Source organism: Bos mutus, chromosome 25 (genome assembly GCF_027580195.1).
Source record: "Bos mutus isolate GX-2022 chromosome 25, NWIPB_WYAK_1.1, whole genome shotgun sequence".
NCBI lineage: Eukaryota > Metazoa > Chordata > Mammalia > Artiodactyla > Bovidae > Bos > Bos mutus.
The window spans coordinates 15,395,113-15,454,855 of record NC_091641.1 but is presented as its reverse complement, the minus strand read 5'-3'; the positions used below and the strand labels follow the sequence as shown (position 1 = coordinate 15,454,855).

Genomic DNA, 59,743 nt, shown 5'->3' with positions numbered 1-59,743 from the left:
GTTTGCAACTCCATGGACTGTAGCCCGCCAGGCTCCTCTATCCATGAAATTTGCCAGGTAAGAATACTGGAGTGGGTTGCCATTTCCTTCTCCAGGGGATCATCCTGACCCAGGGATTGAACCTGCATCTCCTGCTTGGTGCACACACACACACACACACACACACACACATATATACATCCCAACTTTAGAATTTATGAACTGAAAGGCCTCTCTGAACCTTAATATGACCTATAAAGCATTGTTTGGTTTGTGTGTGTGTGTGTTAGTCACTCATTCATGTCTGACTCTGCAACTCCATGGGCTATAGCCTGCCAGGCTCCTCTGTCCATGAGATTTTTCTGACAAGAATACTGGAGTGGGTAGCCTTTCCCTTTTCCATGAGATCTTCCCAACCCAGGGATAGAACCCACGTCTCCTGCATTGCAGGCAGATTCTTTACCATCTGAGCCACCAGGGAAGCCCATTGCTTGGTCTAGATCCTGCCTATTGCTCCAACCCCATTTTCGTCCTTCACTCCTTGTGGTTCTGTTTATCATTTCCCATTTAGCCCCTGTTGTGTCCCTCCCCCACCTTCTTGTGTTGGAGCCCTAACCCCCATGTGACTACATTTGGAAGTAAAACCTTTAAGGAGGTAATTAAGGTTAAATGAGGTCAGGAGGGTGGGGCCCTGATTGGATAGATCTGGTGTCCTTATAAGAAAAGACACCAGCCATCTCTGCGCACGCACAGAGAAAAGGCCATGTGAGGACATAGTGAGAAGGTGGCTGTCTGCAACCCAAGAAAAGAGGCCTCACCAGAAACCGCCTCTGCTGGCATTTTGATCTTGGACCTCCAGTCTCCAGAATTATGAGAAAATAAATATCTGTTGTTTAAGACTTCTAGTCTGTGGTTCTCTGTTATGCCAGCCTGAGTTAATACAGCTTCATAGCACCCTCCTTTCCCCTTATCCTAAGGCAACCACTCTAATGTGCACAATATGTAATTTTTTTTTGGTTCCTATATATTTTGAAAAATGTGTAGTACACGGTACACAAATGTTTATAGAAATAGTTGTATGTGTTTACATATGTGTTATATATATGTTATGTATGTAATGGGCTTCACTGGTGGTTCAGAAGGTAAAGAATCTGCCTGCAATGCAGGAGACCTGGGTTCAATCCCTGGGTTGGGAAGATTCCCTGGAGAAGGGAACAGCTACCCACTCCAGTATTCTGTTCTGGAGAATTCCATAGACAGAGGAGCCTGGCAGGCTACAGTCCACGGGGCCACAAAGAGTTGGACACGACTGAGCGACTTCCATTATGTATGTAATATATGTACACGGTACACAAACGTTTACACAAATAGCAGTGTAGTAGTGAAAGTCACTCAGTCATGTCCGACTCTTTGTGACCCCATGGACTATACAGTTCATGCAATTCTCCAGGCCAGAATACTGGAGTGGGTAGCTGTTCCCTTCTCCAGGGGATCTTCCCAACCCAGGAATCAAACCCAGGTCTGCATTGCAGACTGATTCTTTACCAGTTAAGCCACAAATAGTTATCTGTGTTAATATATATTTCTACTTATTAATTTATTCAATTAGCATTAACTTTTAAGACCCATCCATGCTGCCACCTTATCCTTGTTTCAACCTCATTTTTATTATATACATGTCTATTTCAAATTATTAATCTTTGGCTGTGCTGGGTCTTAGTTGCTGCACGCAGGCTTTCTCTAGTTGCAGTGAGTGGGGGCTACTCTCTAGTTGCTGAGCACAGCCTCTAGAGTGTGGGCTTCAGCAGTTGTAGGGCATGAGTTCTGTAGTTGTGGCACACGGGCTTAGTTGCCCCATAGCATGTGGGATCTCCCCAGACCAGGGATCAAATGCATGTCTTTGGCAGGCAGATTCAAAACCACTGGACCACCAGGGAAGTCCTTCAACCTCATTTTTAGTACTCCCTTTCTGTAACCCTGTGAAAACCACCCCTCTGGGCCTTACTTTCCTCATCTATCATATGGGATTGCATACTCCTGCCACACTGAATTCACAGAAGTTGTTCAAGTTTCCTATGCTTATAAAGACATATAGGGATTAAGAGCTGTGTGACCCTGGGCATCTTACTTTCCTGTGACTTGGTTTCTGCATCTGTTAAATGATTCATTAATAATTTCACCTCATAGGGCCATGATGAGGATTATGTACCTGACACACATAAAACTCTTAGCGGTGCCTGACATAAAAGATGAGCTTGAATGCCAGCTTGCTATGACATGAGCTGAGAGGTGTGACAGTGCCAATGATCCAACCTAGCGACTGCTCTTCTGGATCAGTTGCTGAGAATCCAGACGGAGTGAATCAGTCAGGGTTGCCGCCCTCTGGGGAGACGGAGACAGCCACAGGTAAGGGTGACACACAGCACTGGCGCTAAAAATGTAGCGTAAGAAGGAGATAAACAGAGTGCTCTGAGAAGCCGAGGGACGGGATAATTACACCCTTCCCCTGCACCACAACCCTTCCTTCTGCACTTCTCATCAGGCCAAGCAGCCCTACCATTTTAGTTAAAACTCTGAAGCCTCCCTCCCTTGCCCTCTGCAAATATATCCAGTTGATTTTCAAGTCCTTTCTACTGATGAGAAAAAGCAGCCCTTCCTGCCTACATCCCTTACTGTTTTGCCCCTGCCCTGGTTTCAGACTCAAATCAGGCTCTTGCCCCAATTACTCAACAACCTTTAAGAAAATAACATGGGCACACCTGTCAGAATGGCTATCATCAAAAAGACCACAAATAACAAATGCTGGCGAGGATGTAGAGAAAAGAGAACTCTCATACACTGTCGGTGGGGATGTAAATTGGTGTAGGCAATGTGGAAAACAGTATGGAGGTTCTGTAAACAACTAAAAATAGACCCACCATGTGATCCAACAATACCACTCATGGGAATGGATCTGAAGAAAATAAAAGCACTAACTCAGAAAGATACATGCACCCCAGTGTCCGAAGTATGGAAGCAATAACAGCCAAAATGTGGAGCAACCGGTGTCCATCAACAGATGAATGGATAAATAAGATGTGGTGTTACACACACACACACACACACACACACAATGGAATACTACCTACTCAGTCATAAAAAAGAATAAAATTTTGCCATTTGCAACAACATGGATGGACTTGGAGAGTATTATACTTAGTGAAATAAGTCAGACAAAGACAAATACTATATACTATCACTTACATATGGAATCTAAAAAATAAAACAAGCTAATGAATATAACAAAACAGAAAGAGATTCACAGATCTAGAGAGTAAACTGGTGGTTACCAGCAGGGAGTTGAGGGGGAAAAGGGCAAGATAGGGCTGAGAGATTAAGAGATACAAGCTCCTATGTGTAAAATAAATAAACTACAAGGATATATTGTACAGCACAAGAAATAGGGCCAACATTTTATAATAACTATAAATGCAGTATAATCTTTAAAAATTGTGAATCACTATGTCACAGACCTGAAGCTTATATAATATTGTAAATCAACTATACCTCAACAAAAAAAGAAAACAAAAGAAAAATAACATGTATATTCATTTATTGTATAAGCAATACATATTCTCATGGAAAAATGAGCAACTGCAAATGGTTAGAAAAACATACATCTAATATCATTACTGATATAACCTCATTTTGATTTTCATCCTTTTGGATTTTCTCATATGCCTATGCATATGAATAAATATATATTCACAAAACTAAGATTATACTATAATTTTAGAAACCTGTTTTTGTCATTTAATATGTCCTGTAAGTCTATGATCATAAACACACATCTACATTATCATTTTTTAATAATTTTATTTCATTATCATTTATATACACTTATATTTCATTTGTATTTATTTATTTGGCTGTGCCAGGTCTTAATTGCGGCATGGGGGAGAGAAGCTGGGCCCCGCGCATTGGGAGTGTGGCGTCTTAGCCTACATTATCGTTTTCATAGCTGCTTAGTATTTAGGTGGCACTAGTAAAGAACCCGCCTGCCAACGCAGAAGACGTTAAGACATATAGATTCAATCCCTGGGTCCGGAAGATACCTTGGAGGAGGAAATGGAGTGAAAGTGTTTGGGCTGTATTCTTGCCAGGAGAATCCCACTCCAGTATTCTTGGCAGGAGAATCTCACGGACAGAGAAGCCTGGCAGGCTACGGTCCATATAGCAGGACGTGACTGAAGCGACTTAGTGCACACACACACACATTTAGGTTGATTCCCACTCTTCCCCATGATAAACAACGCTGAGCTGGGATGACTATGTGGTGCTATCATTGTGCACTTGTCCAAACCATTTCCTGGGGCCTCATTTCTATAAGGGGAATTACTGAGTCAAAGGAAGTCACATATTTAAGGCATTTGTGCATATTAACAAATGCCCTCAAAAAAGGTTCGTGGCCTGGTTAAGTTCAGAAATGACACGAATTAGTAGTGACTTTTCACTTTCATGCATTGGAGGAGGAAATGGCAACCCACTCCAGTGTTCTTGCCTGGAGAAACCCATGGACAGAGGAGCCTGGTGGGCTGCCGTCTATGGGGTCTCGCAGAGTCAGACACGACTGAAGCGACTTAGCAGCAGCAGCAGCAGTGACACAGTATTCCATTTACATGCTTATTAATTCCAACAAATTATGCTCAATCATTCCTGGGATAAAGACTTTATAATGATAAAATTTGGGGCCTGTTTGGAAGGTTTCTATGGGGCAGTGAATGGTAGACAGCAGTCTTTCCATTTCATGGTCATCTGGATCACTTCTTTTTCATCTCAGCATATCTTCATAACCACCTATGACCCTACCAGACATCCCAGGAAGGGCTTCTGTATCTTTAGACCTGAGTTCAGATTCAGACCCAATAACTCCAGGTTTCATCTTCTCAAAGTTAGACCTTGTTCTACAAGTAACTATGGCATGAGGGCTGACCAGCTTTTGGGGGGCTCCCTCCAAGAGGGGCTGGCTCTTTGCCATTTTGGTACCCTCTTACCTCTGTTTCCCAGCAATGTGCCTGGTACATGTTGGACCCCCAGGAAATGTTTGTGGAACTAATCATTAACTTACCATCTTATCTGCAGCTTCCACTACTTTCCTATTATATAAACTTATGACACATTAATCAGAGCTATTATTTATTTTCCTGAGGATTGATCGTAATCATGGAGGATATATATATATATATATATATATATAAAGATAATTACAGTCTATATAGGGCTTCCCTGGTGGCTCAGACAGTAAAGTATCTGCAGAATTTGCCTGCAATGCAGGAGGTCCGGGTTTGATCCCTGGTTTGGGAAGATCCCCTAGAGAAGGGAATGACTTACCCACTCCTTCCCACTATTCTTACCTGGAGAATTCCATGGACAGAGGAATCTGGCAGGCTACAGTCCATGGGACTGCAGAGTTGGACACAACTGAGCGACTAACACTTCCATTTTTTCATATCTATATATGTATGTATTTGCCTGCTCCAAGTCTTAGCTGCAGCATGCAGGATCTTCAATCTTCATTGCACATCAGGGATCTCTTAGTTACAGCATGTGGGATCTACCTTCCCAACCAGGAATTGAATCTGTGTCCTCTGCATTGGGAGCTTGGAGTCTTAGCCACCAGATGACCAGGAAAGTCCCCTTAATCATCTTTGGATCCCCAAGCTTCTAGCGCATAGTAGGTTCTCCATTAGTGTGTGAGCGACTGTGCCTGGAGTTCTTCATTCAGGGTCCCCTTCAGCCAGGCTCTGGACTTTGCTGAAATCTTAGCTGATTGAAAGGATCAGCTTGAAAACACCACCTTCTTCCTTGGTTACTTCAGCCCAAAGAGTCACAACTGATATTTTTTACTGAGTACTTTACACATATTATTCTCAACCATTCAAATTAGGTAGTATCTCCATTTTACAGTTCAGGAAACAGAAGTAACTTCCCCACCCAAGGTTAAAGGGAGTAAATGACAAGATCAGGAATAAAACTCTTCATGAATGACCTTAAAGATAATGTCCGCAGCCACTAAACTCTACAGGTTTCTCTCTGTACTACATTCCTATCATATCTTTGTTCATTAGGTCAATGTAGACTGTCCACACATCTGTATGTCTCCATGTTCTAGATGTGAGAAATTGGGCCATAAAGACGGCTGAGCACCAAAGAATTAATGCTTTCAAACTGCAGTACTGGAGAAGACTTTTGAGAGTCTCTTGGACAGCAAGGAGACCAAACCAGTCAATCCTAAAGGAAAGCAACCCTGAATATTAACTGGAAGGATTGATGCTGAAGTTTAAGCTCCAATACTTTGGCCCCTGATGCAAAGAGCTGACTCATGGGAAAAGACCCTGATGCCAGGAAAGATTGAGGGCAGGAGGAGAAGCAGGCAACAGAGCATGAGATGGTTAGATAGCATCACCAACTCAATGAACATGAATTTGAGCAAACTCCGGGAGACAGTGAAGGACAGGGAAGCTTGTCATGGGGTCACAAAGAGTTGGACATGACTTAGCAACTAAACAACAAATATTTGTGCACGCTCATTCCCACAAATAAGACCTCTTCCTGGTCTCCCATACTATAATATCTTGAATTAGTGCACATAACTCTCACGCCCTTACAGTTCTTATTTATCATGAATTGTGTGCTTGCCCCTTTAAATTGGTAGCACCCCAAAGACAACTCTTACACGTGTTTTATCTCTTTATCAAACTGTTGGCATAGTACTGAGGCACTAATAATTGTTGATTAATACACAAATCTTAATTAACCCTCTCCATCATTAGATGAGCTGCAAACAGAGGCACCCCACCCGCTCCCCAAAGGCAAACATGCCCAGAGGAGATACTGGGGATCACACCCCTGGGTCCACTGAAACAGCCCCAACCAGGGCCGCACCAAGCTAGGAAACAAGGTTTAATGTTTTCGCTTCTCCCTGGGTTCTTTTGTAGCGCCGTAGACCTGTCCCTAGTCTTCCCATGGCCTCTTTTCTATGCGTCTGTCTCTCTTTGTCTCTGCCAGCTTCACTCTTTGTTCCTCTGCCTCCGGGCTTGTTTCTCACCAGGTGCCCTGCCCAGTTCCTCCGACTCTGCTTCAACGACTTTATATCTCTCTTATCTGTTTCTACATGTTTCAGGAGGCCAGTCTTTTGCTCCTGTGTGTTTGGTCCGCTGCAGTCTCTCGGTCTCTCTGCCTTTGCATCCTCTCTGACTGGGGGCTCTTCGGGTTACGACTCTGTGAGTCTCCGGATCCAAGTCTAAGTCCATCGGCCTGCCTCTCCCCAGCATTTATCTGGCGTCTGCCACTAGCTCCCGATCCCGCCTCGGTCTCCCCCAGCCCAGCCCAGCCCAGCCCAGCCCAGCCCCACCCTCGGCCCCCGGCCTCGCCGACCAGACCGGCTTTGTTTCCTGCGTCTCGGCGCCCCGCCCCCGCCCCGTCTGGGGTCTCCGCCGCCCTCTGCCGCCCTTTGTCTGCCTCGGTCTTTCCCCCACCCCTTTCCCTGGGTCTGTCTTTGGCTGTCTCTTTGTTTCTCCAGGCTGGGGTGGCTGGAGCTGTTTGCCACCTCTGAAGGTCGGCGCGGGTGGCAGGACACAGCGACAATTAGAAAGAGTCTTCGGCCCTCCGCATCCAGCTCCAGCCCAGGAAACACACGGTTAATACCACAGAGTTCGGGCAATTGGACTTGGCTCAGAGTAGCCCTCTCCGCGGCACGCGGCTGCCCGCCGGCTACCGAGCTCCAGAGGACACGGGCGGCTCCCACAGGCGTGCAGCTCCTCCAGGGTCCTAGAGCGGCCCGGTGCCGCCTGGCGCTTCCGCTTCCCGTCCCCGCCCCCGGCGGCCGCCCCCGGGACGCCCGGGTCCGAGCCCCCTCCCCGTTTGGCGCCGAGCCCGATCCCCGAGCCACTAGTGGCACGGGCACCGGAGCCCCGCGGAGGAGCTCTGGAGGGCCCCGGACTGGCGAAAGTGGAGGCTGAAGCAGCGGCGGCAGCGGCGGGAGGGGAAGGGGGCGGCTGCGCGCCGGAAGGAGCAGCAGGTGCAGGGGCGGCCGGTGGCGCGGGCGGGGGTCACCGGAGCCGCGCCCCGTACCTCGGACACCCGAATGCTGTCCGGTGCCCGTGCCGGCCGGCAGAGGGCAGCGGCAGGGCCCCGCCGTCCGCACATGGCTGTGTGACCGTGAAACTGTGTTTGTCTCCTTGCTCAGGGCGGCGTGCCGGCGATGGAGCGCGCGGTGGGGCCCTGGGGTTCGGATCTCCGTGGCTCAGAGGAGAGAGAGCAGCTGAGAGGCGCCCGCACAGGTGAGGGCCGAAGCGGTGCACCTCCATGGGCAGGTAATGGCCGGGTGGGGCCCCCGGTTCTGGGCTTTGCGTAGCCCAGACCCAGAAAAATAGGACGTGAACTGTGCTTCCAGGGAGGGGGAGGGAACCAGTGTTTCTGAGCACCTACTAAGCGACACGCCTTGAGGGGCATCATTTCAAGGACTCTCCCCATCCCCTGCAGTCACCATCATCCTCGCTGCTTCAGTCCTACTTCAGGCCTCGTTCTGTCTCATCCTGGCAAATGCAACGGCCTCCCCTCAGCCCTTTTCTCTCCAGTGTTGCACCCACTGTGCAGCCACATTGATCTGAGTCCTGGTCTAATCCTGTCTCCCTCCACAAAAGTCTTCCCTAGCTCCCTTCTGCTACTAATTAAAAGCGTTAGTCTAGCGTTCAATTCAGATCTCCCATGCTTTATCTAGTCCCAACATCCTTTTCCAGCTTTATCACACATTCCTTTCCATGGCTTACTTTTTTTCTGCACTGTGAAAGCCTAGCCCTATCTCTCTAATGTCCTCTCTCTAGTGACAGCACAGTTCATTCTGAGCCTGCAATTATAATTATTTGTGTTTTATCTTATTTCTCCTACCAACGTTAAGTATCCTGAGGGACATCTTTGTGTCTGGCTCCTTTCAGGTACATACAAGATGATTGAAGAAATAAACTACAGATTGGGCTAATAAAAGATAAAATCTAATTAGTAAATACCAGGCTTTCCACATAGAATATAAGGTAGGGCTTAACAGCAGGCTTGGGAATTAGACCTGAGTTAGAAACATGGCTTTGTTACTTTATAACCTTGAGCGAGTGACTTAGAATTCTCAGAGACTGCATGTCTGTAAAATGGGGACAGTTAATAGTATTACCTCATAGGATTGTTTGCAAGGATTCAGTAATGCTTACTTAAGTGATTGGCACATATGAAAGGCATGGTAAAAGGAGGTTACTGTTACTGAGAGGCACAGACAATATAAGGGCTTTGGAAATTCAGAGGAGAGAGGTCTTTGCGACCACAGATTGTCAGGGATGCCTTTCGGGGGAGACTGCTACTGAAGATAGTGTGTTAATCGCTCAGTCATGTCCGACTCTGCGATCCCATGGACCCACCAGGCTTCTCTGTCTGTGGAATTCTCCAGGCCAGAATACTGGAGTGGGTGGCCATTCCCTTTTCCAGGTGGTCTTCCCAACCCAGGGATCGAACTTGTTTCTCCCACGTCACAGGCTGATTGTTTACCATCTGAGCCTCAGTGGGAAGGCTGAGCCAAAAGGCAGGATCTACCGCTCCTTTTTCTTTCCCCAGGTCTAGGGAGTGAGCATGCGGAGATTTCTCAGCCAGATGAGTTTGAACATCCCCCACAGGAGGATGACTTGGAGTTCAAGGAAGAGGAAGATTTGGCCCCAGGTCATGAAGTAGGAAATGCCTCTCTCAAACCTGAAGGCATTCAGACTTGGGATGACCTGTGGGTCCAGAGGGAGGGGCCTGGAAAACCTCAGGCTCGGGACAGAGGCCCTCGGCTCCTAGGAGAACCACGCTGGGGCCAGGCTAGTGATCGGGCTGCTGTATGTGGCGAGTGTGGCAAGAGCTTTCGGCAGATGTCAGATCTGGTGAAACACCAGCGAACCCACACCGGGGAGAAGCCCTACAAGTGCGGGGTCTGTGGCAAGGGCTTTGGGGACAGCTCTGCCCGGATCAAACACCAACGAACTCATAGTGGTGAAAAGCCCTACAGAGCCCGGGCGCCAGCCCAGGGGCCCCCAAAGATTCCTCGGTCCAGGATCCCAGCTGGCGAGCGCCCCACTATCTGCGGTGAATGTGGCAAGAGCTTCCGGCAGAGTTCGGACCTGGTGAAACACCAGCGGACACACACGGGCGAGAAGCCGTACAAGTGTGGCATCTGTGGCAAGGGCTTTGGCGACAGTTCTGCCCGCATAAAGCACCAGCGGACACACCGAGGGGAGCAGCCCCCCCGGCCCGTGGTGCCCCGGCGGCAGCCATCTCGAGCTGCCACGGCAGCCGCCCAGGGACCTAAGGCCCAGGACAAGCCATACATCTGCACCGATTGTGGCAAAAGATTTGTGCTCAGCTGCAGCCTCCTGAGCCACCAACGCAGTCACCTGGGGCCCAAGCCCTTTGGCTGCGATGTGTGTGGAAAGGAGTTTGCCCGCGGCTCAGATCTGGTGAAGCACCTGCGAGTGCACACGGGAGAGAAGCCCTACCTCTGCCCCGAGTGTGGCAAGGGCTTCGCTGACAGCTCTGCGCGGGTCAAGCACCTCCGCACCCACAGTGGCGAAAGGCCTCACGCCTGTCCTGAGTGTGACCGTACCTTCAGCCTCAGCTCCACCCTCCTCCGCCACCGCCTCACTCACATGGAGCCCCAGGACTTCAGCTTCCCAGGCTACCCTCTGGCCCCTGATCCCCAGCCCACCCCTCAGCTCCAGCCCGCCCCCACCTCCTCTAGGCACCAGCCCCCCGCTGACGCCTCGAAGCCCTTCACACTCAGGAGATGGCCCTTTTGGCCTGCCTGGCTTGGAGCCGGAGCCCGGGGGCCCACAGGCTGGAGAGCCGCCACCACCACTGGAGGGTGACAAGCCCCACAAGTGCCCTGAGTGTGGCAAGGGCTTCCGCCGGAGCTCGGACCTGGTGAAACACCATCGTGTACACACGGGGGAAAAACCCTACCTCTGCCCAGAATGCGGCAAAGGTTTTGCCGACAGCTCAGCCCGAGTCAAGCACCTCCGCACCCATCGTGGGGAACGGGCTAGGCCACCACCACCATCCACTCTCCTGAGGCCACATAACCCCCCTGGCCCAGCACCCACTGCCCCTCGATCACGAGTCCGGGCTCAGCCCTCTGGACCCAGCCAGCCCCATGTGTGCGGCTTCTGCGGGAAGGAGTTTCCCCGGAGCTCAGACCTGGTCAAACACAGGCGCACACACACTGGGGAGAAGCCATACAAGTGTGCAGAGTGTGGCAAGGGCTTTGGTGACAGTTCTGCCCGTATCAAGCACCAGCGTGGGCACCTGATCCTGAGGCCCTTTGGAACAGGAGATGGTCGGGCAAGGCCCCTCAAAGAGGAGCCACCAATGGGACTGGAATGATGGGGTCCAGGGAGGGTGGAGGCCCAAGAGACCAAAGGGAGGGTATCTGCTGCTTAAGCAGAGAAGAAAGGGCCTGGGAGGTGGTGGGAGGGAGAAGGAAGGGAAGAAACAAAGGGAAGAAAGGAGTGAATAGATAGAAATAGAGATTTGGAGACAAACGATCTTGAAGCTCAGGAAACAGTCCTGGCTGGGCTGGGTCAGGACCTTGCCAGTTTGGTTTATACCCCCAGCTTCTAGAACACTGCCTGGAATACAGTAGGCAATAAATACTTGTTGATAAACTAGCGTTAGCCTGAGGGCCCTTAAAGAATTCTAAATTCCTACTGCCTCTTAACCTGTAAATTGACCCCTCCCGACCTTGCCTTCCCCCCCACCCCGACCACCCAGACAGGCATCCTGAACCAGGTTTGTTAGACCTAGGAGCAGTGAGACTTCTGAGGTTAAGGGTAAGAGTGAGGCAGGGCCATCTTGACCATCTGTTGATGGGGAGAGTACTGTTGGTAGGCAGGCAGTACCCAGCCTCGGGCCACTGGACATGGTCGGAGCCAGGAAGAGGACACTTGGAGTGAGTCCAGACCCAACTGCCCTGACCACCTGGACACAACAGAACAGGAGGGAGACAGCGGAATGAGCACTCATTTGCTCTGGATGCCAAGCCCAGGTCCTGGTGGATGGCAGCAGAGACACATTGGCTGGAAGAAGGGCAGTATAGGAGTGAGGAAAGGCCAGGGAAGTACCAAGGCCTGACAGCCACATCTCCATATGTCTTCTCGCCAATAAACTGCTTCTTATCTGAGGCTTGGACTGGTGTGTGCGTGTGTGTGCATCGTGAGGGGTGAAAAAGCTGAAGGGTCACCACAGGCAAAACCCACAAGCCATGTGTAAACTTGGCCTCTTTGAGCCCGTCAAAGAAATTGGGTGGTCAAAGCTGCTTTTTAGCTCAGGCAACGTGTTAAAAAACGGCCCCCAGGTCTGTCAGTTGATGCCCTAGACCTGAGTGCTGGCTGCCCACAGGCGCCACCTACGCCACAGGATCTAGCGCGACCCTTAAAAGGAAAAACGCGACGCCACGGGTGGGAGCGTGAGGGGTCGGTATTAGGCAAGCGCTGTTGCTATGGCGACAAGTACCCGGAGAAAAGTGGCCAGCGGGTCTGGTAGGGGCGCAGAAGACCCAGACGCTGATGCTCTGCCTTCAGGGAAACCCCGCCTCCCTACGATCCCTTTTTATTTGTCGAGAAACGGGTCATTAGGCTGCATAGCCCGAAGGCGATGTCTCTATCCCCCGGAAGAGGCAACCATATTTCCCAGCCATCCGTGCGTCGTTAGATGCTGGACTCTTAATTCCCAGCTTTTTCCAAGGAGGGCGCCAGTAGGGAGGAAAGGGGAAAAAGGAACTGACCTGATTGGCCAGGGACCAAAAAGACTAGGGCGGCTCACCCATCTAAGAAACGAAGTACAAGACTGCTCTGCAACTTCGCTGGCTTGGCATTTCAGCTAATCTGCGTGCGGTAACGGTCCCTGGGTAGAAGCTCTCGCGACATCTTACCCATTAGCCGGGCTTCCCTAGAAACCAATGAAAGCTTGCTGCAGCGCGGTTCCTCCCAGCCTTCCCATCCCTACCAAGTTGTTACACAGACTCGAAATCCCAGTGTTTTGACTTCAGCCCCGGGGTTCTTTGCGGCTTCTGTCCTTAGATACACACACCCCTCAAAGACTTTAATGGAGGCCTTTGGGCAGGTCGTTTCTGCTGGTTTCCGTGTCTCCCCACACTACCAGGTCGGCTTCCAAGCTAATCTGCAGTGAACTTTGTAAAAATTTGACCACATCGCTCCCCTATTAAAAACCCTGCCGTATAGCAGCATGCCCTGTCTGTAAAACTTAACTCCTTAGTTGGCATTCAAGACCTTCCACTTGTGTGGTTTCAACTCTGTGCCTCTTAAATGTTTTGTTTTCGTAACTTGGAATGCTCCCCACCCCCAATCCAAATACCTTAAGCGTTACTTCCTCCCAGAAGCCTTCCCTAAACTTCCAACCTGGGTTAGAACCCCCTTCCTCTGAGCCCTTAACACATCAAGAGCTTCTTTAGGATAAAGAGACACTCAACAACAGCATTACCTACTGCGTGCTGGGTATTGGGCATAGAATAGATGAACGAGACAAAATGTCTGCCCTCAGTTTCTATGCAGAAGATAAACATTGAACAAATATTTTCAAGTGTGGTAAAGACTATGCAGGAAGCTTGCAGGTAGGAGAGAATCCTACATGATCCAATGCCTCTTCAAAGAAGTGGCAATTATGTTAAGACGTAAAGAATGATGGATGGCGGATGGTGTGTTCCCTGTACCAAGTCCTTAGGGATTCAGGAGCCCAAGTAAACCACTGAGGCTGAAGGCAAATAGTGAAATGCAGAATAGTGAAAAGTAAGATAAAGACTTTTCCAAATTCAACTTTCCACTGCCTAGTCCTAAACGGGGCCTGGCACATAATAGCCCTCCCTCAATACTTTGGTGAATGATGTCCTTGAACATGATGTGCTCTTCACAAGAGTTCATAATCTCACAAACTGCTACCTGTTTGTCCATCTGGCAAACCCCCACTCATCTTTGAAGGTCCATTATCTCTTCAGTGGAGAAGGAAATGGCAACCCACTCCAGTACTCTTGCCTGGAAAATTCCATGGACTGAGGAGCCTGGTAGCCTACAGTCCAGGGGTCAGAAAGAGTCGGACACGACTGAGCGACTTCACTCACTCACTATCTCTTCAGTGAGTCCTGCACCCAATATCCACTCCCTTCCAGGGAGTTATTCACTCACCCCACTATTCTGCCAGAACATCTATTATTTCTTTTTCATATGTATATTATATATAAAATATTATCTAGGCTTCCCTGGTGGCTCAGACAGTAAAGAATCTGCCCACAATGCAGGAGACCCGGGTTCGATCCCTGGGTTGGGAAGATCCCCTGGAGAATATATTACTGGGTTTTAAAACTTTTTATTTTTGGCTGTGCTGGGTCTTTGTTGCTGCACGGGCCACTCTCTAGTTGCAATGTGCAGGTTTCTCATTTCAGTGGCTTCTCGCTATGGAGCACAGGCTGTAGTCGCACAGGCTCCAGTAGTTGCGGCTCCCGGGCTCTAGAGCACAGGCTCAATAGTTGTGGCACACAGGCTTAGTTGCTCAATGGCATGTGGAATCTTCTCCGATTAGGGATCAAACCTGTGTCTCCTGCACTGGCAGGGGGATTCTTTACCACTTAGCCCCTAGGGAAGCCCTACATGTGTGTTTTAAAATCATGATCTTCTTTACTAAACAAAGAGATTCTCAGGAACAAGCTCGGATTCCAGATAGGTACTTGTTCATGATCTTCCTTCTACAAGTGTCTATTCCCAAATCCTCCCACAGTAGGAGGACCTTCCAGTAGGGACTTTCACTGCTCTTGGCTGAGTCTCCTGATTCTCCGAACCCGGGGGAAGCATGTCTGGCCTTTTGCTAGATTTCCAGCCATAATCTGGCCCCTGCCTGCCTCTTTTCCAATTCCCACATGACATTTCTCCTCACTTGGCTCCAGCCACACGTCTTCTCTCTTTCCCTCAGACATGCCAACTTTAATCTCACCGTAAAGTTTCTGTAGTTCTGTCTAGAACATTCTTCATCTAGATTTTCAAATGATTAACCCTTTCTCATTATTCAAGTTTCATTTCATGTATTATTTCCTAAGAGATGCCTTCCATGCTCACATTAAAGAAGCCCCCAACCATAGCCACCCCCTGTTGCACCATCTGGTCCTATTTCCTTCTGATACTTATCCTTAGCTGAAATTACCTTATTTACTTGTTGACATTTTGTACACCCTGAGAAGTGCCATAGTAGTAAAGGTTTTCATCTCTTTTGTTCATGCCTGCATCTCCAATATCTAAAATGGTGTCAGGCACACAGTAGGGCTCAATAAATATTTGATGAGAGAACGAACACAAAGTGATTTTGGGGATCCTGATTGTATCATACTCATTTACCCTCTTTTCACAGCTCTGAGGAAGAGCAAAACTTTGACCAGATGTAATCCCAACATCCAAATTATGCTCTGGGTTCTGCAGACTGAGGATCAGGCTTCACTCCTGGCTCTGCTACAATTTCCTCATGTAACCTCAGTTCTGAGAGATAGTTTGGTGCAACAGAAACAATATGAGCTTTGGAATTTGTTACTTACCAGCTATGTGACTTTGAGAAATTACTTAAGCTCTCTAAGCTTTTAGTTCCCTCATTTGTCAAAGGAAGATAATATTATTGATCCCCACAGGGTTGTTGTAAGGACACTAGGGATTGTAAGCACTTACTGAATGTTATTTCTCTTTCTTTCGTCATTTCTGAATCCACATTGCCCCATTCATAAAATGGGAGAATTAAGTATCTTTTTCAAGAGAAGTGGGAAAATACAGATCTTTATATATGAACTATCTCAATTTTTAAATGTTGGGAATTAAAATTTGTAAAAGACCTCTCAGGCTTTTTTTGAAGTTTACTTTTAAACTTGAGGGCCAAAATACTTCTGTGGACTGGATCTGGTCTGTGTGCTATAAATTTCCACTTCGGCTACTGGGCTGTCAGAGATGCTATGACGACACTTACTGTGGAACTTAGGTAAATCAGTTTACCTCCTTGAACTTCAGTTAGCTCATCTGTGAAATGGACCCACCTTTGTGAGATCAGGGGTGTAAAAGGTTTAGCATAACGATGGCGCCCAAGAGGCGCACCACACAATAAATGGCAGCGATAACTTGGGTGCCTGTTGTTAATTAAGTATGTACTAAAGGGGCAAGCTATCCCAGAGACCATTGCCCCAAGGCAGTGCCGGGAAAGCAGAAAAGATGGAAGAAGAAGCAAAAAGAGGGAAGGAAAGAGGTAAGGAGGCAACAGGGTCCGCCCTCCAGGCGGGGCGCCAGCGAGAGGCCCAGGCAGGGGCGGGAGTGCACGTGGCCTATTTCGGGCGGAGCAGACGCGCTTGGCCGCCACGGAGACCTCCGAGCCGGCCACAGGAAACGAGCCTTGAAGGTAGGTCACAACTGGACTGTGAGGACGTTGAACACCGAGTAGGCCGGCCTGGGGTCTTTGGGAGTTAGGGAATAGCGGAAGGCGCTGGGTGTGGGCTTGCCACCCTCCCAGGGCAGTTTGGGCCGGACGCCTGGGTCCTCTGACCCCTCCCCCTCGGGGGCGGAGTTATGTGTTCTGAACCAATGGCCGGTCGCCTCTGAGGCCCCGCCCACGCCCCGCCCCCGGAGTCGCGGCGTCGCAGAGTGCCCAACCGCCCGGCGCCCTGGCCTGGGGCAGCGCGAGCGCCCGAACCTGCGGCTGGTGAGTGCGCAGCCCCCAGGGTCTCCGCCCCGATCCCGCCTCCAGCCCGTGCCCTAGAGCTCCGGGCCGCTGACCCAGGCTCCTGGGAGTGACTCAGCGCGGGGAGGGTGGCGTCTCACTGGGGCTGGAGATTCGAAGTGTTCAGGGCCTTGAATGCCAGGATGAGTAGCGTGAACGAGTCTTTCGAGCTGGTCCCGGGACAAGGCTGGGGCCTAGGGCCGGGCTGGGATACAGGGAAGAGGGTCAGACACAGATCTGGGCATGGGAGGAGAAGCCACGGCTGCATCGCCTTGTGTGGGCCAGAGCCATGGTCGGGGGGGCGGGTCCTGAGCTGACTCAGCTCCCTGCCCCAGGACACCAAGATGCCCGGTGAACAGCAGACGGAGGAGGAGGAGGAGGAAGAGATGCAAGAGGAGATGGTGCTGCTGGTGAAGGGTGAGGAGGAAGAGGGTGAAGAGAAGTATGAAGTGGTGAAACTCAAGATCCCTATGGATAACAAGGAGGTACGTGTCCCACACCACGGGGGTCCCATCGGCCCTAAATCTGGTGCAGGTCCATCCTCCCTCAGTCAGAAGCCGGGGATCCTGCCCCTACTTTGCCTGGACTCTCAGGCTTAGAATCTCAGAGTTGGCCACCCATCCTTCTGTCCCATTGTCCATCCTGCCACAATACAGATGTCACGCCTACTGTGCCAGGCTCTGTGCTGGGTGCTGGAGAGTAAATGCCCTCCTCGTTTTCTCGTGGAGCTTGATGTGTAGCAGGGTTAGACTGACAAAGGTGTGGAAGGTTTAAAGAGGGGAGTTTTAAGGAGATCAAAGTATGAGTTAGATTTCCCCTTTCAGGACCCTAGCTTCCACTAGGTATATTTCTATTTCCCAGAACTTTACAACACTCCCACCCCCAGCCAGAGCAGCCCTTGTGTCCATATGCAGGGTTTCTGGGCCCGGGTTCCCTGATTTCTTCCTGCACAGGGGCCAGTTCCCAGGAAAAGAAAGTTCTGCTGCCCCCTAGTGGGTGTGGTGGGCCCTAGGGGGAGGGGGCTGGCTTCTGTGGCCTCCTCTTCCAGTCAAAATAACTATTTAGGGAATTCCCTGGCGGTTCAGTGGTTAGGACTCTGAGCTTTCACTGCCTTGGCCCGTTTAGTTCTGTTTTTCTCAGGCCTCCTTGGCCCATCCTCCTAGCTCAGCCTGCCTCTTCCGGCCCTGTGAATCCCCTGGTCTCCTTTGGCCTGTAAGTTAAGAACTCAAGACTCCAGAGTTTAGGGTGGACTTTCAACTCCATCACTTACTTACCAGCTGTGTGACCTTTGGCAAGTTTAACCTCTTTGTGCCTCAGTTTCCTTATTGGTAAAAGTGAAATCATAATAGCACCTACTTCTTGGGATTGGAAGGATTAAATGAGTTGATACTTGTAAAGAGTTAGAACTGTGTCTGGCACACAATAAACATTCTGTACATATTTGTTGCTATTATTATTCATTCTTCCTCCTAAAGTTCAGGACTTTGGGCGAGGTCATCCTTCTGGAGATGTTTCAGTTAATTTTTATCAAGGCCTCAATAAGGCTGAATCCTGGGGCTGGATGTGAACAGGGAAACCAACATGGAGGCCTAGACAGAGGATTGAAGGCAAATAAGGCAGTAGGAAAGGTTTCAAGGAAATAACATGGGCCTTGTAAACTTAGTGGGAATATGGCAAATAGAGGAGGAGGAAGGGCATTCCAGGATGAGGAAACAGCAAGTGCTCAGAAAGATAAGGCCAGAGAAACAGATGGACCAGAGTGTTTGCGTATAGTGAGCCTATAGATTTGTACCTACTGTGTTAGGTTATGCAGTGCTGTGAGAAGCTTCAAATCAGAGAAGAGGCATGATCACATTTCCTTTTTAGAAGAATCGTTGGCTGTTATGGGGAGACCAGGTCAGGTAAGGCTGATAGCCTGCTCTAAGGTAGTGGCAGCAGTGGAGGGAACATGGAAAGAGGGAGATATTTGGGAACACTGATTGGAGTGGCTGGAGCTAAGGATGGGAAGGGTGGAGGTAGGCATGGCTAGTCATGAAAGGGCGGTAGGGCTACACTCTGAATGGTGTCACTTAGTGGTTAAAAGCATCGGTTCAAATCCTAAAGACCACATTTACCAGCTTTGCCTCAAGAGCTCTCTCATCTATAAAATGAGATAATGAAAGTAAAATCCTTGAAATCTAGTCTAAATATCACGTGGGTGACTGGATTTGGAGGAGAGTAGAAATGAGTTACACACACACATCCCACAAAGATTTAGCACTGTGCCCACAAAATAGCTCATCAACTTGCTGTGTGGTCTCCTTGAGTCTGGGTTCTTATGAAATAGTGGTCTCCAAAGCTCAGTGTCCACATTCTATGAGTCTCAGCTCTCACCCAGTCCCGTGGCCAGTCATTGTCCAGGACAGGCCCTAATTATGCTACACGCAGGGATTAGAGTAGTCTCTCACCCCCTATCAAAATCCAAACTATCTTAAAGAATAGAAAGATTTTTTTTTCCCAGAGGGCTCTATGTACATTCAGTTCTGTCTTTCCTTGCTTAAAATCGAACCTTGAGTGGTTTTGTTTCCCTAAGCTCCCACGCCTGGCATTCCAAGCTCTTCATCCTTCGACCTCGTGGCTTCATCTCTAGTCAGTCAGCATCCTTCCCATGCCCCAGTTTCAAGTACACCTGACCTCGAAGACTTTGCCCGTGTGGTCTTTTGGCCTGTAAAATGCTCTTTACTTTTCCCATCTGCTTTCTCTGGAAGTAGTGCGCCTCTCTTCTAGATCAGCTTTTATTTTTAACATGCATACATTCCACTTGGGGATCTTGCTAAAGTGAAGATTCGGATTCAGTAGGTTTGGAGTGGGATTTGAGATTCTGCATTTCTAACAAGTTGCCAGTGACGCTGCTGGTCTGTGGACCACCCTTCTTGTAGCAATGAGTGAGGGAGGTCAGGATTGTATTTTATACTCTGTACTCCAAAGAAGGGAGATTCAGATAGCTAAAAGAATCCAGGGGAGGGAGACAAGCTGTGGAGGTGACCTCAAACTTGTCAGTGAGATAGGATTGCATCATGGCTGATAGAAAAGGCATTTTGGACAATGACAGCCTTCCAGTGTAAACCCTGGCCTTGCTGATGGATCAGGTGTAGGGCCTTGATAGTCACTTACTTCTGAGTCTTCTATCCTTATTTTAAAATGGAGCTAATACAACCTAACCCAAAGGGTTAGGAGAATTTAAAACAAGAACATGGGTGAAAAGTATTTATTGCAGTTCCTGGCACATATTGAGTGCTTAGTAAATGGTAGTTATTTATTAATTAGAAAAGTAATGGTTGAAGAAGAAACTGGAACGCTTGCTCTTTTTTTTAACTTAAGCAGAAAGACAAAAATCACTAACTTTAAATACTTGGATTATCATATTATTATACTACATTGTATCCCCCTAGTGCCCTCATGTTAAGAGTGGAGATACCCATTATTCTAATTTTAAAATCTGACAGTTGTAGAATTGAAAAGACATGTAAGTCTAGTATTTGCCAAACTTCATTCACGTGTCTATTGCTCACCTGTTGTGCTCATTTAGTTGCCTTCTTCAAATAGATTCACATTGTTTTGATAAATAAATTTACCTTCATCTGAACAATAATGCTGATAAAACTGTGGGTTTCATGGGATCTGTTGTTTTTCTAATAACCATGAAGATAAATACATGATGATCATACTAAGATAAAAGTAAGCCTACATAATACTTAGAAGCCTCTTGCATTCTGTGATGTGCATACTTCAAGTCGGGAGATACTTGATGTTACCTAGCCTACCTTGCCCTCCTTGGTTCAGTGAGGCAGGGGGAGGGAGGGACTTGCCTGGGGTCTTAATGAGCTAGACTCAACCCCTCTTACCAAGATTCTTCCTGAGGCACCCAGGGCCTTTCTTCCTGGAGTTAGAGATTCCAAGGGTACTTGGGTGAAGAATTTCTTTTTCCCAAATTAGTGGATCCAGGGTTAAGAAAGTCCTCAGACTGGTCAGTTACCTAAAGGAAGGGTGCCAAAGAAAAAAATGGGCCAGAAAAATATAGATATAATGAGAAAAATTCTTTCCACGATATAAACCCCATAGTTGTTAAAACCAGGGCAAGACTGGAAAGTGTGACCTTGAGTTCAGACTGTGCCAAATTGCTGTGGGGAGTTTCTCAATTTAAAGTATCAAGTTGTATTTTAACCTTGAATCCCTCTTGGAGAGTGCCAGGCACTTGGAATCCAGCCGCTGGCACATCTTGGCACTCTGAGTGCAGGGAAGCAGTGTAGCCTACTGCTGAAGGATGAGAACTCTAAAAAGTCAGTCCTGACTCCCATGGGCTATATCAATTTAATCTCTCTTAGCTAAGTTTTCTCAGTTACCAAAAGATAAGGCCTGATCCTGGGGGTAGGACTGGGGGAGAGGGGTAACAGGAAGATTTAATACAATAATGTAATGTACTAACAACACTGTCAAATCTTACAGTCTAATGTTGTTATCAGTAATATCATTATATAAACTGTTGTAGCCAGGGTTGCTTTGGTTGGTGACTAATTTTTCAAACTGCTTTGTTTCCACATTTCTGAAAAAGTGAAAGTGAAAGTCACTCAGTCATGTCTGACTCTTTGCGACCCCTTGGACTGTATACAGTCCATGGAATTCTCCAGGCCAGAATACTGGAGTGGGTAGCCTTTCCCTTGTCCAGAGGATCTTCCCAACCCAGGGATTGAACCCAGGTCTCCCACATGGCAGGCAGTTTCTTGACCAGCTGAGCCACAAGGGAAGCCCCACATTTCTGAGGTGGTTACCAAAAAGCTGCTGTCTTTTTAAAATTAATTAATTGATTATTTTGGCTGTGCCAGGTCTTAGTTGTGGGATGTAGGATCTAGTTCCCTGACTAGGGATTGAACCAGGGCCCCCTGCATTGGGAGCATGGAGGCTTAGCCACTGGACCACCAGGGGAGTCCCAAAAGCTACTGTCTTTAACAAAGGATCTTGAAGGCCCTGAAGCTGCTCTCCTTACAACTTCAGAAAAAGGCCTGACTACTCCTTAGTGGTCACCTCTCGTTTCTTTATCTAGAAAAGAATAATGATAATTACTTGGTAGAGAAGGAATATGGGGAGACAGAAGCTAATGCTGTCTTATCCTTAATACATGTCTGGTTTTGCACTTGGTCATGAATTAATATTCTATTTGCTTAGTCCATGAACGTGAACGTGAAGTCTCTCAGTTGTGCCCGACTCTTTGCGACCCCATGGACTGTAGCCTACCAGGCTCCTTTGTCCATGGGATTTTCCAGACAAGAGTACTGAAGTGGGTTGCCATTTCCTTCTCCAGGGGATCTTCCCAGCCCAGGGATCGAACCCAGGTCTCCCGAATTGCAGACAGGCACTTTACCATCTGAGCCACCAGGGAAGCCCTGCTTAGTCCATAGTAGAGATTCAACATCACTTTTGCTAGGATGAGCCATCTCTTTTCTACGAAGGAAGCAGTGTATCCTCAGTACTCTTTACTGTTAGTACAAATTGTTTTCCCTTCATCTGCCTCTTATAAAGCATTTCTTTTTTCTGATTTTATCTCTAGAGACCCAGACCTCATGAAACGGATTTATTCTCAAATTTTTTTCATTTCAGGCCTCAGAGTATTTGGGTTTCACCTTTGCTGCCTTTTGTGCAGCTTAAAAAAATGATAGGTGCTTGCTCTTAAAAGTTTATTAAAGAGCCTGAACTTGATTGTAGCCTGGCTCTAATCACCATGCTCTCCTGGGTCTCTGACCTCACTGGCTGCTCAATCTCCTTTGCTGGCTGCTTTGCATCTTGCCTCCCAGTTCTCTTTAGTCCCTGAGTGAACACATCCAGTCTCAAGGCTTTAAAAATCCCCCGCAGGCTGATGTCTTCCCAATTTACATCTCCAGCCTGGGCCTCTCTCCTGAGCTCCAGATGTGTCCAGGACAGCTGTGGATAGGATCAGAAACAGATCACAGGTACCAAGTCGTTGTTCCCCCGCAACTGCCCCCCCCCCCGCCCCCCGCCCCGCCATTCTGTAGATGATAACTCTGCCTTTGCGATTGCTAAGCTCAAAATCCTTGGAGTCATCTTGACGCCTCTCTTTCTTTATATCTCATGTCTAATCTATCATTAGGTTGGCTGTCTCCGATTGCGGAATATATCCAGAAGCAGACCACTTCTCACCACTTTCACTTTCCACCTCTGTCACCTGGGTCCAACCCATTGTCTTCTCTGGCCTGCAGTACAGGGGCCTCCTCGGTGGGTTTCTGCCCCTTCTCCTCCTTTATTCTGTGGAACCTTTTAAAATATGAGTCTTATCTGTACCTCATTGCTCAGAACCTTCCCACATCTCCTCTACTGGTTCCTCATCAGATTCTCATTCAAGGCTAATATAACGCCTTAAGGACCATTCCATGGATTGCTCCTCCCCTCCTGTGTTCTGCCCTAGGCACTTTTTCTTGCCATTCCTGGAACAGAAAAACTCCTGCCTTGGGGCCTTGCTTTCCCTTCTGGAACCTGCTCTTTCACCTCCTTTAGGTAAAGGCTCATGACATCAGTGAGGTTTCTTAACCCTAATTAAATGTGCACCATCCCCCCAGTACCAGCACCCCTTTCATCCATTCTTCCTGAAATTATGAATTCAGAAAAATTTTAATGCTGAATCCCCAGTTCCTAGAACAGAGTCTGGCACATTACGCGCTCAATAAATTTTGGTTGAATTAATAAAGAATAGCTGGAACGACACCAGGCATTGTGATATGTGCGTTAATTATCTCCTTAGACGCGCACAACCGTCCTGAGAGGTGCACCCCTTGGCTTTTAACTACTGTAAAAACGGGGGACGGAGAGGCTGCAGCTGGCGGAGCCCCAGGTCTCCGGCTCCTGGGTCTCTCCGTCAGGGCTGACCTGTTCCCCTCTCCCCGCAGGTCCCGAGCGAGGCGCCAGCGCCGTCTGCGGACCCGGCGCGCCCACACGCGTGCCGGGACTGCGGCCGCGCCTTTGCACGCCGCTCCACTCTGGCCAAGCACGTCCGCATACACACGGGCGAGCGGCCCTTTGCGTGCACCGAGTGCGGCCGGCGCTTCTCGCAGAAGTCGGCGCTGACCAAACACAGCCGCACCCACACGGGCGAACGGCCTTACGAGTGCCCGGAGTGCGACAAGCGCTTCTCGGCCGCCTCGAACCTGCGGCAGCACCGGCGGCGCCACACTGGCGAGAAGCCGTACGCATGCGCACAATGCGGCCGCCGCTTCGCGCAGAGCTCCAACTACGCACAGCATCTGCGCGTGCACACGGGCGAGAAGCCGTACGCGTGCCCGGACTGCGGACGCGCCTTCGGCGGCAGTTCATGCCTGGCGCGCCACCGACGCACGCACACGGGCGAGCGGCCGTACGCCTGCGCCGACTGTGGCACGCGCTTTGCCCAGAGTTCGGCGCTGGCCAAGCACCGGCGCGTGCACACGGGCGAGAAGCCGCACCGCTGCCCTGTGTGCGGCCGCGGCTTCGGCCACCGCTCCAACCTGGCGGAGCATGCGCGCACGCACACTGGTGAGCGGCCCTATCCTTGCTCCGAGTGCGGCCGGCGCTTCCGCCTCAGCTCGCACTTCATCCGCCACCGTCGCGCGCATATGCGGCGCCGTCTCTATATCTGCGCCGGCTGCGGCCGGGACTTCAAGCTACCAGCTGGAGCCACTGCCACCGAGCGCTGCCCAGATTGTGAGGGCAGCTGAGCCGCCGTTTCTTTTCTCCGCGGGGTGCGAGCCTCCATGTGGGGAGAGGCACTCTGGGATCTTAACCTGGGGCTGCGTTAATCTGGACAACTCCCCGCCCCACCACCAGCGTCTTGAATAGGATGGGACTGGCAGGCCTGGCTGCCCTGGAACTGGGAGACAGGATTCCCCTACCGGGATCCCTGGAAACGTGCCCACTTCCCCCTCATTACATCCCCTCCGCCCATGTTAGAGTGAATAAAGTATTATATCCTCACCCCACCTGTGCCTGTGAATGAGGTGGGTGGGGAGAGGCAGAAAGTTGGGGGTCTCCCTAGGCTTAGGTGAATCGGCATGGATTCAAGAGGGGCTATAAACCCAAAAGGGTTCCAGGAACTGCGTTTATGGGTGTGGAGTCATTCTACACTTGCTCCTTGGTTATGTCTTCATGAACTCAGATCTAGAAGGTTCATAAATTTGTCACATTCGTAATCAATGGGCACTGCATTTCGCAGAACTTTGGTGAGCGGGCATGAACCTTATGCAACTCAGTCTAGCAAAGAGAAGCAACAGTGGCAACTTGGTGTGCAGGTGTACGCTCACTCATGTCTCTTTGTCAGTGGTAACCCACCAGGCCCCTCTGGCCGTGTAATTTCCCAGGAAGAGTACTGGAGCAGGTTGCTATTTCCTTCAGAATTTTCCCAACCCAGAAATTGAACTCATGTCTCTTGGCTTTCCTGCATTGGCAGGCGGATTCTTTACCATTGCACCAGTGCTACATTATTACTAGCTCATTTTCATCATCAAAGCATTACAAAGTTAGGTAACTCATTTTACGTCTATTTCTGCAGATTATCAGGTACTGACAGCGTCAGTAGTCCCTTGGGGGACTGACAGCAGTCTCTTGTCACTGGGACGATGATGGTGGAGCTGTTGGATAGGAGAGGTCCTCAGTGCAATCTTGGAGTTTAGAGAACCTCTTCCCAGAGGTGACATTTTTTTTTTAGCTGTGCCCTGCAGGGATCTTAGTTCCCTGACCAGGGATGGAACCTGCACCTCCCTGCATTGGAAGCGTGGAGTCTTAACCACTGGACTGCCAGGGAAGTTCCCTCAGAGGTGACGTTTAAGCTGGTCTTAAGGTCAAGAGAGTTGGCGTTGGGGAAGTATGGCGAGAGCCCCTGAACCTGCATGGCAGACTTGTTAGAGCTTGCAGACATCCCGGGGGTGGAATGTAGGGACAAAAAGCAAGGAGGTTGGCAGGAGACAGACCACTAAGGACATTGAAAACCAGGCGAACGGTTGAGAGGCCACAGAGAAGCCTTGAGGGATTAGAGGGGAGGGAGGGATCTGACATATTATAGAACTAGAATTCATAGGAGTTAAAGTGGACCTGGGACACGGGAGAGTTGGGGCTGATTTCACTTCTTAGCTTGGGGGACTGCAGGCAGTGTCACTGAAATGAGGACACATGATGAGCAGGATGGGAGTTGAGGTGGCGGCCATTGTTGCAGCCCAGTCTGGACATACTGAGTGTGAAGTAAGCGGAGGCATCAGGGAGGTGATAGAAGTAACAGCTCAGGGATGTCAGGTCAGGAAGGTATGGCACCACATCCAGAAAAAGGTACTCGAGAATGTGAATCTGTAAAGGAACAGCCAGAGGTAGAAAGAAAACCGAAAGTGTCTGGGAAATCTAGAGCAAAGTGTTTCACAGAGGAAACTTAGCTGTCAGATGCGGCTCTGGTGAACACTGTGTGTGTGTGAATTTAGGGAAAGCGAAGAGAACAGTTTCAGTTGAGGTGTGTGCATGCTCAGTCGTGTTGTGTCCAACTCTATGAGCCCATGGACTGTAGCCCGCCAGGATCCTCTCTTCATGGAATTCTCCAGGCAAGAATACTGGAGTGGATTGCCATTTCCTCCTCCACAGGATCTTCCTGACCCAGGGTTTGAACGCACGCCTCCTGTATCACAGATGGATTCTTTACCCCTGAGCCAACAGGGAAGCCCCTCCAGGGAAGGGGTGGGGGTGAAAGCCAACCTTGAGTGGGTTAGGGCAGAAATGAGGAAGCAGAGTGGGTGGCTTGGCTATGAAAAGCACGATGGAAGGAGCTGGAGTTTTGTTGGTTTTTCCTTACCAGTAGGGAAGAGGCTCGATTATGCTTTATGGGCTGGTGGGAAGGGCTAATGGAAAGGAAGAGACCTTGATTATATAGAGGAGAGGGGAGATAATTGATCAAGGAGACAGGATGAAATAAGAGATCAATAAGATAAAGCTCTTGCTATCACTGTTGGGAAGAGGAAAGGAAGGTTTGGAAACTTAAAGCAGTTCCAGTCTGATGAATTCTCTTACCAGGGAAGTAAGAGAGGTCACTGGTTAAGAGGGAGTGAGGTCATTAATTAGAGGACTGAGGCCAGTAAAGTGGAAGGCTTCATTTCACTGATGTGGAAATAGGGTGAAGGAGGCAGGCCACAGGTATCTCTGAAAAGGAAGTGACGTGCCTGAGGTCACACAACGTGTGAATCATACATTCCCAACGCTAGGTATAGAAGTGGAACAAACAAACTGGCCTTGGGAAGGAAGGCCGCGGAGGGGATGGGGAATGTTAGGCATTCCAAGGTCCAAAAGAAAAGAAGCCTTGTTCTGCTCCACACCAGACAGACCTGACCCTGATCTGTGCTGCGGGCCAAGGGAGAGGGGCAGAGGGCTCACAGCTCTGGAGTCTGATGGACAAGACTGGGGCCTGAGACTCAGCCCTAGGCCCAGGCTGGCCTTAACATGATATTTCCTGCCTTGGGCCCCTGAAAGTTTTGAGTTGAAAGAGCAAACTGATAACGACAACTGCAAACTTAACAACTACCTACTATGCACCAGACACTGTCCTAAACACTCTACTTTTTTTTTTTTTTTTTGACCATGTGGCATATGGGATCTTAGTTCCGCGACCAGGGATCAGACCCAGGCCCCTTGCATTGGAAGTGTAGGGTCTTAACCACTGCGCCACCTGGGAAGTCCAGCACTCTATTTATAATATAATAGCTTATTTAAACCTTACAGCCCTACTAAGTAGATACCATTATTTCCATTTTAGATGAGGAAATGGAGGTACAGAAAGATAAAAATATAATGAACATCGTGTTGCATGCTAAGTTGCTTCAGTCGTGTCCAACTCTTTGCAACCCTATGGACTGTAGCCTGCCAGGCTCCTCTGTCCATGGGATTCTCCAGACAAGAATACTGAGTGGGTTGCCATGACCTCCTCCAGGGGATCTTCCCCACCCAGGGATCAAACCTGTGTGTCTTATGTCTCCTGCATTGGGAGGTAGGTTCTTTATCACTAACACCACCTGAGAAGCTCCATAATGAACATCATCTAGTACCAAAGATGGCATCTGAGCCCAGATAGCCTGGCTCCAGAATCTGGGCTCCTATCCAACACTACATAAAGCCTCTGATCTTATTTAGAGAAGGGGAAGGGACTTACGTGAGATCAGACAGGGAACTTTCTAGAAATCAGATCTCTCTGCTCTGCAGGTGGGAGATACAATAGAAAAACATGGGAGTTGGGCTCACAGGCATTCCGGGTGCCCCTCTCCAGCGTGGACTGGGACAGAGCCTCCCCGGCTGCCCTAGGAAGAGTCTAGAAGGTGGTAACCAAAAGTTTTATTGAGGGAGAAAAAAACAGGAGGCTATCTTCTGGAGGTTCTGGGGCCTTAGACCTCAAGAAGTGTAGCGCCAGGTCCATGACCTCTTAGGAAAGAACTAGAATGAGGTACCTTGACCAGGCACCCTCTGCTGCTCAGAGGCCATGCTGAGCTGCAGGTTCTGTGCCCATGTTTCTAGGTTGAGACTTGACCTGTGGACTCAGAGGCAGGGTCTGCAGGCCCCATGGCCTGGTTTTCAGAGGTGGCCCCGTGGGGCAAGTCTGTATACTTGCAGGCAGAACCACGGGATAGATGCGCTGGGTAGCGTCGCCGGTTGGTGTCCATCTTGCAGAGCACTGCTTGGGGCAGGTCTACACGGCAGCGGGCTGCCAATGCTACCAGGTAGATGAGGACATCACTGAGCTCCTCTTGAAGGGCTGCTCGTTCCCTGGGGGACCAGGCTTGGGGCCCAGGCTCCTCATCAGGCTTCCACTGACTGGGGACAGAAGACACAAGACAGGCACACACACACAGATGCTAGCTAGGACAGTGGGTTCCACCTCTCTCAGGAGCAGCCCACATCTTGAAGCAGTGAACTCCCACCTCCTAGGAAGTTTCTTCCAGGACAAGTCAACCCATCTGGGCCCTGGACTCCTTATGGTGGGGAAGAGACCTCATCAGATGATTCACCCAGACCTCTGTGTCCCTACCTAAGCCAAGGAGAGGACATTTCACTTATTGGGACCCAGTCCTACCTGCCAACCCCGTCATTTCTACCCCAGACTAAACCTTAGACCTGGACCACTGCAAAAGTCTGCTAACTCATCTTCTCTTCTTACCCTGCTGCTGCTGCTGCTGCTAAGTCGCTTCAGTCGTGTCCAACTCTGTGTGACCCCATAGATGGTAGTCCACCAGGCTCCCCCATCCCTGGGGTTCTCCAGGCAAGAACACTGGAGTGGGTTGCCATTTCCTTCTCCAATGCATGAAAGTGAAAAGTGAAAGTGAAGTCGCTTAGTCCTGTCTGACTCTTAGCTACCCCATGGACTGCAGCCCACCAGGCTCCTCCGTCCATGGGATTTTCCAGGCGAGAGTACTGGAGTGGGGTGCCATCGCCTTCTCTGCTTCTTACCATACCATCTTTTAAAAGAACAAATTACATTTCATCCCTCCCCTGCTTAAAACTCCCCCAGCTGGACTTCTCTGGTGGTCCAGTGGTTAAGAATCTGCCTGCCAATGCAGGGGACATGGGTTCGATCCCTAGTCCGGGAAGATTCCACATGCCATAGGGGCAGCTAAGCCCATGTGCCACAACTGTGAGCCCATGCACTGCAACTACTGAAGCTCGAATGCCCCAGAGTCCATGCTCTGCAACAAGAGAAGCCACTACACCTAGAGAGTAGACCCTACTCACTGCAACTAGAGAAAGCTCACATGCAGCAACAAAGACCCAGCACAGCCAAAAACAAAAATGACAACTCCTCCAACTGTTTTTGGAATAAAATCCAAACTCCTACCTCGCCCTCCAGGTTCTGTATGAAATGACTCCTGTCTCTGCCAATGTCATTATCCACCACGCTCCCTCTCACCTGGCCCCCCCACCCCCTTAAAGCCACTCATTCTGGCCTCGTCTGTCTTGCAAATAGGCCAAACTGTCACAGGGCCTTTGCACTTACTCTGCTCCCGCAACCTTGAATGCTCTACCCGACCCATGCTTCCCATCAGGTCTCAGCTCAAATGTTACCTCCTTAGAACAGCCTTCTCCCTCTGTTACTTTCTTTCTCAACACCTCGTGTTATTTGCCTCCTAGAACTTGTCACAATTCCATATCTTTTAAAGTTAGTTCACTTATTTATTGTCAGTCTCTTTGCACTGTGAGCGTATCCATCTTGTTCAAGACCATATCTTGATTCTAGATGACCTAGCACCCAGACGGTGCTCATGGACCGTAATGAATGAATGAATGGATTGCCTTCCCACACATCTGTGCTGTCATTTCTCCATGCCCCTGAGACTACCCTGGTTTAGTCCTCACCACATTTTGCCTCGTCTACACCAGCCTCCTCACTGATCTCCCCTGACACAATTCTCCTAGGGGATCAAATCCACTCTGCAGGTACAGTGATCTTTCTACCACTCAAATCGGGTCAGGTGTTCTGTCCAGAACTCCATTACTTCCCAGCCAAATCCTACCATTCTGTGTTCCTATCCTACCCCTCTCCTCCGCAGCCACAAGAGATTTATGTATTGAGTACTTATTGTGTGTCGGGTACTTGAGACACACCAGAGAACAAGACAGATACAAAACCCTCACCCTTTGTCAAGAAGCTTACACTAAAGGAATCCTACATTATCGCTGAATTCCTACATTCTCACTGAATTTAACTCGCCCTTTTCCATCTCACTACCTTTGCAAATGTGGTTCCCCCTCTCTGGAATGCCTTCTATAGAAGACCAGCCTTTCTACCCCAGAGGCAGAGGTATAGGAAGGTTCCCACCACCCCTTCTCAGACCTGGATCTGCCTTGCTGTTTTTACACCTTTCTCTCCCAGGAGACTGGGAGCCCCTAAAGGGCAGCAGACCCATAAGTCATCTCTCTGGATGCCCAGCAACCAGGTACAGAAGAGCTTGGTAGTGAGGAGCGGAAACTGGATCCATGGATATTTGATGGTCAAATGAATCCTCCCCTCCCCTCCTCAACACAGACTCTTCCAGAAAACCTGTCATCTACTCACAAGAGCTCTGCCAGCTCCCCAACTTCCCCCACCAAGGCCAGGAGGAGGTTTCGAGGCTGATGGAACTGCTCCCAGTCTCGTTCAGCAGCGAACTCAGCATGGAGGCGGCGACTAGAATGGGAGAAAGGGGTGGAAGTCCAGGTCCAAGGTTAGGGGATGGGGGAGGAGATGCAGGGCCCTGGCAGGTACTCAGTGAGATGCAATGGGGGCATGCGAGTCAGAGAGGATTCTGCAACTAATTCTTTGGATGGCCTAAACAGGTCATCTCTTTTTTAGAGGATTTGGTTTTCTCATCTGTAAAATGGGTGCATCCTTACACAGACCCTAAACTATCGAAATCTAATAATACCCTCATTTTCTTTATTCCATTTCCTGTTGCTGCTTCTGCAGTTTTCCTCCACCCGGAATAACCCTGTCTCTGCATATCTAAATCCTATTGATTTTACAGAATGCAGCCCCAGGACACTTCCCCCAAGAAGCCCTCCTGGATTTCCTCCAGAAAGAAATGTTTTCGATGTCTCAACACTACATTTGCTCCCATCCTACCTCCCGCTCCTGGAGGACAGAGGCAGGGCAGAAGCATCACCGTACTCCGGTAGGTCCCCTGCCTCAGATGTGTATAGTTAAGCCCATTTTGCAGAGGAGAAGGTTAGAAGTTTCGCCTGCGGTCAGCCCCCAGAACTAGGACCTGAGCACAGCCACTAGCCTTTTTTTCCGAACACGTGGAGGGACCCTACCCGAAAGGAGGGAGGAGGGGCGATCTCCCCAGCTCAGGCTGGGCAAGGACGGCTTACATGTCCTCCAGCGTTGGTTCCGAGCTGAAGCTGAAGGGGCCGGTAGCAGTAGTGCTCTCTCCTCTGGCACCTCCAAGCATCTCTTCACTCGCGGACATGCCGCCCACCGAGCTGCCGCCGGGACCGTCTGGGAGAACCGGGAGCCAAGCTCGGAGCCCCCGCCTCCAGAGCCCCTGACCAATCACAGGCGTTTGTGATTGCTTCACGGGGGCGGGGCTGAAGGAAAGACCAATTACTTATGTGGAGCTCGCTAAATCCCTCCCCTTACCCGGACTGGACCAACCTGAGCGGACTTCAAGCGGGCGTTCCTTGGCTCCCGCCCCTGAATTCTTGAGTCTTGACCGAGAACCTTAAAGATATAGGTACCAGATTCGACCAGGGGAAGAGACAAAGGGCAGAGGTTGGAGAGCGCAAGCGCGTCACTTCCCTTTGGGGCGCCAGATGGCACCAAAGCGAAATGACAGAGCGGGGAGCCTCGTGGCGAATCCCAGAAACGAATGATTTAAAGGAGAGAGGGGAGCTTATTAAAACGATACAGGAATGTCTCCAGGATAAAACTGAGCCTGAGGAATGAACTAGAACTAGGGTTGTTGTTCAGTCGCTCAGTCGTGACCGACTCTGCGACCCCATAGACTGCAGCATGCCAGGCTTCCCTATTCTTCACTCTCTAGGAGTTTGCTCAAATTCGTGTCCATTGAGGACTTCTCTGTAACCTAAAAGGTAAAAAATCTGCCTGCAATGCCAGAGACCAGGGTTCGATCCCTGGGTCTGGAAGATCCTCTGGAGAAAGGAATGGCAATCCACTCCAGTATTCTTGCCTGAGAATCCCATGGACAGAGAAGCCGGGTTGGCTGCAGTCTGTGGGGTCGCCAAGAGTCGGACACGGTTGAGCGACTAAAACACACACACACACACATGTCCATTGAGTTGATGATGCCATGCAACCATCTCATCCTCTAGGGGAACTAGGGAAGCTGTTTCAATTTTACATATTTAATCCTCACAGCTATTCATTCAGTCCTCAAATCAGCCCTCTGAGGTAGTTAATATTATAATCATCATCTCCATTTTACAGATACAGAAACTGAGGGATTGAGTAATTTAACTCTACAGCTAGTAAAGTGGTAGCCAGGTTACAAATTTAAGCAGTTTGGCTTCAGAATCTGGGATAACTCCTACACTGCTGCTGCTGCGAAGTCGCTTCAGTCGTGTCTGAGTCTGTGCAACCCCATAGACAGCAGCCCACCAGGCTTCCCCGTCCCTGGGATTCTCCAGGCAAGAACACTGGAGTGGGTATATTGTCTCAAATGGTGATAAGTACTATGGTAGATAGCAAGATAGAAAGGACCTGGATCCTTGATAACATTGCTGAGCCACTTATTTTAAAATAGGTTACAAAGATGCCCTGATTTAAGACTCTGGTTATACAAGATAATAAATCCCTTTATTGGTCAAACCACTTTTAGTGTTTTTGTTACTTGTCTTTGAGAAATTGACATTTAACCTGAGTAATTATTAATAAATCAAGGGGAATAGGGGACTTCCCTGGTGGTCCAGTGGCTAAGACTCTGCACACCCAATGCAGGGGGCCCAGGTTCAGTCCCTGGTCAGGAAACTAGATTCCACATGCTGCAATTAAATATTCCAAATGCTGCAATGACGATCAAAGATCCTGCATGTTGCAACTAAGACCTGGCGCAGTCAAATAAATATTTTTTAAAAACATTAAAGAAAAATCAAGGGGAATAGAGTAGTAGGTATAGAGAACACCAGTGGTTAAAGCAGGGAAGGCTTGTTGCTGCTGCTGCTGCTGCGAAGTCGCTTCAGTCGTGTCTGACTCTGTGCGACCCCATAGACAGCAGCCCACTAGGCTCCTCTGTCCCTGGGATTCTCCAGGCAAGAACACTGGAGTGGGGTGCCATTTCCTTCTCTAATGCATGAAAGTGAAAAGTGAAAGTGAAGTTGCTCAGTCATGTCTGACTCTTAGCGACCCCATGGACTGCAGCCTACCAGGCTTCTCCGTCCATGGGATTTTCCAGGCAAAAGTACTGGAGTGGGGTGCCATTGCCTTCTTGGCATGTTCTAAATGCAAAAAGAGTTCCAGTGTGGCAGGAATGCTGTGAACAAACAAGGGGGATAGTGGTGGGATGTGGTGTTGGAGAAGTAAAAAGAGATCAGATCAGATCAATCAACCATTGATTTTATTTCATATTTTATTTTATTTTGGATTTTAAGTATATGGGGACCTTTTGAAGGATTTTAGGCAGGGGGGCCATATGATCATATTTCATATTTCTGAACCCTCTTACTGCTGTGTTAAGAATGAACTGGAGGAAGGACTTGCCTGGTGGTGCTGTGGTTAAGAAGATAAGGTGGCATCCATCTGCCAGTGCAGGAGACACCAGGTCAATCCCTGATCCAGGAAGATTCCACATGTCAGCTAACAACTAAGCCAGTGCACCATGACTACTGAGCCTGTGCTGCAACTGTTGAAGCCCACATGCCCTAGAGCCCATGCCCCACAACAAGAGAAGCCACTGCAGTGAGAAGCTCTCGTATGGCAACTAGGGAGTAGCCCCCACTCACCACAACTAGAGAAAGCCCTCACAAAGATTCAGTGCAGCCAAAAATAAATAAATAGTTTTTTTTTTTTTTTATTTCAATCTTTAAATTTTTTATTTTGTATTGGGGTATAGCCAATTAACAATGTTGTGGTAGTTTCAGCTGAACAGTGAAGGGACTCAGCCATACATATATCCATTATCCACTATCCCTGAAACCCTCCTCCCATCCAGGCTGGCACATAATATTGAGTAGAGTTTCATGTGCTATTCAATTGGTTCTTGTTGGTTATCCATTTTGAACATTGCAGTCCAACCCAGTAATATTATTGTACAGGGTAATCTTTTTTTTTTTTTTTTAATTTTTCAGCACTTTATTTATTTTTTTTTGATAAATTTAACGCCTTTTATTGCCATACCTCATTTTACTGTGCTTTGCTTTAGTGAGCTTTATAGATACATGTTTTGTTTTGTTTTTTTTTCCTTGTTAATTTTCTGTTTAGTTGATCTATCCATAAGTGTGAGTGGGGTATTAAAGTCTCCCACTATTATTGTGTTATTGTTAATTTCTCCTTTCATACTTGTTAGGATTTGTCTTACATACTGCGGTGCTCCCATGTTGGGTGGATATATATTTATAATTGTTATATCTTCTTCTTGGATTGATCCTTTGATCATTATGTAGTGACCTTCTTTGTCTCTTTTCACAGCCTTTGTTTTAAAGTCTAATTTATCTGATACGAGTATTGTGACTCCTGCTTTCTTTTGGTCCCAATTTGCATGGAAAATCTTTTTCCAGCCCTTCACTTTCAGTCTGTATGTGTCCCCTGTTTTGAGGTGGGTGTCTTGTAGACAACATATGTAGGGTCTTGTTTTTGTATCCATTCAGCCAGTCTTTGTCTTTTGGTTGGGGCATTCAACCCATTTACATTTAAGGTAATTACTAATAAGTATGATCCCGTTGCCATTTACTTTATTGTTTTGGGTTGAGTTTATACACCATTTTTGTGTTTCCTGTCTAGAGAATATCCTTTAGTATTTGTTGAGAGCTGGTTTGGTGGTGCAGAATTCTCTCAGCTTTTGCTTGTCTGAAAAGCTTTTGATTTCTCCTTCATACTTGAATGAGATCCTTGCTGGGTACAATAATCTGGGCTGTAGGTTATTTTCTTTCATCATTTTAAGTATGTCTTGCCATTCCCTCCTGGCTTGAAGAGTTTCTATTGAAAGATCAGCTGTTATCCTTATGGGAATTCCCTTGTGTGTTATTTGTTGTTTTTCCCTTGCTGCTTTTAATATTTGTTCTTTGTGTCTGATCTTTGTTAATTTGATTAATATGTGTCTTGGGGTGTTTCTCCTTGGTTTTATCCTGTTTGGGACTCTCTGGGTTTCTTGGACTTGGGTGATTATTTCCTTCCCCATTTTAGGAAGTTTTCAACTATTATCTCCTCAAGTATTTTCTCATGGTCTTTCTTTTTGTCTTCTTCTTCTGGAACCCCTATGATTTGAATGTTGTAGCGTTTAATATTGTCCTGGAGGTCTCTGAGATTGTCCTCATTTCTTTTAATTCGTTTTTCTTTTATCCTCTCTGATTCATTTATTTCTACCATTCTATCTTCTAATTCACTAATCCTATCTTCTGCCTCTGTTATTCTACTATTTGTTGGCTCCAGAGTGTTTTTAATTTCATTTATTGCATTATTCATTATATATTGACTCTTTTTTATTTCTTCTAGGTCCTTGTTAAACCTTTCTTGCATCTTCTCAATCCTTGTCTCCAGGCTATTTATCTGTGATTCCATTTTAATTTCAAGATTTTGGATCAATTTCACTATCATTATTTGGAATTCTTTATCAGGTAGATTCCCTATCTCTTCCTCTTTTGTTTGGTTTGGTGGGCATTTATCCTGTTCCTTTATCTGCTGGGTATTCCTCTGTCATAAATAGTTTTAAAAAGAATGAACCAGAGGAGGGCAAGAGTAAGAAGCAGGGAGATGCGTTACTGCAGTTTTCCAGCAAGAGACGTTGATGAGTTGGCCTGGGTTGATGGCGGGTGAAGATGAAAAGAAGTAGATGCATATCCTGGAGATAGACCTAAAGGTTTTGTTGGCTTTGAACTAGTGAGATGGGAGAAAGGGTAGAATCAAGCATGGCTTGCAGGTTTTGAGTGTTGGGCAGCTTGGCAGATGGATGGTGACTAATATTGGGATGAGGAAAATGAGATGCAGGATGGAACACAAAAGGCATCGGAAGTGTGGTTGGGACAAAGCAAGTGAAGACCCACATCAAGTTGGCAGGTGGATTTATGAGCCTAAGGGTTAGAGGCAAGATGAGGGCTGGAAATTCAGATTTGGTAGTCTCTGTCATTTAAACACTACTTAAAGTTTGGGAATTCGAGAAGAATAACTAGTACAAGAATCTAGGTAGGCAAGACTAAGATTTGGGGTACTCTGACATTTAGCAGTTGAGCAGAAGAGAGGAAAAGGGCTTCCCTGGTGGCTCACTGGTAAAGAATCCGCTTGCCAATGCGAGAGAGAGGAGGACTGATCCCTGGGTCAGGAAGATCTCCTGGAACAGGAAAAGGCAACCCATTCCAGTATTCTTGCCTGGGAAATCCCATGGACAGAGGAGCCTGGCAGGCTACAGTCCATGGGGTCGCAGAGTCAGACATGACTGAGTGACTCAACAACAAGGGAAGAGAAGGTGAGGTAGGAGGAAAATCGACAGAGTGTGAAGTTATGGACACTAAGAGAGTGTATTCCAGAGTGAGTGGACATCTGATGCGGCTGAGCTGCTGGGTAAAATGAGAGCACAGAATTTGCTACTGGATTAGGCAACATGGAATTTAGATATGGGAGGTAGGAGATATGAGGGCGTCCTGGGTAACTCCTAGGTTTCTGGCTTGAGTAAATAGATGAATAGTTTTGTCATTTGCTGAAATGAGGACATAGAAGACCTGAAGTTGTGGTAGGTGGGAAGATACTGAATTCAGTTTGGGACAGGTTGAGTCTGAGATCTAGGCAAAACATCCAGGCAATGTCCAGCAGGTCTGAAGTTTGGAGCATTGAGCTGCCTTATGGATCTGGGTACTGAAAGTTTCAGGAGCCAAGCACCACCCCTAGCACCTTCCCTGGTGTTTACTAAGCTTCTCCAGTTGTGTGTGTGCTCAGCCACGTCTGACTTTGCCGCCCCATGGACCATAGCCCGCCAGGCTCCTCTGCCCATGGAATTCTCCAGGCAAGAATACTGGAGTGGACTGCAATTTCCTACACGAGGGGATCTTCCCTGACCCAAAGGTTGAACCCTTATCTCTTGTGTCTCCTCCACTAACAGGCGGACTCTTTACCACTAGTGCCACCTGGGAAGCCCAGCTTCTCTAGCCTAAAGACAAACTTACTGGAATATAAAACACCACTTGGAGAGCAACTTTCTCGGGAGTCCTCTGCATCGCAGATTTTTTAAGAGTCAGGTTTTCAGGACTTCTAGAGTTCACAGGTCAAATGGTCCTTGGAGACTGATCTGAAGGAGGAGGCACTCTCACTGAGATTGTCTCTGGCCATTCCCCCCGCCACCCCCCAGGAGGTTCCCTGGCAGAGCTGTAAAGCTCTTCCAAAGCATCCTGCAGGGACATCCAAGTTCTTTGCTTCCACGACATCATCCTCTAGAGACCAACCGGGACTTCTCTAGCTGTCCAGCGGTTAAGACTCTGCTTCCACTGCAGGGGGCCTGGGTTCACCCCTGGTCAGGAAATTAAGACACTGCGTGCTGGGCAGCGCAGCTAAAACAAACAAACAAAGGTGTTTCTCCATCGCCAGCTAATAAATCTTTAATGACACAGTGGACGGAACTTTGTTTTTGCTGGAACAGGACAGAATGTAACACATTTAAAACATGTAAATGCACACATACACCCTTGTACCACTCAAGAGTTTGGCCACCTTCCCTGCTAGAGCCAAACAGGTGCAACTGGTCTCAGTAAGGCTCTTTGGGAAAACCTGGAGTGGAAGTGGCCACAGCAGCTGGAGAACAAAGCAGCAAAGGCCTGTAAATTGCGAAGGTGGTGTCCGGGTAGGGGAACCTGGGCCAGTCAGAGGTCCCAGAGACAACAGAGAGCGATGGAAAACTAGGACTCAGGTGACTGATTGGGAGCCTACCTGCCAGTGCCCTTGGGAAGACTGTTTCTCTTCTCTGAGCCTTGATTTCCCTATCTGTATAATGGGGATCTGGCCTAGGTGGCCTCCAAGGACACTTCATAGTGTGCTAGGAGGACCAGGACAATACGTATTTTGTCCATGGCTGGGTCCCAATAATCTACTTCAGTTCTGTTTGCTTTTCTTTTTTTGCCTTGCTAAGCAGTTTGTGGTATCTTAGTTCCCTGACCAGGGTTCGAACCTGGGCCCTTGGCAATGAAAACTCGGAGAGTCCTAACCACTGGATTGCCAGGGGATTCCCAGTGCTGTTCTTATTGGAGGTAGATCTGTAGGCCTTATTGGTTGTGAACTTGGGAATGGGAGAAAGGGTGCTGCTATAATTAAGATGGGCTTCCCAGTTGGTGCAGTGGTAAAGAATCTGCCTGCCAGTGCAAGGGACATGGGTTCGATCCCTGGGTCAAGAAGATCCTATGAAGAAGGAAATGGCAACGTGCTCCAGTATTCTTGCCTGGAGGATCTCGTGGACAGAGGATTCTGGCAGGCTATAGTCCATGGGGTCACAAAGAGTCAGACACAACTGAGTGATTGAGCATGCACGCATATAAATTTTTCAGGGGCAGTCATAACAGAGCCTTTTTCAGAAACTCCAGCCTAGCCCTGTCAGGCCAGACAGTCCCCAACACCCTTAGAAGTCCTTCACCAACCTATTTATCTGGCCATATCCCCCTACACACAGGCTGAAATCCACTCTCCCTGCCTTTGCTCACCCATTCCCCTTCTTCTGGAATGCCCATCCCCATTCTCTGCATATCCAAATCCAAATTCCACCCATCCTGTAGAGCCCCGCTTCAAAGCCTCCTCTAGGAAGCCTTCCCGAAACTTCCTCCAAAAGGACAGAATTTGGTTTTATATAGTACTTCCTTCACTCTTATGCCATGGCACTTACCACTTCTTACTTTAATTTGGGGGAGACTGGTGACCCTGTTCTAGATCTACCCTCAGTCCGGTCTTCTGGAGAACAAAAGCAGTGTCAGGCTTTTGTTTCCCAGGACCTGGTACTTGAGTTGATCTATACATACATTTAGAGGAGGGTATCTCACGGGATCTTCTCCATGACTTGCCTGCCATAGGTGAGTATGGCTGTATGAAGAAGGCTGAGCGCCGAAGAATTGATGCTTTTGAACTGTGGTGTTGGAGAAGACTCCTGAGAGTCCCTTGGACCGCAAGGAGATCCAACCAGTCCATTCTGAAGGAGATCAGCCCTGGGATTTCTTTGGAAGGAATGATGCTAAAGCTGAAACTCCAGTACTTTGGCCACCTCATGCAAAGAGTTGACTCATTGGAAAAGACTCTGATGCTGGGAGGGATTGGGGGCAGGAGGAGAAGGGGACGACAGAGGATGAGATGGCTGGATGGCATCACTGACTTGATGGACGTGAGTCTCAGTGAACTCCGGGAGATGGTGATGGACAGGGAGGCCTGGCGTGCTGTGATTCATGGGGTCGCAAAGAGTTGGACACGACTGAGTGACTGATCTGATCTAATCTGATTTTACAAATGAGGAAACAGACCCAGAGAGGTCTGGAGACTCGAGATCATCCGGAAGGTCGAAGGCTGAAGCTCCCCAGAGCCCCCAGTGCTCTTCAGCACGGAGTAGAGGAGGCAGCTCACATACGCCTGAGTATCTGCTGAGGTTGCCTGGCACTGCCTTTCCTTCTGTCCTTTCTGTCCCTCCTCTTCATCTTCCTCTCTCTCTACTTTCAATGTCCTCTCCTTTTTCTTTTCTTTCTTTGGCTCCCTTTTTCTTCCTCTTTCTTTCTCTCCATCACCTTTTAAGAAAAACTTTTTTTGCTTTTTCTTTATTATTATTTATTTTTGATTATGCTGGGTCTTCATTGCTACCCTCAGGCTTTCTCCAGTTGCAGTGATCAGGGGCTATTCTCCAGTTGCAGCGTGCAGGCTTCTCATTGCTGTGGTTTCTCTAGTTGTGGAGCAGGTATGCAGGCTCAGTAGTTGTGTCCCATGGGCTTAGTTGCCCTGTGGCACGTGAAATCTTCCCAGAACAGGGATCGAACCCATGTCCCCTGCATTGGCAGGAGGATTCTTAACCACTGGACCACCAGGGACATCCTCCTTCACCTTTGTTACACCTCTGTTTATACCTGTGATTCTGTTCTGATTTCCACCCCAGGCCTGTTACCTCCCATTACCTGCTACTTCCACTTTGCTGCCCAGGCCCTCTTCAAGGAATAGTTGGATGCCTACCTCGCTTCCAACCCCCTAACCCTTCCTAGGTTAACTAAGAGGACCCAGGCCAGGGAAGCATCCAATCATTTTCCTTCCCTTTTCTACTGTCGAGCCCAAGCAAGAAAATAAACCAGTTAGAGAGTCGTATTCTTTAGTAAGCAGAACCAAGGCCCCGATTTCTTATCCAAAGCCTTGTCTTGAGATTGGTGGTACCAACTTCCACCACTAGGAGACACTAAGAGCAAGGAAAGTGTGAAAACAGAGGGTGCTGGAGTCCCGAGTGTGTCTCACTCACTCACTCATCGATTCAGTATATCCTGAGCATTAACTGTGGGCCAGACACTGTACAGGTGCTGGGGATATAGAACGTCCTCTGCCATCTTGGAGCTTACACACTTGCAGAAAGGGACAATTAAAAAGTAAATTAAGAAGGAACTTTCCTGATAATCAAGTGGATGAGACTCCGAACTCCAAATGCAGGGGCTCTGAGTTTGATCCCTAGTTGAGTAACTAGATCCCACATACCTCAAACTGAGACCCGGCATGGCCAAATAAAAAAACCGAAATATCTAAGAAGCCAAGAAAGGGCTTCCCTGGTGACTCAGCAGTAAAGAATCTGCCTGCAATGCAGGAGACACGATTTTGATCCCTGGGTCAGGAAGATCTCCTGAAAGAAGGTATGGCAACCCACTCCAGTATTCTTCCTGGGAGAATCCCGTGGACTGAGGAGTCTGGTGGGCTACAGTCCATTGGGTCGCAAAGAGCTGGACATGACTGAAGCAACTGAGCATGCAGACACGTGAAAGGTAATACATAGGATGATGAGTTGGAGAGTTGCCGGGTGTTGGCTGAGGTCAGAGAGGGCTTTTATGAAGAGATTTTATTCTAACTAAGCTAGGACTGAGAGTTAGCCAGTTGGATAGAGAGATGGAGAACAAAGGATCTCGATTTGTTTGAGAGAAGTAATTCAGTCGTGTCTGACTCTTTGCGATCCCACGGACTACAGCCTACCAGGCTCATCTATCCATGGGATTTTCCAGGCAAGAGTACTGGAGTGGGTTGCCATTTCCTTCTCCAGGGGATCTTCCTGGCCCAGGGATCGAACCCAGGTCTCCCACATTGCAGGCAGACGCTTTACCATCTGAGCCACCAGGGAAGCCCAAATACTTCTTTGAGCCCCTTTTTTTTTGGGGGGGCAAGAATACTGGAGTGGGTTGCCATTCCCTTCTCCAGGAGATCTTCCCAAACCAGGGATTGAACCTGGGTTTCCTGCATTGTAGGCAGACACTTTACTGTCTGAGCCACCAGGGAAGTCATAGAAAGGCTACTGGGCTAGAGTTCAGTGAGAAAGGCAGTGAGTGTGCAGTGAGATGAAGTGCCTTGAGATGAAGCAGGGGTTTTGTGGAAAGTAATTTGAGAGCTTTGAGCTCTGAGAAAACCTGATTGAATTTATCTATTTATTGTTGATACATTACATTTTGTTTATTTTTGGCTAGAGTTGATAACTGCCTTTTTTTTTTTTTAATTTGCTAATTTTCTATGTTGTTGCTGTCGTTTAGTTGCTCAGTTGAGCCTGACTCTTTTGCGACCCCACGGACTGCAGCCTGATGGGTGCCTCTGTCCATGGGATCTCCAGGTAACAGTACTAGAGTGAGTTGCCATATCCTTCATCAGGCGATCTTCCTAAGCCAGGGATTGAACCTGAGTTGCCTGCATTGCAGATGGATTCTTTACTGCTGAGCCACTGGAGAAGCCCCAATTTCCTATGTAATTATCACTAATTCTTTTTACATCTTCCGATTACCTTCCAATACAATTTTTCACACAATTAAACATATCAATACTCTATCAGTTCCATTTTCCTTTTCCTAGAAGCCTTCCAAGCTTCTGCTCCAGCATGAGCTGGTTCTTCTCTGTGCCTGGTGGACAGCTCTTACCTTGAGAGCTCCCTTCACCTTTCACCTGGGCTGGGTTGCATTTCCTGGACCCTGTGTTCTTCCTCTTTCTCCGTTTGCTCCCTTGTTTTGCTGGAGCACATCTTCCAGCAGTTTCTTAAGAAAGAGTGAATGCGATGAAAACACTTCAATACCTTGCACGTCTAAAAATTTTTGGAAAAAAAAAGCATGGCTATAGAATTACACAGAGAAAATCACTTACCCTCAGAATTTTGGAAGCACTTTCTCATTGTCTTTTAGCTTCCAGTTCACTTCTGAGAAGTCTGATACCAAACCTTTGTGATCTCCTCTCCTCCCAGAAGCTTTAGGAGCTCACCATGACTGGAAGTATGGACTTGGAAACCAGGCCGTTTAGTTAGTAGACTGCCAGTGCAACCTTGACCAAATTTCTCAATCTTCTTGCACCTCAGTTTGCAAATGGGGTTGTTGGAAGTTTACAGAAGTTAATACATATAAAACCTCTTAGAACAGTGCCTGGCAAAGAGTATTATATAAGCATTTGCTATTGTTTTTATTATGGTCTTTTAATCTGTAGTATTTTAACAATAGTTAATAATAAAATGAATGTAGGCCTTTTTCCACTCCCAGTGCTGGGAACTCAAAAGGCATGTTAACAGACACAACTTTTAAATTTCATAAACCTTTCTTGTATAATTCTTTGTTTTCTTCCTTTCATATGCTTTATTACCTCTTTCTGGAACTCTTATTTGTTAAACCTCCTGGCCCATCTCTGATTTTCCTGTTTTCCCCCTTCATTGTGCATCTTTTTGTTTTGTTCTCCTTTCTGATAAATGTCAGCTTTACCTTCTAAATCTTCTACTGAGGACTTCCCTGGTGGTCCTGTGGTTAAGACGCCAAGCTTCCAATCCCTGATTGGGGAACTAAGATCCCTTATGTCTTATAGTGCAGCCAAATAAATAACAAAAACTACTGAATTTAAAGATTTTTAGCTGTATTTTTTTATTCTAAGTGCTTTGCTCTCTTATCTTTCAATGGCTGCTTTTTCTTCTTTTATTCCTTTTTCTTTTGCTCCCTGTATAGTCTCTTTTTTAAAGTCTTTGTTTGCTTTGACTTCTTTCCAGTTGGAACTTGCCTCAAATGTCTGGTGATCCTTTACTGCTTCTATTTGACAATGAGGCATTAAAAAGAATCTTTTTAAGTGAAGCTTTCCAACTGGGAGGCTTCCTGGTACAGGGATTTTTCACTGGGGGCTCCCTAAATGTTTGAATTTATAGGTTTTTCTCCCTAGGCAGATTTATTTTCTCCAGAGAAGTACCTTCCACCTGTGCCAGGCAGGGGCAATATAAGCTTCCCAGTGTTTCTAATACCAAAGCAGAGAGAGCAGACTGGACAATCTCATTTTTGTCTTTATTCTTGCTCTTGATGAGGCTCCCTGTCCTCTGCTCTGCTGATTGCCCCCGACTTTATAGTATTTTTAAAGTTCACATTTTCCAGAGACCAAACTGCCCTTTACCTACAGAGGTGAGAGGCAGTCATGTGGCTGTATGACACAGTGTGGGGAGATGTTTGACAACTGTGAAGATCTAATTACCCTACGCATAAACTTTTAACCAGTATCTTTGACCCCATCTTCCTTGGTATATTTGGAGCCTATCTCTTTGCTTCTTGTTAAGTGTTCCCCAACTCTGAAGGCATTTTTTTAGGAGGGGGCCACACCTTGCAACTTTTTAACTGTGGTGTTGGAGAAGACTGTTGAGTCTCTTGGACTGCAAGGAGCTCAAACCAATCAATCCTAAAGGAAATCAGTGCTGAATATTCATTGGAAGGACTAATGCTGAAACTGAAGCTCCAATACTTTGGCCACCTGATATGAACTGACTCATTAGAAAAGACCCTGATGCTGGGAAAGACTGAAGGCGGGAGAAGGGGACGACAGAGGATGAGATGGTTAGAAGGCATCACCGACTCGATGGATAGGAGTTTGAGCAAGCTCTGGGAGTTGGTGATGGACAGGGAAGCCTGGCATGCTGCGGTCCATGGAGTTGCAAAGAGTCAGACATGACTGAGCAATTGAACTGAACACCTCACAGCATGTGGGGTCTAAGTTCCCCAACCAGGGATGGAACCCATGCCCCTTGCAGTGGAAGTTTGGAGTCTAACCATTGGACCACCAGGAAAGTCCTTCTGAAGGCATTTATACTTTGGCCTCCTCTGTTCTAAGTCAATTACCCCTCTTACACCCACTTTCCATCTTCCAAGAAAGGCTGACACCTTTCCTTTGCCATTTCCTCTCCCACCCTCTAGGCCTTGGAATTTATGACTGTTCATGATCCTTTGCTGTCAACACCAAATGTTATGTTGGTTCATTTTATAAAACTGTAAAAGATGAATAATTCCAAAGATACATTCACCAGAAGAATTTTCAACAAAATTATTTCACTAGAAATTGCTTTATTGATGAAATCACCAGGAATTTTCAACACAAGATTTAACATCTTAACGTCCACCAAAGCCTGGTCTCTGGGGTTTGGTCTGCCTCTCCCAGTCCTTAAAGGGGTTTAGAGAGAGACGTCATTAACAGAGACCAAGTAAGGTGGTTGGAGGTCCTCCTTTCCCAGTCATTGGACAAGCTGCTCAATTCTTGTCCAGAGTAGGAAAGAGCCAGTGTTTCAGAGTAATCTAATAAGAATTTGACATTGTATTTAAATCTCTCATAACAATTTCAATTTATCAACAGTATTGGTCCAAACTTATTTATTTCTGATCTAAGTGTTTTTCATTTTGCATTTCTGGTGTAATTTTAATAAATAATGCATTTTTGGTGTAATTTTAATAAATAATTTCACTCCCTGTGCAGAAATCAATTAATCCCGTGCCAAGAAAAATATCTCAAACCTGAGTAATCTCTTGCTCTTGGAAAGAGGAAACAGGGGGGGTTTCTGCTTTTTCCACTCAAGAGATGACCAAATATACACCCCCCGACCCCCCAGAAGTCCAAAATGTTACTTCTGGCCTTGGAATGTGCAGCTTTTGATAGGCTGATTCAAATCACCTAGGAAGAGCAGCTGGAACTACGATGCAGGCAGCCTTCTTTGGAAATTTCTTCCTAAAATCAACTCTAGCGGATGGTCCATGCTTGTGTACAAAGGCTGTACAGTCTGAACAACTTCTGCTGTTCCATCTCACAAGCTAGGCTCAGAGGAGGCACTGGAGTTCTCAGGAACAAGAGGAGTAGCAGTGGCCCCACGAGGTAGGACCTCAATAACGCGAGGCTTGTCAATGATCCGGGCTGTCCGGTTTCCCTTTTCCACAATACCGACGATCCAGGCTTGATGACCCTCTCCATACTTTGAAGATTTGATTTCTGAACAAAAGCGAGCTGCCTGTTCTCTTGGCAGACAAATTAGTAGCCCCCCAGAAGTTTCTGCTGAGGTTCCTTGCAGGAGACCGAAGCGCCCGCTGGCCTTGCTGATGGCAGCCATCTTGGCAATGATGGGCAGATTATGAATGACAAAGGAGACCTCATTTCTTTGTTGTTTTGCAAGGTTCTGAGAGTGACCCAGAATGCCAAAGCCAGTGATATCTGTGGCTGCATGGGCATTAAACGTGTGCATCAGCCCGGCAGCAATTCTATTGAGGGTAGCCATGTTGAACATGGCTTCCTGATAACCCAGCTCTACCTCTTCTCTGGAGACCACCATCTTTATCTTATTCCATCGTTCAGGATTATCCAGCCATTGGTGGGCATTGACGGCAACCTGAGTTCCTAAGGGTTTAGTTAACACGAGCACATCCCCAACAACGGCACTGTCAGGCAGGATGAATTCATTTGGTTGACATACTACAGTGGCAACTCCACCGATGATAATCCAAGGGTTTACCACCGTTTGCCCACCAGTCACCGCAGTCCCTCCTTCCTCGGCAGCATCTCGAAAGCCTTTGATCATGAGTGGTGTTATCTTTTCTCGCTCCTCCTCAGGCATACTCTGGCTGACGCTGAGTAGCATCAACATGTTGTCACACTCAGTAATGCCCATCGCGTAAAGGTCACTCAGCACGTTGGCACATGCGATGCGCCCCATCATGTAGGGATCTTCCACCAGCGGGTAAAAGAAGTCGGTGGTCTGCACCAAGGACAGGCCCCCGTGTCTCAGGGGTATGACGCAGGAGTCCATCCCAATGCCCAGGGTGGGGAAGGGAGGGCTGGGTTCCGCCCTCACCGGCAGACCGGCTTCCTGGGCCGTCTCTTCAAGGCCTCCGACCAGGCCCCGGCCCGGCGCGGGCAGCACCACCGGTCGCGTCAGTCCCGCCAGGAGTTTGAGCAGCGTCTCCTGGGGGACCTTGCAGCCTCAGCCCTTCATGCCAGAGAAGCCGGTGAGCCGCCAGCTCGGGCTGAGACCCAACGCCTGGGGCTCGAAGGGCCGGTAGCTCGAGAAGCCCCGGCCTAGAGGCAAGCCCACGGGGCCCGAGGAGCCTTCCCCCGCCGCCACTGCCGCCATAGCCTCTCCGCCGGCACCAGTCGCCGCGACTTCCGCCATTACGCCTGCCCGGCAGGGAGGGAGAAAAGAGGATGGAGGAGGAGAGGTCCCTTTTACTTTCCACTCCAGTTAGTAAGGCGTAACGACATTACCGCAGAGACTCTCTCTGGCACGACTCGCGCAGCCTAACTGCGGCCACACCACGCGCTCCAGGACGTCCTGAGAAAAGAGCCACCGGTCTCTCCGTATTTATCTTGCTGGTGATTGACAGCCGTACCAGCCAATGACGGCTTCGCTACGAAGGGGCGGGCTTCCTTTAGTCTAAAAGATATACTACAAATCAACCACAGCTTGCAAAATTGGTCTCGGCAAATTACTGAGCAAATGCTCTGGTTCATTTCCCTTGATGTAATTTAAATGATCTCTTAGGAGTGCTTGGCGGAACTCTGATTCCCTAGAGACAGTTTACCAAGTCCAGCATATTCAAAGACGAGGGCAGATCGGTCACTTGGTCAACCTCAAGCCGGTCAGATTTGTCCAAGGGTCACTTGGTAGCGCACATGATCTATCCAGGGTAGAAACATAGCCCAGGAGAAAAATCGGAACGAATATTGAGAAATTAGATATTAAGTTACTACCATTATGTAAGCAAACTGCAGCATCAACATAATAAAATGTTAACGAGGACTTAGTCAGACATGACTGAGCGACTAAGAACAGCGACTGAACAACAAGGACTTTAAAGCGTTTTAAGAACTCTTAAATCCAGACAGCTGCGAGGGTTTTGGTGCTATTTCCACCACTAAACCTATGCCAGTCACTTCCTCTCTCTTGGCATCAGCTGACTCATCTGAACAGTAAAGTAGCTTTACCTAGGGTTCTTCTAGTCTAAATTTTTTATATCCCTTTAAGTTAATATATATGAGAGTGTGTGGTGTATTCATGAAGGAAAGCTTCTCAATATCCGTTAAAATGATAGCTGCACTAAATACCTTTGACCCAGCAGTTCCATTCTAGAACTTTATCTTTTAGATATATTCACCTGTGTGAGTGGGAAATGATAGTTATTTATTGCTGTGCTATAAACATACCTGAACAACTTAAATGTTTATCAATTATGATTAAAATAAATTCATACATTTATATAATGGACTATAAGACAGCCATAAAAAAGAATGAGAAAGCATTGATATGATTATGCTGACAATAGTTACAGTTCTAATAGGCAGGATTCTAAATGCTCTACACATATTAAGTAATTTAATTCTCATAAAGACCTTATAAGTTAGGATTTGTCCCACATTTTACAGATAAGTAATATAAGACACAGAGAGATTAAATGACCTAATCGAAATCACCATGAGTTTAGCATGAAGCTGGATATGAATCCAGGCAACCTGCTCCAGAGACCAAATTATATTGCCTATAATGTTTGTTAAGAGAAACAAACAAGCTTCAGATGTATGTATAGAATGCTACAAATTGTTGTTGTAAAAGGGGGAAATATATGCAAAAACATATTTCTGGAAGGGTGATCACCAGAAACGTAATTTTGATTATCTGTGGGGAGACAATAAGATGATTAGGGGACAGATTTTTTTCATTGTGTTGTCTTTTTGATCTTTTTGTGTTGGAACTTAAAAATAAAATTTAACATTTGAATGTAATACTTAAAACAAAATTAAATGCCTATGGGAGTATAAACTGATGCAAACTTTGAAAAAGAGCCTGACCTTAACTGATAAAGTCGGACATATGCAAACCCATGTGATTCCACTCAAGGACGTGCCCTAGAGAAAAATCCTGCTCTTGTGCCCCAGATGATATATACAAGAATGGCTGTAAGAGGTCTGGAGAGGATTGTAAAACAGTGTGAATGTACTTAACACTACTCAACTTAAAAATACTTCAGATTTTAAGAAGTAGTTAAGACGGTAAATTTTATGTTGTATGTGTGTGGTGTTTTTGGTTTCTTGTTTGGCTGAGCTGAGAGGCATGTGGTATCTTAGTTCCCTGACCAGGGATCGAATCCGTGCCGGCTACAATGGAAGCACAGTGTCCTAACCACTGTATCGCCAAGGAATCCCACTATGTGTGTTTTACCACAGCCATGAATATTAAAAAATATAGTAGATACTTACAGATTTTATAGTCCACCATTACATTTGGTTTTTATTCCTGCATAAGTGAAGTGAAGTTGCTCAGTCGTGTCCAACACTTTGAGACCCCATAGACTGTAGACCAACAGGCTCCTCCATCCATGGGATTCTCCAGGCAAGAACACTGGAGTTGGTTGCCCTTTCCTTCTCCAATGCATGAAAGTGAAAAGTGAAAGTGAAGTCGCTCAGTCGTGTCCGACTCTTAGCAACCCCATGGACTGCAGCCTACCAGGCTCCTCCGTCCATGGGATTTTCCAGGCAAGAGTACTGGAGTGGGGTGCCATTGCCTTCTCCATAGCAGGCATAGTACAGTATTAAGTCCTGGAATGAATTGGAAGGAACCAGAATGTTAGATTTAGACTGAGCTGTCATCTTGACTCTCCTAACAGCCTTACCTGAGTTGTCTAGTGGGTGGCTGTGTGGCCTAATGGATAAGGCGTCTGACTTCGGATCAGAAGTTTGCAGGTTCGAGTCCTGCCACAGTCGCAAGGGGATGGGTAGCTTTTCGAGGGCTTCGAGCTTGGGTCTCGAAGAAGGACATGACTGAGCTACTTAACTTTCACTTTTCACTTTCATGCATTGGAGAAGGAAATGGCAACCCACTCCAGTGTTTTTGCCTGGAGAATCCCAGGAATGGAGGAGCCTGGTGGGCTGCCATCTATGGGGTCCCACAGAGTAGGACACGACTGAAGCGACTTAGCAGCAGCAGCAGCAGTGTATGTATGTCAACATCACTCTCTCAAGTTGTCCCACCCTCTCCTCCCTCACCCTCAGGGACTCTTTTGGGGGAAAGTGTGTATCCATATTACTTCCTGTCACTTCTACCTGGGAGCAATGTTCCCTGGGGCCAGTGCAAAGAAAGTCAGGAATTTTCCTTGGCCAGTGACCAACCCCCCGGGCCAGAACAAGTTCTTGTGCCTTTGTGCAGACCTTTGTACCTTGACCAGGGATTGAACCCATGCTGCTTGCATTGGAAGCGCAGAGTCTTAACCACTGGATCACAAGGGAATTTCCTGTGGGAAGATAGACATTCTATACATTTTCAGTGCACTGAAAACACTTCAGCAGGCTTTCCATTACCTTTTTTTCTTGTTACAAAATCACTGTCTTGTCATTGTCGGTGGCTGTGTGGCCTAATGGATAAGGCGTCTGACTTCGGATCAGAAGATTACAGGTTCGAGTCCTGTCACGGTCGCAAGGACGGGTTGCTTTTTGAGGGCTTCCAGGGTGGCTCAAGTGGTAAAGAATCCACCTGCAATGCAGGAGCCGCAGGAAATGCAGGTTTGATCCCTGGGTGACCCCCTGGAGGAGGAAATGGTAACCCACTCCAGAATACTTGCCTGGAGAATCCCATGGACAGAGGAGCCTGGTGGGCTACAGTCCACGGAATCACAAAGAATCAGACACGAATGAAGTGGTGACTTAGCACAGCACAAATTGTCTAACCTCCAAAACCTCAGTTTCACTGCCTAAAAGATAATAATACATATCAAATAGGAATGTTAGGAGAATTAAATTTTTTAAATGTGTGTGAAGTTCCTGGCTGATGGTAAACTCAAAATAAATGCTAGAACTTCTATCATATAGTACTGATATTGTGGTTGTAGGGACTGAAATTTAAATTCACAAATCTTGTAACATCTTCCAGAGTTTTTTATAAAAACAAATTTATCCATCTTTCAAAAGAAAAAAGAAGAACTGTAACAGAAAAACACTGAAATGACCCAAGTTCTCATTAACCTAAGAGTGCGCAAACAAGCTGTGGTGTAACCACACAAGGGAATATTATTTATCTTTAAAAATGAGGTATAGGCATCATCAGTATGAATAATCTCAAAAACAAAACATTGAAAAGAAGAAGCAAGTTATAGAAGAAAACATAATCTAGGATACCATTTATAAACAAGCAATACTATTTATTATTAATAACTATTAATATTTTATTAATGACAAGCAATAATATTGTTGAGATGCATACTTGATAAAGACTCTTAAAAGGTAAAAGAATGAATGATTAACAAAGGAGTTGTTAAAAGATTAGCATAGGAATTACTTCTGGGGAAGGATATGTAAAAGAACTTTTGGGCTATGTTAAATTCTGTTCCTTAGACTGAGTAGTAGTTACATAGGGTTTCTTTAAACCATGCACATATATTTTCCCATGCTTTTTGTAAATAAACTCTATATTTCAACATTTTCAAAAGAAGAAAATAGGCTATATTTCAGAATTGAAAAAAATGAGATACTGAAAAAGCAATAGATGCGGAAGCGGAAGCAAAGGACCTCTGGGTTTTATCTTATCTCTGGGCTTGCAAAGGACCTCTGGGTTTTATCTTATCTCTGGGCTTGCCCTCAGTGATTTATCTGGCCTTAAGGAAGTTACATAACCTCTCTACAGCTTAGTTTTAATCTCTGTTAAATGAGCATCATCTTCTCCGCTTCAGACCACATGAGCATTTCAACTATGAAAAGTTCTTTGCAAAATGTTGAGCGTATTGTTCACGTGAAGAATTCTCTTATCATTGAGTGAAACACAAAAACAGCCCATGACCTCTGTAGTAATTTCATCTGGGTTAAAAAGTGACTAGATTAGGTGGTCCTGGTTATATGTTCTCTTAGTTCTCTGGACTTTTCCTTCTCAGTATTTGGTGCAATTTGTACTTCTTTATTCATGTGCTTACACCATGACTATCTGCTCCACTGATCTGTAAGCTCCACAGAGCAGGGGCTGCTCAGTTTCATCCACTCTAGCGTTTATATGACAAAAACATTCATTGAATGAATACTTTATTTTATACAGTTTGCTGAGCACAGGAGTCATGTGATGCGCGCATGCGTGCTAAGTCGCTTCAGTCGTCTCCGATTCTTTGCGATCCCGTGGACAGGACTGTAGCCCACCAGGCTCCTATGTCCATGGGATTCTCCAGGCAAAAACTCTGGAGTGGGTTACTGTTTCCTCCTCCAGGGGATCTTCCTGACCCAGGGATCAAACCTGCAGCTCCTGGATTGCAGGCAGATTCCTTACTGCTTGAGTCACCAGGGAAGTGCCCTGAGTGACATGATAGTACTGAGCATTTTGCGTTTATTTATCTCCTCATTTCATCCTCAGAGCAGCCCCAGGAAATCGGCATTCTTACCTCCATTTTACAGATGCAGAAACTGAGGTCCCTGATAGGTTAGGAGAGTCTTGCACAGGGTCAACCAGCTAGGAATCAACCTGGTGAGAACTGCAAATCCAAGTCTGTCTAGCCTGAAGGCTGGTGCCCTACCCCTCAGTTGGGTGGGCCATTTGAAAATACTGGTGGCTCAGAGGTTAAAGCGTCTGCCTGCATGTGGGAGACCCGGGTTCGATCCCTCGATCGGGAAGATCCCCTCTAGAAGGAAATGGCAACCCATTTCAGTATTCTTGCTTGGAGAATCCCATGGATGGAGGAGCCTGGTAGGCTACAGTCCACGGGGTTGCAAAGAGTCGGACACGACTGAGAGACTTCACTTTCACTTTGAAAATACTAGTAACCCTCACCACACCCCTCAAGAAAACAGGATTCTTTCTTTTTATAGGTACATAAGGTAATTTTTAAAAATTTAGTTTTAGTTGGAGTATAATTGCTTTAGAATGTTGTGTTTGTTTCTGCTATACAAGAATCGGCAACAAGTATGTATATATTTGCGCTTCCCAGGTGGCTCTAGTGGGAAAGAACACATCTGTCAATGCAGTAGACGAAAGAGACATGAGTTCAACCCCTGGGTCAGAAAGATCCCCTGGAGGAGGGCATGGCAACCCACTCCAGTATTCTTGTCTGGAGAATCCCATGGTCAGAGGAGCCTGGCAGGCTACAGTCCATAGGGTCACAAAGAGTAAGACACGACTGAAGCAACTTAGCACAGCACAGCACGTACATATATCCGCTGCCTCTGGAGTCTCTCTCCCACTCCTTCCCCTATCGCCACCCTTCTAGGTCATCACAGAGCACTCAGCTGAATTCCCTGTTGATTCCCTGATTCCCACTAGCTGTCTATTTAAACATGATAGTGTATGTATGTCAACATCACTCTCTCAAGTTGTCCCACCCTCTCCTCCCTCACCCCCAGGGACTCTTTCAGGGAAAAGTGTGTATCCATATTACTTCCTGTCACTTCTACCTGGGAGCAATGTTCCCTGGCGCCAGTGCAAAGAAAGTCAGGGATTTTCCTTGGCCAGTGACCAAACCCCTCGGTCAGGACAAGTTCCTGTGCCTTTGTGCCGACTGTCCACTTGGGTGGATCCTTGTGATCGCATCATGAGCTTTCGAAAGCATCCTATTTATCTTTTTCTTATTTTTTCACTGAGAGATTCATTAAACTACATTTGCCATTCGGGCCAAAGACTGCAAGGTAGAAACCTGGAGGTGGAGTTGGGAGAGCAGACAAAAGAGAAGAAAGAGGGATTTTAAAGAATAAGATAATCTGAGTACCAGCCCATCATTTTAAAGAAAAATAGAGATATATAGTTGATTTACAATATGATACTACTGATGTTCAAGCTGGTTTTAGAAAAGGCAGAGGAACGAGAGATCAAATTGCCAACATCCGCTGGATCATGGAAAAAGCAAGAGAGTTCCAGAAAAACATCTATTTCTGCTTTATTGACTATGCCAAAGCCTTTGACTGTGTGGATCACAATAAACTGTGGGAAATTCTGAAAGAGATGGGAATACCAGACCACCTGACCTGCCTCTTGAGAAATTTGTATGCAGGTCAGGAAGCAACAGTTAGAACTGGACATGGAACAACAGACTGGTTCCAAATAGGAAAAGGAGTTCGTCAAGGCTGTATATTGTCACCCTGTTTATTTAACTTATATGCAGAGTACATCATGAGAAACGCTGGACTGGAAGAAGCACAAGCTGGAATCAAGATTGCTGGGAGAAACATCAATAACCTCAGATATGCAGATGACACCACCCTTATGGCAGAAAGTGAAGAGGAACTCTAAAAAGCCTCTTGATGAAAGTGAAAGTGGAGAGTGAAAAAGTTGGCTTAAAGCTCAACATTCAGAAAACGAAGATCATGGCATCTGGTCCCACCACTTCATGGGAAATAGATGGGGAAACAGTGGACACAGTGTCAGACTTTTTTGGGGGGGGCTCAAAAATCACTGCAGATGGTGACTGCAGCCATGAAATTAAAAGACGCTTACTCCTTGGAAGGAAAGTTATGACCAACCTAGATAGCATATTCAAAAGCAGAGCCATTACTTTGCCAACAAAGGTCCGTCTAGTCAAGGCTATGGTTTTTCCTGTGGTCATGTATGGATGTGAGAGTTGGACTGTGAAGAAGGCTGAGCGCCAAAGAATTGATGCTTTTGAACTGTGGTGTTGGAGAAGACTCTTGAGAGTCCCTTGGACTGCAAGAAGATCCAACCAGTCCATTCTGAAGGAGATCAGCCCTGGGTGTTTTTTGGAAGGAATGATGCCAAAGCTGAAACTCCAGTACTTTGGCCACCTCATGCGAAGAGTTGACTCATTGGAAAAGACTCTGATGCTGGGAGGGATTGGGGGCAGGAGAAGGGGAAGACAGAGGATGAGATGGCTGGATGGCATCACTGACTTGATGGACGTGAGTCTCAGTGAACTCGGGGAGTTGGTGATGGACAGGGAGGCCTAGCGTGCTTCGATTCATGGGGTAGCAAAGAGTCGGACACGACTGAGCAACTGATCTGATCTGATCAGGTATACTGCATAGAGCTTCAAAACTTACAGATGTATTCAATTTAAAGTTATTATCAAATATTGGCTATACTTCCCCCGAGCTGTACAATACATCCCGTAGCTTACTTACTTTATACACAGTATCAGTAGTTTGTACCTCAATCCCTTACCCCTGTCTGCTGCCCCTCATTCCCCCCATTTGTTTTTCAGATGCAATAAAAGCCTCGGGGCTGGGGCTACTTACAGTGATTTCCAGTTATAATCATTCAGAATCCTAACACTACACTTCAGGGTTCAGGGCACTTTTCGTTTTATTTTATTGAGTTGGCCAAAAAGTCTGTTTGGATATTTCTGTACTATCTTATTGAAAAGCCCAAACTATTTTTTGGCCAACTCAATACATGCTGCCCTGTGGAGCCGCAGGCAGGATCTTTGTACCTTGACCAGGGATTGAACCCATGCTGCTTGCATTGGAAGTGCAGAGTCTTAACCACTGGATCACGAGGGAATTTCCTCCATACACTTGGAAAATTTTGTGGTTGTTGTGGGAAGATAGACATTCTGTACATTTTCAATACACTGAAAACACTTCAGCAGGCTCTTTCCATTACATTTTTTTTTTCTTGTTACAAAATCACTGGCTTGTTGTTGGCAGTGGCCATGTGGCCTAATGGATAAGGCGTCTGACTTCGGATCAGAAGATTACAGGTTCGAGTCCTGTCATGGTCGCAAGGAGGGGTTGCTTTTTGAGGGCTTCCCGGGTGGCAGGAGCCACAGGAAATGCAGGTTTGATCCCTGGCTCAGGAAAATCCCCTGGAGGAGGAAATGGCAGCCCACTCTAGTATTCTTGCCTGGAGAATCCCATGGACAGGGGAGCCTGGTGGGCTATACAGTCCATGGGGTCGCAAAGAGTTGGAAACGACTGAAGCGACCTAGCATGCACGTCATTGTAGAAAAAGCACAAATTGCAACTTAGTAAGGAGGAAAAAAGTTTTAAAAAGCACTTGAAAGCCTTTCTCCCAGAAAGGGTGTTAATGACCCCTTAGTGCAGCACAGCTAAGTTTTTCTTCCTGTGCTACGTGGAGGGCCACCACTCCACACTGAGCCCTAGGGGGCGCCCAGTCATTCCCTCCAGGCTGTGTGGAGCTACTGCGTATTTGGTGCATTACATAACCTTACACACACAAAGAGATGGAGGACTACCCTAGAGGTCCAATGGTTAAGATTCTGCACTTCCACTGCAGAGGGTGCGGGTTTGATTCCTGGTGGGGGAACTGAAATCCTGCATGCCTCTTGGCCAAAAAAAAAAAAAAAATTCATGAACTGAATGAAAATACAACATATCAACTTACACTTTTAATAATTATTTTATTATTTTTATTGTTATTTTACTTATTTTTATTTTTTGGTTGTACCTTGCAGCATGTGGCTGGACTGTACTCCAAATCGGGAAAGGGGTACATCAAGGCTGTATATTGTCACCCTGCTTATTTAACTTATATGCAGAATGGTGGTGGTTTAGTCACTAAGTCATCTCCAACTCTTGCGACCCCATGGACTGTAGCCTGCCAGGCTCCTCTGTCCATGGGATTCTCCAGGCAAGAATACTGGAGTGAGTTGCCACTTCCTTCTCCAAGGGATCTTCCCGACCTAGGAATTGAACCTGAATCTCCTGCATTACAGGCAGATTGTTTACCAACTGAACTATGAGGGAAGCCCTATATGCAGAATACATCATGGGAAATGCCGAGCTGGATGAAGCACAAGCTGGAATCAAGATTGCCGGGAGGAATATCAATAACCTCAGATATGCAGATGACACCACCGGTATGGCAGAAGGTGAAGAGGAACTAAAGAGCCTCTTGTTGAAAGTGAAAGAGGTGAGTGAAAAAGTTGGCTTAAAACTCAACATTCAAAAAACTAAGATCATGGCATCCAGTCCCATCACTTCATGGCAAATAGATAGGAGAACAATGGAAACATTGAGAGAGTTTATTTTTGGGGGCTCCAAAATCACTGCAGATGGTGACTGCAGGCTTGAAATTAAAAGACGCTTACTCCTTGGAAGGAAAGTTATGACCAACCTAGATAGCATATTAAAAAGCAGAGACAAAAAAATAAAAAAAATAAAAAATAAAAAGCAGAGACATTACTTTGCCAACAAAGGTCCATCTAGTCAAGGCTATGGTTTTTCCTGTGGTCACGTATGGATGTGAGAGTTGGATTATAAAGAAAGCTGAGCACTGAAGAATTGATGCTTTTGAATTGTGGTGTTGGAGAAGACTCTTGAGAGTTCCTTGGACTGCAAGGAGACCCAACCCGTCCATCCTAAAGGAAATTGGTCTGGAATATTCATTGGAAGGACTGATGCTGAAGCTGGAACTCCAATACCTTGGCCATCTGATGCGAAGAACTGAATCATTGGAAAAGACCCTGATGCTGGGAAAAATTGAAGGCAGGAGGAGACGGGGATGACAGAGGATGAGATGGTTGGATGACATCACTGACTCAGTGGACATGAGTTTGAGTAAGCTCTGGGAGTTGGTGATGGACAGGGAAGCCTGGTGTGCTGCAATCCATGGGGTCACAATGAGTCGGACATGACTGAGCGACTGAACTGAACTAACAAATGATTGCCCTTATCTGTTGTTATCTCTGTCTCCATTAGCATGTCAACAGACTGATGACAGGGATTGCTGTTCACTGCTATATCTCTAAGAGCCAGTGCATAAAGGTGGTCTTCTATAAATATTTGTGAATGAACCTGGGGGAGTCTCAAGCATCTATTACTTGCCAGGTATTTTCCAACCACTCTTTTATTTCTTACTAGAAATAAATAGGATGATCCTCTTTTTATTTTTTTTAATTTTTAATTTAAACTGGGGCTTCCCTGGTGGTCCAGGGGTTAAGACTCTGTGCCTCCACTGTAGGGGTCTTGGGTTTGATCCCTGGTCGGGGAACTAAGATCCCACATGTTGCAGTTCAGTCCAGTCTCTCAGTCATGTCCGACTCCTTATGGCTTAGCTGGTAAGGAATCCACATGCAATGAAGACTTGGGTTTGATCCCTGGGTCGGGAAGATCCCCTGGAGAAGGGAAAGGCTACCCACTCTAGTATTCTGGCCTGGAGAATAGTCCATGGGGTCACAAAGAGTCAGACACAACTGAGCACCTTTCATTTTCTTTCAGGTTGCTCATAGCTTTCCTTCCAAGGAGCAAGCATCTTTTAATTTCAAGGCTGCAGTCACCATCCACAAGTGATTATGGAGCCCCAGAAAATAAAGTCTGTCACTGTTTCCATTGTCTCCCCATCTATTTGCCATGAAGTGATGGGACCAGATGCCATGATCTTCGTTTTCTGAATGTTGGGTTTTAAGCCAACTTTTTCACTCTCCACTTTCACTTTCAACAAGAGGCTCTTTAGTTCCTCTTCGCTTTCTCCCATAAGGGTGGTTTCATCTGCATATCTGAGGTTATTGATATTTCTCCCAGCAATCTTGATTCCAGCTTGTGAGTCATCCAGCCCGGCATTTCGCGTGATGTACTCTGCATATAAGTTAAATAAGCAGGGTGACAATATACAGCCTTGATGTACTCCTTTCCTGATTTGGAACCAGTCTGTTGTTCCATGTCCAGTTCTATCTCTAATTTGTTAGTTAGGGATAGATATTAAGAAGAAAAAGTAAAATCTGGAGAGAGGGAGCTAAGAAGTCTGGTATGTGAGTGTGTAGTGTGCGATCAGGGCCAAGGAAGGCCTCACTGAAAAGGTGACCTTGAAGTAAAGACCTGAATGAAAAAAGGAATAAGAATGCAGACTCCTGGGAGAGAGTGTTTCAGGAAGAGAGAATGGCAATTGCGAAGGCCCTGGGGCAGGAAGGAATGCACCTGGGGAGTTCTAGGAACAAGGAGCCCAGAGTGCCTGCTGCACGGAGTGGGGAGAGTTTGAGGAGATGAAGTCAGGCAGATGGGCACAGCGTAGCAGGCACAGGACATAGGGTTGCATAGGTCTTTGTAGGATTTTTTTTTTTTTCCGCCGTTGCCGCCACGGCCTCCTCTTTGTAGGATTAATAGAACCTAACTTTTAAGCTTTTAATCCTCAGTCAAATCCCAAAGGTTCCAAACTTTTCCCAGCAGCTTGAGCCCCCCTGCTCTGGCCTGACACCCAGGTCAGTGTTCTCATTGCTGGTCCCTGATTTGGACCTGACCCAAGCCACATTCAACCCAGTTCCCAATTCTCACCTCGCCTGAACTTGCCCCGTGGGACATCTAGCAATGTTGTGGCCACGCGTTCCGGGAAACAAACTCACTCAGGACAGTGCAGGTAGCAGAGTGCACTATCTTGGGCCGGCGGGCCCAAGGCAGAGTCTCCTCTTAGCCAAGGACCCCGACCAGTTTTTGAGAAAACCTTATATACCCTAAGTGTACTTGCTCAAACCCACCTCTCCGAATTCCTTGAAACTGTCTGGACAAGGTAAAAGAGAGATAGGATCAAAGTTAACCCATGATTCATGTGTTACAAGACTAGATAAACAGTGGATATTTATCAATAGGCCTGTGGTTATATCCCGATAAACATAATGGAATTTACCACTCTGTTCTGTTACAGAGATAATTAGCATATTCTTTTAGGCAACAGAGAGTCCAAGTGCAAGTCCTGAGGCTCTTTTATCCGGGGGTCTGGTTTTCCATTGGTATGCTATTTATATAGACACCGGGCACAAAGTTCAGAGTCCATTGGGAGGGTGACCATACTTGTAGCCTAATGTTCACAGCCTGGCCTAAGATGGAGTCCAGCTCTGTTTCCTCCCTCAGCAAGAGCCTCTACCTCAGAAAATTTGAGAAATGACACCCACAGCCACATAGCTATCACACTCTTAA

At 47.2% G+C, this 59,743-nt stretch overlaps 4 protein-coding genes and 3 non-coding genes across 9 annotated transcripts; 5 read left to right on the top strand and 2 right to left on the bottom strand.

Annotated features, from left to right (window-relative positions):
• Positions 1-8,045: 8,045 nt before the first annotated feature.
• Positions 8,046-12,235, top strand: ZNF48 (zinc finger protein 48). Its single transcript, XM_070363213.1, is given in 3 exon segments — positions 8,046-8,300; positions 9,619-10,739; positions 10,741-12,235. Coding segments are annotated over 3 exon segments (1,878 nt in total). The 5' UTR covers positions 8,046-8,221; the 3' UTR covers positions 11,419-12,235.
• Positions 12,236-16,624: 4,389 nt separating this feature from the next.
• ZNF771 (zinc finger protein 771) lies at positions 16,625-24,785 on the top strand. Of its 3 annotated transcripts, none has more exons than XM_070363214.1 (4): positions 16,830-17,270; positions 22,672-22,769; positions 22,928-23,052; positions 23,721-24,497. In XM_070363214.1, exons 1-4 carry the CDS (start codon positions 17,130-17,132, stop codon positions 24,344-24,346), a joined length of 990 nt encoding a protein of 329 aa, XP_070219315.1. In that variant the 5' UTR covers positions 16,830-17,129; the 3' UTR covers positions 24,347-24,497. The 3 variants fall into 3 exon arrangements, with proteins under 3 accessions (XP_070219316.1, XP_070219315.1, XP_070219317.1); XM_070363216.1 differs by having other exon boundaries at positions 17,145-17,270; positions 22,701-22,769; XM_070363215.1 differs by lacking the exons at positions 22,672-22,769; positions 22,928-23,052 and adding an exon at positions 16,625-16,767 and having other exon boundaries at positions 17,121-17,270; positions 23,721-24,785.
• A 3,341-nt stretch (positions 24,786-28,126) lies between these two features.
• Positions 28,127-31,829, bottom strand: DCTPP1 (dCTP pyrophosphatase 1). Its single transcript, XM_005888808.3, has 3 exons — positions 31,669-31,829; positions 30,875-30,985; positions 28,127-28,638 (listed from the first exon to the last, which is right to left on the bottom strand). The coding sequence occupies exons 1-3, from the start codon at positions 31,764-31,766 to the stop codon at positions 28,338-28,340; spliced, it is 510 nt and encodes a 169-aa protein (XP_005888870.1). The 5' UTR covers positions 31,767-31,829; the 3' UTR covers positions 28,127-28,337.
• A 13,725-nt stretch (positions 31,830-45,554) lies between these two features.
• Positions 45,555-47,267, bottom strand: SEPHS2 (selenophosphate synthetase 2). The gene has a single exon (XM_005911779.3). The coding sequence runs from the start codon at positions 47,076-47,078 to the stop codon at positions 45,723-45,725; it is 1,356 nt and encodes a 451-aa protein (XP_005911841.2). The 5' UTR covers positions 47,079-47,267; the 3' UTR covers positions 45,555-45,722.
• Positions 47,268-49,590: 2,323 nt separating this feature from the next.
• On the top strand, positions 49,591-49,663 carry TRNAR-UCG (transfer RNA arginine (anticodon UCG)). The gene has a single exon. It is a non-coding gene; the product is annotated as a tRNA-Arg (tRNA).
• Positions 49,664-50,299: 636 nt separating this feature from the next.
• Positions 50,300-50,372, top strand: TRNAR-UCG (transfer RNA arginine (anticodon UCG)). The gene has a single exon. It is a non-coding gene; the product is annotated as a tRNA-Arg (tRNA).
• A 5,151-nt stretch (positions 50,373-55,523) lies between these two features.
• Positions 55,524-55,596, top strand: TRNAR-UCG (transfer RNA arginine (anticodon UCG)). Its single transcript has one exon. It is a non-coding gene; the product is annotated as a tRNA-Arg (tRNA).
• Positions 55,597-59,743: the final 4,147 nt, after the last annotated feature.

Coding starts and splice junctions, on each gene's coding strand:
- ZNF771 (XM_070363214.1), top strand. CDS start 17,130: ATGCCCGGTGAACAGCAGACGGAGGAGGAGGAGGAGGAAGAGATGCAA. Junction 17,271..22,671: donor TCCCTATGGATAACAAGGAG/GTACGTGTCCCA, acceptor AATCCCCCGCAG/GCTGATGTCTTCCCAATTTA. Junction 23,053..23,720: donor GCAGTACAGGGGCCTCCTCG/GTGGGTTTCTGC, acceptor CTCTCCCCGCAG/GTCCCGAGCGAGGCGCCAGC.
- DCTPP1 (XM_005888808.3), bottom strand. CDS start 31,766: ATGTCCGCGAGTGAAGAGATGCTTGGAGGTGCCAGAGGAGAGAGCACT. Junction 30,986..31,668: donor GAACCAACGCTGGAGGACAT/GTAAGCCGTCCT, acceptor CTCCCATTCTAG/TCGCCGCCTCCATGCTGAGT. Junction 28,639..30,874: donor GGGGAGCTGGCAGAGCTCTT/GTGAGTAGATGA, acceptor TTCTGTCCCCAG/TCAGTGGAAGCCTGATGAGG.